Source organism: Manihot esculenta, chromosome 13, assembly GCF_001659605.2.
Source record: "Manihot esculenta cultivar AM560-2 chromosome 13, M.esculenta_v8, whole genome shotgun sequence".
NCBI classification, from domain to species: domain Eukaryota; kingdom Viridiplantae; phylum Streptophyta; class Magnoliopsida; order Malpighiales; family Euphorbiaceae; genus Manihot; species Manihot esculenta.
This window is the reverse complement of record NC_035173.2, coordinates 33107763-33169369: the sequence shown is the minus strand read 5'-3', so window position 1 is coordinate 33169369 and position 61607 is coordinate 33107763. Positions and strand designations below refer to the sequence as shown.

At 33.3% G+C, this 61607-nt stretch overlaps 11 protein-coding genes across 16 annotated transcripts; 5 read left to right on the top strand and 6 right to left on the bottom strand.

Moving 5' to 3' along the window:
* Positions 1–2847: 2847 nt before the first annotated feature.
* On the top strand, positions 2848–4531 carry LOC110629442. The gene has a single exon (XM_021776414.2). The coding sequence runs from the start codon at positions 3080–3082 to the stop codon at positions 4280–4282; it is 1203 nt and encodes a 400-aa protein (XP_021632106.1). The 5' UTR covers positions 2848–3079; the 3' UTR covers positions 4283–4531.
* A 4415-nt stretch (positions 4532–8946) lies between these two features.
* Positions 8947–15647, bottom strand: LOC110630126 (zeaxanthin epoxidase, chloroplastic). Its single transcript, XM_021777452.2, has 16 exons — positions 14880–15647; positions 13784–13946; positions 13513–13587; positions 13203–13303; positions 12946–13061; positions 12309–12520; positions 11873–11964; positions 10851–10965; positions 10627–10730; positions 10463–10508; positions 10280–10344; positions 10102–10188; positions 9928–9982; positions 9720–9808; positions 9548–9635; positions 8947–9260 (listed from the first exon to the last, which is right to left on the bottom strand). The coding sequence occupies exons 1-16, from the start codon at positions 15386–15388 to the stop codon at positions 9180–9182; spliced, it is 1998 nt and encodes a 665-aa protein (XP_021633144.1). The 5' UTR covers positions 15389–15647; the 3' UTR covers positions 8947–9179.
* Positions 15648–20113: 4466 nt separating this feature from the next.
* Positions 20114–22911, top strand: LOC110629891. The gene is made up of 4 exons (XM_021777086.2): positions 20114–21134; positions 21705–22059; positions 22250–22331; positions 22512–22911. The coding sequence occupies exons 1-4, from the start codon at positions 20615–20617 to the stop codon at positions 22716–22718; spliced, it is 1164 nt and encodes a 387-aa protein (XP_021632778.1). The 5' UTR covers positions 20114–20614; the 3' UTR covers positions 22719–22911.
* A 427-nt stretch (positions 22912–23338) lies between these two features.
* LOC110629892 (RNA-binding protein Musashi homolog 1) lies at positions 23339–27894 on the bottom strand. Of its 6 annotated transcripts, none has more exons than XM_021777088.2 (14): positions 27753–27894; positions 27403–27563; positions 27194–27283; positions 26380–26445; positions 26195–26260; positions 25947–26035; positions 25784–25829; positions 25551–25605; positions 25095–25171; positions 24801–24936; positions 24601–24728; positions 24413–24517; positions 23873–24013; positions 23339–23758 (listed from the first exon to the last, which is right to left on the bottom strand). In XM_021777088.2, exons 2-14 carry the CDS (start codon positions 27418–27420, stop codon positions 23696–23698), a joined length of 1080 nt encoding a protein of 359 aa, XP_021632780.1. In that variant the 5' UTR covers positions 27421–27563; positions 27753–27894; the 3' UTR covers positions 23339–23695. The 6 variants fall into 6 exon arrangements, with proteins under 6 accessions (XP_021632780.1, XP_021632783.1, XP_021632779.1 ...); XM_021777091.2 differs by having other exon boundaries at positions 25947–26032; XM_021777087.2 differs by having other exon boundaries at positions 27403–27588; positions 27753–27887.
* A 1228-nt stretch (positions 27895–29122) lies between these two features.
* LOC110629772 (triacylglycerol lipase OBL1) lies at positions 29123–32797 on the bottom strand. The gene is made up of 5 exons (XM_021776880.2): positions 32342–32797; positions 30458–30651; positions 30317–30350; positions 29625–30250; positions 29123–29501 (listed from the first exon to the last, which is right to left on the bottom strand). The coding sequence occupies exons 1-5, from the start codon at positions 32640–32642 to the stop codon at positions 29229–29231; spliced, it is 1428 nt and encodes a 475-aa protein (XP_021632572.1). The 5' UTR covers positions 32643–32797; the 3' UTR covers positions 29123–29228.
* Positions 32798–37901: 5104 nt separating this feature from the next.
* Positions 37902–39076, bottom strand: LOC110629089 (transcription factor HEC1). The gene has a single exon (XM_021775955.2). It carries the CDS (start codon positions 38811–38813, stop codon positions 38013–38015), a length of 801 nt encoding a protein of 266 aa, XP_021631647.1. The 5' UTR covers positions 38814–39076; the 3' UTR covers positions 37902–38012.
* A 4422-nt stretch (positions 39077–43498) lies between these two features.
* LOC110629524 (tetraketide alpha-pyrone reductase 1) lies at positions 43499–45316 on the top strand. The gene is made up of 6 exons (XM_021776539.1): positions 43499–43878; positions 43975–44144; positions 44221–44409; positions 44537–44699; positions 44798–44990; positions 45071–45316. The coding sequence occupies exons 1-6, from the start codon at positions 43761–43763 to the stop codon at positions 45210–45212; spliced, it is 975 nt and encodes a 324-aa protein (XP_021632231.1). The 5' UTR covers positions 43499–43760; the 3' UTR covers positions 45213–45316.
* Positions 45317–45525: 209 nt separating this feature from the next.
* On the top strand, positions 45526–46300 carry LOC110629525 (protein RALF-like 34). Its single transcript, XM_021776540.2, has one exon. The coding sequence runs from the start codon at positions 45774–45776 to the stop codon at positions 46164–46166; it is 393 nt and encodes a 130-aa protein (XP_021632232.1). The 5' UTR covers positions 45526–45773; the 3' UTR covers positions 46167–46300.
* A 5772-nt stretch (positions 46301–52072) lies between these two features.
* LOC110629823 (mitogen-activated protein kinase kinase kinase 20) lies at positions 52073–53534 on the top strand. Its single transcript, XM_021776972.2, has one exon. The coding sequence runs from the start codon at positions 52221–52223 to the stop codon at positions 53274–53276; it is 1056 nt and encodes a 351-aa protein (XP_021632664.1). The 5' UTR covers positions 52073–52220; the 3' UTR covers positions 53277–53534.
* Positions 53535–54303: 769 nt separating this feature from the next.
* LOC110629824 lies at positions 54304–56042 on the bottom strand. Its single transcript, XM_021776973.2, has 3 exons — positions 55277–56042; positions 55000–55185; positions 54304–54885 (listed from the first exon to the last, which is right to left on the bottom strand). The coding sequence occupies exons 1-3, from the start codon at positions 55766–55768 to the stop codon at positions 54601–54603; spliced, it is 963 nt and encodes a 320-aa protein (XP_021632665.1). The 5' UTR covers positions 55769–56042; the 3' UTR covers positions 54304–54600.
* Positions 56043–57084: 1042 nt separating this feature from the next.
* Positions 57085–60374, bottom strand: LOC110629820 (subtilisin-like protease SBT1.9). The gene has a single exon (XM_021776969.2). The coding sequence runs from the start codon at positions 60191–60193 to the stop codon at positions 57908–57910; it is 2286 nt and encodes a 761-aa protein (XP_021632661.1). The 5' UTR covers positions 60194–60374; the 3' UTR covers positions 57085–57907.
* Between the last annotated feature and the right edge of the window lie 1233 nt (positions 60375–61607).

Genomic DNA, 61607 nt, shown 5'->3' with positions numbered 1-61607 from the left:
CAAAATTAAATATTTAAATATTAAAATATTAAAATATAATTTATTCTTTTAATTGTTATCTGATTTAAATGCGTTTGAGTTTACAAGTGAGGAAGACAATGAAAACAGATATGAAACAGTTGACCAATCCCAATCTTAACCGACCAAATGATTAAGTCTACGCTAAACCTTAAATATCATTTTTTATCCAAGGCTACGAAAATCAAGGGCAACTCACATGATTCTCTGATTTTCTTCCTTGAGGTATTAGTTAGTTAATTAATTAAAAAAATACTTTATTATTTTTCTATTTTTATTTAAATTCTAGTTAGTAATAATACTCTCAATTAGGCTCACTTGAAAGAAATAGCCATGAATTTCAAATGAATAGTTTTCTACTAATCATAAAATAAACACAATTAAAAAAAATAGTGTATGGTTGGTAAAGGTTTAATCAAATTGAATAGATGGCCAAGCAAAGCGGACTGAGATTTTTCTTATTGGTATACTTATATATCAATCGATTTCCTTAAGTTGAGATTTGATCGCTCAAAATTTTCAATGAGTTGTGCATTCATTTCTAAGTGACAATCTCTACCAAAAGCCACCTTTGATATGTTTAGGTAAAAACTCATTTTATGAATAACAACTGATGAGCGCTGGGTTTCTCCATCCCACTTTGAGATCGGGCTGGTAGTAGCGGCCCATAATCAGAAGGCTCTTAAGCCCCCGAATAAGCCAGGCCCAACCCGTTCGTTCTCCCGACCGGATTTCTATTTAAGTCACTCAATCAAGCCGGTCCGGCCCATTTCAACCTCAAAGCCAGCTCATTCCTAGGTTTCAGACCTTTCCCTCAAACCCGATCAAAATGACTGCGGGTCCAGTCATTTCACAGCCTCGTCCACTCGCATGCCGAAGGAAATTAAGATTGTCCGTAGGTACGGATCTGCACCAAGGGGTTGATGATCCTATAGCGGTAAGGCCCTCTCGCGTGAGGAAAAAGAAAATAGGATAAAAAGGAGAAAGCATTCTCCTCTAAGTTTAAGTTTTCTATATCCACAAAAACCTTGAAAAATCATATTTTCTGAATTTCAGATCATCAACAACTTTAACGGATCAAATATTTTTTGATATATTTGATTTGATTAAATTTTATTGAGGTATTTTTATATAATATAAAATTTAAATTTACCATAATATTTTTAATATTACTATTTTAAATATAATTTAATTATTTCATAAGAATATTACATTAATATAAATTTTTAAGAAGAATATATTTATATGTATATTATTAATTAAGTATATTAAATTAATGAATATTCTAATTGTTAGTTGGTTAGATAAATAGTTAAAACAAATGGAAAGATGGTGATTGAAATTAATGAGATGAGACAGAAGAAGCAACAAAACTGATACTTATATTGATTTTTTTTTCTTTTTGAAATGAATGAGATATTAATTAATTTATTAATTTAAAGATTATTAAAGTAATTAAAAATTTGTATGAAGAACTGCAGGCCGTTAGCTTCGTCTCCAAACACAACCCTTGCTTCCTAGTTCCTATTCCTGTCTTCATCCATCCATACACATCCTCTACATGCATGCTGATGCTTCATCATTTCATAATCCAACCACTAAAGGTTAATTTCGTCCTTTCTCTCTGTAATTTCTTTAAGACCAATAATTTTCTCACTTGGACTTGGTGAAAATATGCCACCCATATGCGACAATTTTAATTTTCACAAATTTAATTTTTTATAAAAAAAATAAAAATATAAATTATTCAGTTTTGCATTTAATCAAAAGATGTTGTAGTTGTAACTTCTCAACCGCATCCACTACTTGGAAAAAAGATAAAAAGATTAATTCAGGCTGATTTTTGCTCAGGCAGCTCGTGAGTCAATTAAGTTTACATTACACTTTAATAAATGAATTTTTTTTTTTTATCAATTTTGCTCATGTCACATGCTCCAATTTCCAATTTAAGTTATAACTTTAATATAAAATACTAATTTATTTAAGTTAGACAGACATTTTCATTTCCTTTTTCTTTTGGCCTCCTAAAAAAAGTGATTGTGATTAATATACTTTTTCAATTAATTAATTATTATGAAAGCACAGTGGGCACCGAAAACAGAAGTGGCACTTGGAAAGGCGCAGATATCTTTGCTAATCTTCTTGTGCAGATATCTAATGATTTAATAACTTTTTTTTTTACTGCTACATAAAAAAAATATATTAAATTAAAATTAAGAAAAAATAAAGAGAGAAAAAAGAAAGCCGTTAACGTTAGCGTACAACTAGGTGGCATTATGATTGTGTGCTTCCTTTTATCTCATCTGTCCACAAAGCCTATGATTTCTTATGGGCCACAGATTGTTCATACCTCAAGCAAACACAGCACATTCCAAAGCTAAAGACTGTTTAATATACTTTTAATTATATAAAAAAATTAAATTAATTAGTCTTTTTTTTTGGAGAAATCCGATGCTAAATTCCCGTTAAAGTAATGTACTGCTTCTCCCAACATAATCACCACCCAATTACCACACTTTTTTCCCTTTAAGGAGCCGTTGTTTCCCTTAATTATTCGCCTTAATTACTTTATTAAAATTATGTTTATTTTATTGATTTTTTTTATTTTTTGAAAAATTAAAGTTATTTTTTTAATAGAGAAAGGGTGAGCTATTTTTTTTAATTTAATTTATTTTTTGAAAAATTAATTTATAGAAAGTAATTTATTTAAATTAAACAATGTGATAGTTAAGGTTAACAAGGGAATTTGCATGCGAGCGCAACTCACCCACTTCCCAAAATCTAACAAGTGGGATCCAGTCTTTCACAGCTATAAATACCAATTCTTTCTTTACATCGTAGCCTCCCTTTCTCTTTCCCTCAAAAACAACTCCGCAAACACCCTTCTTTCGCTTTTCTCTGTTTTCACTTCACTTCTTCTATCTTCTGCCTCTTTCCTTTTTACCAATCAAAGCCTACGCAAAGAACCCTCGACCTATTTACTTTCAGTTTCTTTTTCCCACTCCAGAGACTATAAGTAGACTCATTTTATTGGAACTCTGCAGATTTTTTCGCTTACACAATGGTTGACGTCGACCGGAGGATGGCCGGTCTTAATCCGGCCCATATAGCCGGCCTTCGCCGTCTTTCTGCTCGAGCTGCTGCTCCTTCAGCCGCTTCTTCTCTTCCTACACGTAACGGTCTAGTCTCTTTCTCTTCTCTGGCTGACAAAGTCATAACCCATTTGCGTGACTCTGGTATCCAAGTCCAGCCGGGTCTTTCTGACGCTGAGTTCGCGAGGGCTGAAGCGGAGTTTGGCTTTGCTTTTCCTCCTGATCTTCGCGCTGTACTTTCTGCGGGTTTGCCTGTTGGCCCTGGCTTCCCAGACTGGCGATCATCCGGTGCTCGCCTCCATCTACGTGCGTCGCTTGATCTTCCTATCGCTGCTATCTCATTTCAAATTGCACGCAACACTCTGTGGTCCAAGTCTTGGGGTCCGAGACCATCTGAGCCGGAAAAGGCATTGAGGGTGGCGAGAAATGCGCTGAAGAGAGCTCCGCTTTTGATTCCCATTTTCAACCATTGTTACATTCCCTGTCACCCTTCTTTGGCCGGTAATCCCATCTTTTTCGTCGATGAGAATCGGATCTTCTGCTGCGGTTTGGATCTATCTGATTTTTTCGACCGTGAGTCCCTCTTCCGGAGCTTAGAGTCGGACCCTATACTTCTAAAGAAGCAAAGATCCGTTAGCGAGAAATCGGCCGGGTCTTCAACAAATTATTCACGTAGAAGCTTGGATACGGGTCTAACCAACGGAGCGAGAACCCCGAGATGGGTGGAATTCTGGAGCGACGCTGCAGTTGATCGCCGGAGGCGAAACTCGGCGTATTCATCGTCAGAGTCATCTTCACCAGAGAGGTTTTTCGATATGCCAAGATCGGAGATGCCAAAATGGGTAGATGAGTACATAGAGCAAATAGGGTCGGTTTTGAGAGATGGCGGTTGGGGCGAAACTGACATAGCCGAGATCGTCCACGTGTCAGCATCCGGTTTCTTCGAGGGGGAGATGGTTTTGTTGGACAATCAAGCGGTCCTGGATGCTCTGCTTTTGAAAGCGGATCGGTTCTCCGATTCGCTCAGAAAAGCTGGGTGGAGCTCCGAAGAAGTATCGGACGCGTTAGGATTTGATTTTCGACCAGAGAAGGAAAGGAAACCGGCTAAGAAATTGTCCCCTCAGCTGGTTGAGAAAATTGGGAAAATGGCTGAGTCAGTTTCCCGGTCATAAAGGCCGCATCGAGATTCTTTTTATTTTTATTTTTTTCACATCAAGGCCTCGGGGGTTGTTTTTCTTTTCTTTTTTTTTGAATAGTGAAAATTGAAAACATATGGGGAAACGAGTTGTACTACGAAAGCAATAGTATAAAAATACTTGGAAAAAAAAAAAAGGGGAAGGGTTAAAATTACATGATTGTTCATATGTATAAATAATTTAATGGTGCTTATTAATTAAGTTATAATTATGCTTATTAGCCAATTTATTGTGGAAAATTAAGTGGTTACAGCTCATATTATTCAAGTGGATTTCGTTATGATCGGAGCTTAACTGGCTCAGCATTTTAAATTAAGCATCAGCGCACGTGTGTATCACTTTTTTAATAAAAAGAGCCGTTGATGGGTCCCATGTTTGTGTACTCGGACAGCATTATTATCATTTCGAGACGAGGCTTATCCCTACGGTGTCGTTTGGAACAAGGAAACTATTACTGTTTAAAAGGGAAAAATAGAAAATCTGGAGATGTTGATAGTATCATAAGAGTAAATTCTCTTCTTTTGAGAAAATAGTTGAGTTAAGAGGGGTAACGTGCTGGTTTTTCTTTTTTTATTTTTAGTTCAAAAGAGAGAATTATTGATATTATTATTATGATTTATTAGTAAACATTGGAATGTGGGAAAAAAAGAGATTGGGTCTCCAGAGGAAGAACTGACAGAGGAAACCTTCCCAGCGTTTAGCTTTTAAGAGACAGAACAACGAGGTGTTTGTTTTATTTTTGTGGTTGTGAGTGGGAAAGTGGATTTGTAAGGGAACCCACATGCATCCAAACAAAGTAAGGGACTGCTAGGGATTGGTGTAATTTCAAACAAATTTGATGGCCAAAATTGGAAGGTAATGCAATGAAAAGAGAGGGGTAGGCCAGGGTCCCAATGGAGGTTGCAGTACAAGATGGGATAGTTAAGGAAGGCAAAGGCAGAGGCTTTGGATTTAGAATGGCGATTCTTATTAAACTCGATTTATTATTGATTTAAAAAACAAATGTATAAATTTTTTTTATAAAATTACATGAAATTTATATATTTATATTTTTCAAATCTAAATAAATATTTTCAATTTAGATATGGGGAGAAGGTTGTAGGAAACAAAGTACCACTTGGGGTTATTGATTTTGGCTTGTCAATGCTTATTTTGTAGCACTTGGGGAGGCATCTTTGTGGAGGTCCACATGTGGAGGAAAGTGAACATGGGTGTACGATAAGAGGCAAGATTTTTTATATTCTTTACTTTTATTATTTATTTATTTATTTAAAGATGGGAAATTAGAAAAATTGGGTTTTGAGTCATCAAAATTTAGAGCGAATTAGATTAGATGTTAATCATTTCATTTAGCTTTGGAAATGTCCATATTAATTTTAGCTTTCATGTTAAGTTGGGTCGTTTTGATGTTTGTCTTCCTTTTTCTTTGCTTGTGAATTGTGTAAATCCATGGCATTTTATCCTACCTTTTTACCCTAACTGTGGTAATTCCAAATCCTTTGACCATTGGCATCCGATGAAAAATTATTAATACATGAAAAATGATTATTTTATTATTATATCATGAAAAAATTAACGAGTTAATTTATTAATTTTTTAAAATACATTAAAATATTTATATAATTTAAAAAATCTATTAAAAAATTTTCTATTCATTTTTACTGTTGAAAAAAATATGAAATGTTTAAAATACTCTATTATTTTAGTGTAAAAAGTAATTTTTGGATAAAAAAGTTTCTTATTTTTTAGTGTTAAGGTAAGGATAACAGTGGTTCAAGTTAACAACATGGGAGTTTTAATAGATTTTTCTAAACCACAGCAACATTTTAATATATTTTTTAAAATTAAAAAATTAATTAATTAAAATTTTTATATTATGATAATTAAGTAATAGGGATAATTATAGAAATAGTTATTACGACAATATAATCAATACCTCTTAATCTTCTCAAAATAATGAATAATTTTGTATAAAATAGTTTCTAAAATAAAATTGATAGATAAAAAGTATCATTTAGTGATAATTTTACCCTCCTAAAAATTCTTAAAATCATTTAATTTATAAAAAATATTAATTAAAATTATTTATTTAATATGAATTCCACATGTTTTACTTAACAAAGAAGTTGTATTGAATGATGTACAAAGAAACTGATAGCATTGATATTCAATATATTACTCTAAACATATCCATAAATCAAATCTCAACCGAATTTGTACCTAATGGCATTTTATTTTTATTTTTTTTCCAAATATTATACATTAAAAGAAGAAATCATGAGAATAAAAGGGTTGTTGTTGAAAATTCCCTTTAGATGGGAAACCCAGGTGGGTACATGCTCATCTATGATCCATCCACTTACCAAATCTTATAAATAAAAGATCACGCAAACATATAATTTGATCTTTAATTAAATGAAAAGTTTTGTTTAATATTTAAAAATTGTTTAATAAGTATTAGACAAATAGGGAATACTAAATTGAATCAGAAAAGGTTAATTAGAGTCAGATTTAAATATCGACTAGATAAAAGTTATTTAATAAGATGATAAATTATACACCTTATAGATCACCCGGGAGGACTTCGATAAATGTTAAAGTGATTAAATTTCTACAGAACAAATCAAAAACATGAAAAAAACTTTTTTCAGTTCCATGAATAGTAACAATTATTTTATAAAAAATTATTTCATTACGACTTCAATAGATGTCTTTAATTAAATCACTGTCTATGAGTCGTAGGCTCATTCTTCAACAGGCACAAAGTTAGAGTCTCATTTTTCTGTAATCATACAAGTTTTAAATTTTACGTTTAGATTTGACGCTTTAATCTGGTTAGTTATTAATATTTAATAAATCATAAATTTTATAAAGTATAACTATTTAATTTTAAAAAATTAAATTAAGTTTAAATAATTATATATTTGTAAAACTTTTTATATAAAATTTAAAGGCGAAATTATAAATAGGTCATAGAAAATCACCAAGTACCCAATTAGCATGCATGATTAGAATGAGTCTATAGGATGCCAACTTTCTGACGGATTCGTCTTTCCCCCAAAAATGGGGAATTCCATGTTGAATGATAAAAAAGAAACCAGCAGTAGTAAAGAAGCATGCAGAATCCCAAGCTCAGGCAATTAATGCTACAAACGGTCACTGCCACCGCACCGCCACCACCTGAACGTGATAGTCACTTGTCACATGCAATTTCCACCGTGACTTCACATTCATCACGTGCCCACTCCATCCCTTCTTAGCCCTTTTACCTCTGCCGTATATCTACGTGCAGTCCACCGCGTTAACCTGGATTTTCCTTCCCTCTTCAACTTTTAATATGGGTATGGGCTCTCTCCCCTTCACTAACAGTCATGTCTCCGAATCCAAAGACAAACAAAGGGGCCCACATTGTAACCATGAGATTTAAATTTAAATCAACCTAAAATCTTCATTTAATCATGTTTATAATCACACCAGGAGATAACGATGAACATTTGGTGAATTTAGTTTTGAACTAAATGGAATGATTTGAAAATTAAAATTTAAATATTTATAAAAATTAAATCGAGTTGAATTAGAAAAATATTAATTTAAATTAGAGTATTCCATGTTCGGTTAGAATATAATTTTTATATATTATCAATGAAAATATAATATTTTTAATGAACTGATTTAATTTTACTATTTTTTTATAAAAAAATAATCAAATTAAAATAAATAAATTTTTTAAAAATTAAAATCAAACTGAACTAAAAAAATTATAAAATTAAATTAAAATTTCAAATCAATTTAATTTAATTCATTAATTTTATTTGAACCAAATACTGCGCCACCCAGCACCCTATTAATACATTATACGATGGGTGAAAGATTGATTGGAAATTTGTCTCCAGTGGTGGAGGAGGTGGTGGTAGGGGCCTATCATATCCTTAGCAGGGTCGCCCAAATGGCAAAGAAGTGTTGGTGGTGGCACGCCAAAGGGAGACAATTAATGGTAGCACTTGGTGTTGTGTGTACCAAAATGTGGTAGATAAGGGTAATGTGATTGAGATCTCAAGTTGGGTGCTCTCAAAAATAATAATTTGGGATTGTGACTTTACCTTGAACTGAAGAGGAGGGGTGACTTTGAGATTATTTGCTCGGAAGTCGTAACATTATTGGTGGGGAAGTGTTAAATTTGTCAAAGGAGCTACCATGTGTGGCCCAGGACCTTGGTCCCCTCTCTAACCCCTCCTCCCTAAAGGCACCAACATTTGACAGAAGCTCAATAATTGCTACTACGCTGATCGTTTATGGGCTACGTCAAGACTCATGGCTTTTTCTGAAATGGGCTACTTTGGGATGTTTCAGTTTTGGACAAAATCTTGCTTATTTCTGAATCCTCTATCTGTTCCTGCTTCAGGAATTCCATAGCTGTAATATATTATACTTCATGTGCAGGTCGTTAAACAATTTATGTGCTCACCAAGTGTGAATTCAGTCTTTTCCCATACTCGACGGTTCTGATTGAGCCCTCGAATTCGAGACCTTTTACCAGTGAAGACGACTATAATAGCACCATTAAGCTAAAACTAATTGGTCAGATATAGATTTGTTGGGCGTCCCAAGTGCGACAAAATTAGAAAGATTAAGAGAAGAAATGAAGAAAGTTCCTTCCTTTAACAAGACTATTGATGATTTGTGAATGAGTGAAAGTTACAATACATGTTTCCAGGTTTCACAAACAATTGTACTAATTTTGCAAGTATGGTGTAATGCTCTGTACTCGGGTAAAGCTTTGCTTCAACAAAATGCAGCAGATTTACATTGCTCCAGTGCACCTAATAAATGCTGTACAACTTCCTTGGCGACTTGGAAAAAGATGAACTTCAGATCACACCGATCTAAGCAGTTCACTTTCTCCCTTCTCTTTAATCTTCGGAGAGGATCTCATCACCTTAACTCGAAATTTTGCCTGTACATGGATGCTCAAAATAGTTTATGTTTAATGCTCAAACTCATTTAAAATGATGATAATAATAACAACTGCTTTGATGACAATGTAACAAAGGAAAGAAGATATCATTCAAGGTAGGAGCGGTATTGGCTAGGATCGGTTTCATGAGATTACTTAGTTGGATAATGTGGATGAAATTCAGATGTATACTAGTGCAAAAATCCAACTCCAAAAGAAAAGCCATCTACTGCTTGGTAAAACAATAAAAATTCATGAATTATCCAGTGCAAGGATTTTATTCTCACCTTCTCATCTGAACCAAACTCAATTACATCTGACGGGTGAAATCGAGTCGGAAAGTTTGGTGGCACCCTACACCGTCTCTCTCCCTTGCTGCAATGTAATGAGAGTAGTGTCTTTGAGAACAGTTCCATAACAATATTTGTATGGAGAAATCTGCATTTGCCCATAACTTACTGTGTGATAAAGGTGCCATGTTTGCTCCCCAAATCAATTAGGTAAAATGCACCATTTTTATAGCTAATACGAGCATGCATATTGGAGACCTGAAAAATAATAAGATACATACATCATAACTAAACTTCATGACCTTCCATGCCGTAATTATAAGGTTTATCCAAGTTAATCGAGTTGAATATGTAATAAATCAGTTGGCCAAAATTACCTGTGATGAGGGTAACACTATAGTTCTTCCAGGAAAATCTTCATGTGATACATTCCTGCAATTACCATCACACGCTTAAATAAGTTTCATCATAGATGAGATCAGAAAGATAATGAACTTATCCACATTGTAAATATGACTCATCAAGAATAAACTTGAAATATTAAAACATACCCAACCATACAGGGTGTATTCTCGTCCCTACTTAAACAGATAGGTTCTGAAGCAACGATCTCATGTCCACACGGTAAAAGAAACCACCTATCAAACAAATGAGATAGATATTGAAACATAGAGACAAAAGGCAGGTGGGTGAAGTATATATATGAACTATGAAGAGCACGATACATACTCTCCATCAAGAGCACGCTCCAAGGCGTCATCATTTTCAAACCATGTCCGTAGTTGGTCGCTGGCCTAAAGAATTTTCAGCCATATATTAAGATTGCAGAGCACATTAGAATCTTGTAGTTTTCAATGTAAAATGCAATCAGCAAAATAGAAAAATGGAGACTGCATCACAGGAGCAACATACTTTGTCTGAGAGTCTGCAACATTGGGACCTCCCTTCAAGTTTTGAGCTGCAAAATAAAATCAAGTTTTCTCATTTAACTAAAATAAATGTCGGAAGAAGGTAAGAGTAATAACTCACACATAAAAGCTGCTAAGCACAAGGAAATAGGGTTCTTGACATCTAACCTATTACCACCTAAGACCCAACTGAGCATTAAAGGCATTGCTAAGTCAATAAAAAATCTCCCACCAACTCTTCCTGGATGTGGTATCCGAAGCTTTGTCAAAAACTGAAAAGCCATGTCAAAAAGTCAAGCTATCATAATTTTCCATGGAAAAAAATTCAACTGTTTCTTTATTTCTATCCCACTATTTAGTTTTAGCATCTGAAGTCAACAAGAGATGCCTACCGACAGTGGACCAAGGCCAACACCCAAATAGGCCTTATAAGTTGAAGCCATCATTGCAGCCATTCTTGCCATTCCATGGATGACGGCAACTCGAATTCTTCTAGCACTCTCATAGCTGGCAAGAAAATTTGGAAGCATTAATCAACAATTGAGAATAAAAGTAGGAAAAACAAAAATAGCCAAATCTATAAACTCCACATTGGCTAGAATTCAGAGTAAAATTCTAATAAAGCTTGGATAAGCAAGTTCAGCAAGTAGCAAATTTCTGTATTGTATGTCCTGGGTTTGTTCTAATCAGTGGGTGCCGCAAAAAAAGAGAGTCAATTGCCATAAGCAATAAAGGAAGAAACTCAAAGAACAACAGGATAAACTAGTTCCTTCCAAAAGTGATGTTAATTCCCATAGCATACCCATGACATATCAATACCTTGTTCATAGATGCTTTACATACAAGAATCAAGGAGATGAATTTCAGAAAATACTATCCAAGATAGTTTCTCAGCATGAAACAGCCAGATCCTAAGGCTGAATCACCAATTCCCTATAAGTGCTCAAATTTTAAGGATGGGTAAACCTTTCATGATTAGGGAATACTCATTAGCAGAGGTGTTGGAAAGAAATCCCGGGTTGAGACTTCTGAAAGTGTGCCTAGGCACTATATAAAATTAAAATCTCCAGCCTTAACCCAGACATGTCGGGGAAAAACCCCACCAAGCCTTGTGGTTCCCTGTGCCTGTGAACAGGTCTACCTACCGGTAATGCTCACTTAGGTTCCCTGCACAGGCAAACAGAACAATACCCATGTATTCTTTAAGTAACTCACTCTTTTGGTGATCGTTTAGGGTCCAGCCATTCAGCTTAGCACAACAAAACGCCATTATCTCAAATTTGTGAGATGCCTCTCAACTGATAACAGTAGATTATTTATTTTTCGAGCTTTTCCCTCTCTTATGCCAGCTCATGATTACAACCTCAAAAACGAATTTTCCGTTAGTTTACTTGGTATACAATAATTACTTTACCTCCTTAGGGATGAAACAACATCAACGGGTGTTCCTGATACAATGCTTTGTTCCCATGCCTTATCAAGCTCCAATGCAAGTTGATAACCATCCTGTCACAAAGAAATACATAGTTCATTGAAATTTCAACACAATATAATTTTGTAGGTATGCGGCTATGCCATTTTGAGCGTCTTCTATTAAGGTACATTTATTTATGTAATAGTTTGAATGTATGAGGATGTACAGTAAAGAAATTTAAAACAAACCAATTCTAAAAAATTCAGGAAGTGTAAAGGGTATATTGGAATTGGAGTAAGCAGAAGTCACTTACAAGTTATGATCCTAGCTGTTATATGTAGAATAAAAATCATAACATAGCATCATTCGAAATCCCAAATGCTTTAAAAGTGATAACATCAAAGAAGATAAAAGAGAAAAGAAAGCAAAGTAATACCTCAATGGCCATGCAACCCCCTTGACCCATATTTGGCTGCATGGCATGGACTGAATCTCCAAGCAAGGTCACACGACCTCTTCCCCATGTGAATATGGGTTCTCTATCATATATGTCACGTCGAAGAATTGCATCTTCTTCTGTGGTAAGTATCAAATCTATTACATCGTCACACCAACCCTTAAATATTTGTAGCAGCCTTTCCTTTTTACCTGCAAAAGAATGAAAAAGAAAAGTTGGCAATTGTGGAAAAAGGTATAATAAAATTTTGTTTTCAGGAATATCAAGACTAAGTGCAACTCCAAAGAATTTAAACTCCGATACTCCCTCTCCCTCTCCCTCTCCCTCTCTCTCTCTCTCTCTATATATATATATATATATATATATATATATCTCACAACATCTACACCTAAGTGAACTTTGTTTACAACATTGGTTGTTTATCATCCCAAGTATATCTTCACTGCCATGACCACCCCCTTTTAACTTAACATTTCTCGGTAGATAATTACATCAACAAAATGATCGAATCGATCTAATTCCAAGATCACGAAACTATATTTAACATAAATTTAAAGAGTCACAGAATGTCCATCCGGGAGAATATAATGAATCTAAAGCATCTGAAGAGTATTACCATTGGGTCTATCCATGCCACCAGATGGTTCATTGTGAAATGCATACCACTGCATCTTCCCACCACCCACATCTGAAGAAACAAAGTATTGTTTATGGCCCAAAAATACTCGATACCTTCAGAAGAAAAGTTTTTGAGTCAGCGTCTATGCAAAATTCAATCCAATTAATAGAGAAAAAAAACACACATCAACTTTGGACAAGGAAGCCTGTCTATAAAATCAATTAGCGAAGATGGAAAGAGTTGGTGGAGCATACCCCACAGACTCAATATCAACAGGCACAAAATCTGCAATGCCAGTATAACAAGTGTAGCCTGAATATGTGGCTTCCTTAGGCCCAAACAAATTCTTCCTTACCTATGCGCAAGTCAAAACATTATGAGAATCTTCAAGACCACGCTATGATCCATATTTGAGACATGATAGACCATGCACCAGCAAGAAAAAGTTCAGAAGCATTTACTGATATCATTCAACAGATAATATGTGTATATATATATATATATATATGTATGTATGTATGTATATATATATGTATATATATGCCAAAAGAAATTGATTTATACCTTGGACCGTATTCCATCAGCACCAACTAGGAGATCACCTTCATAATGCTTTCCATTCTCAAGCATCACGGTGACCTAAACTTGCAATTTGCAAAAGTACAGTTGAAGTCATTATAGAAGTTGAAAAAACAATATCAGCAGAAAAAACCATGAAGCAGAGAATTTTAGTCAGGGATAAAATAACAGCAAGAAACTTCGTAAATCATACATCCTCTGAGGAAAGGTGATTTTAGAAAAGGACAATTTTCAACCAATCAACTGATTATATTACCTTATTTCCATGATCTTCGAAACTAACAACATTACTTTCATTGAGAATCACATCTTCTCCAACAGCCCGAGCTAGGATTTGTTGCAAAGTCATCCGGCTAATAACTCTTGTGACTGGAAGCCCTCGTTCTGCTGCAGGGGTGAAGGTGTCAAACTTGACGTACCTGATAACCAACTAACTTATCATTTGATGTGATTGGATACTAACCTTTTTGTACAGGAAAGACTAGCAAAAACAATGATTTTCTGAAATATCTGTATTTTTGAAAGTTATATTAGACCATTGTTCTTGATGTCTAAGTAATGATCAACCTCTCTAGCATAACTAATTAATTATTAGTATCAAAATAAAAGTAATTTCAGTTGGCTAGGCAATTGGCAATTGATATATTAATAGTTTGAATTTCATTTATTATTGCTTTTGCTATTTGGTAATTAGCTAGGCTTAAAATCTTTCTGCTACATTTTAGTACCAAATTTTGTAAATGAAAACGGCAATGATTTTGATCTTCCATATTATATACATAAGTGACCACCTAGAAGACCAATAGACAATATTATATAACAAAATTCCAAATTAGGAAATCGTTACCAATCTCTGATACTTGTTTATCAAAAACTCTCTGATGCAACACTCCAAAATTGCATACTCTCTTTTCGTCCTACAAATTGATTAGCCTTTGCCACAAACCATATTAGAGCTTAACAACTTGGTAATTACCTCATAGCCTCACAGGCATCACATGCCACTCAACAGATACAAATTATACCATACAAAATTAAAAGCTAGATCATACAATTGCTTGTATTCTGAAGCAGCCCAAGTAAAGGAACACACCACATCCATGCCACCAGCTGCAAATTAAACTAACAAAATACTTGCACAACTAAAGATCAAAAAGTTTTGGCAACTTCTGTTGACATACACACCATCACCATCTACCATACCTCAAAAAATTTGAACATAATAACATGTCTCTTATTCATTAAGACAATCATCAACTTCAAACGGCCACATATTCAAAAATTAAATACAAAGATATTTCAGAATTAATAACAAAAAAGGGACAGAATTGATAAATTTGAGAACAACTTACCAAGAACCAGAAACCCCATCAACAAGCCCATTAATCCTATCACCAGTGATACACCCAGCTTTCATAACCTCTTCAGCAACCTCTAAATCAATAGCCTCCAAAGCAGCTAAAGCATTGCTCTGTACCTGAATTGGACCCCTGTATTGCCCTTCTCCTCTTATTGCACTCATATCCTTCTCAAAAACCAACACCTCAAATCCCTTCCTTTTAGCTGCCAACGCAAAAACCAGCCCGCCAATCCCACCCCCAGCAACAAGAACCCGCAATTTCCTTTTATCTGATGGTTTCCCATTTGATTCGGTCACAGTAGGTAACTCGGTAACTGCAGCTCTCACTTGCGCTAATTTCTTGTTTTGGTCACTCTTCCTGCTTTTGAGGAAGAAATTACAGTGAGCAAAAGACGACAATTCCACTGAGGAGCTGTTAAAGACCGGAAAAGGGAAATGGGTTCTTGGAAAAACGGAAGATGAAGGGTTAATTGAGTTGCAAAACAAAGCAGAAGATGCCATTACTGTCAAAAAAGATAAATTTGAGTTGGATTTCAGATGAAAATGCTAATGAACTGGTTGCTGTGGACAGAGAGCAGGAAAAGAAGAGAAAAAACAGAGAAATTGACTAGCAGCAGAAGAATTGCTGAATTTAATTCATGGGTTAGACTAAATGGATATAAAACCAATCCATGAACATCAAGCAACCTATGAGGAACACCAATCATGGAAATCCCTGAGCCATGTGGCAGCTCCTCAGGAAATATCTTTGACACGCGTTAAGGTTTATGTGGTCGTTTCTCGCTTCAAAAAAATAAAATAATATTTAACGGACAAAATATAAAAATTTAAAAAATTGAAAAAAGGCCATTCACTACTCTTTTGCGTGCTCGGTGGAAGCACTGGGACTTCAAATCATGGGATTTTTTGTTTTGTGGAAATTTATTAGTAGAATTAACTATTTAATTGCTTAATTTTAAAAATATATTAAATAATTTTATATCTTTTTTAAAAAAGTTATTTATATGATATTTTCAATTATTTAAGTAAAAAATTTTCAATTTCTAATTAATATTTATAATTATAATATAATTAGTTAAATTTTAATCAAAATAATAATTATTTAATTTTTATAATCATTTAAAAGAATTAAATAATTAATAGTAAAAAACAGTTATTATTTAATATTTTATGAAAATAAAAAAAATTAAATAATTATTTTTGCTAAAGTAAAATTAAATAGTATTTATTTTCTTTACTTTCAATAAAATGTTTAAATGTTTTCTCGCTACCTATTTAATTAAAGATATTTTAAGAAAGCGAATATGATTTAGGATAAATATGCGATCGATTGCTTTAAAATTAAATTAAATTAAATAAATTAAAAATTAAAATTTTGATTTTTATAAAATTTAAATTAATTTTAATTAAAAATTAAATCGATTAGAATCAATTTAATTTGATTTGATTCTATTCGATTTGGTCGGTTTGAATTTTTAATATATTTTTTATGTTTTATCTTTAAATTTTAATATTTTAAAATTTAATTAAAATATTTTAATTTTAATATTATTTAAACTCTCAATATTATTAAAAATAATATACTATTATTGATTCGCTTTGATTTTTTATTTTTTTATTAAAATTAAATCGAACTGAAATAATTAAAATTTTTAAAATTAAAAATTAAATTAAATTAAAATAAATAAAAAATAAATTAAATTTTAAAATTAATTCGATTTGATTAATTTTTTCAATTTAAATTGAACACTGCTCACCTTTAATATAATCCATTCAACAAACAATCGATAAACTTATTAATTTTTAAAAATTAAATTTATTAAAAGTTTTAAATAAATCTGCCGATCAGTGATTAATTATTTATGTAGTAAGAATGCATTACGCGGTATTACTTCATTCAAGTCTTGTGGGCGAGTCATGAAAATTTGCTTAATTTTTTTTTTTTCATTTCATTTAAAAAATATATATATAGGTGAGATATATAATACTAATTCATTTAAAAATTGAAGAATAAAAATGTAAAATGTATAATTTTGTAATGGGAATAAAAAGGGAATTCCAATAAATAGGAGATAAGATAACAAAAAATAATAGAACTGCAAGATAATGGTGGTAGCACTTATGATCTATGCATTAAGTGGCCATCCCAATCCAATAAGTATTTAGAAATAAATTTTTACCTCAATTTCAAATGAAAGAATGTAGGAATTAAAAAATATGGATAGCTTTCCACTTAGCAATTAACTCTTAGTACTCCTTTGAAATGATAGACATTCAAATTTTGAAACTCGTTGACATATATAGATAATAATTAGAACATTGTCGGGAGATGCTGCAAGTTTAACGTACTAAATATACAATCCGCAACAAAGCTGAAGACACTACTAATAATAATTTTTTTACAAGATTTTATACTGATATTTGAAATTTAGAAAGGGATAGTCTCAAAGTGTATTTTGATAAGTTCGGCTTGTTTTTACCATTTGTTTCCCTTTATTGTTTTTCTTTTTTGTCATCTAGTGACATAAAATCATTATCCTGAACTCGTATTCTCCTGTTATAATCACGCTAGCTATATGTACGGATATAGTGCGTCATTTCCTATTGTCAGACAGCCATTTAATTCTATCCGGCACCATTTGAATATAATCCCAAGCATCACGGGATCTATTATTCCATGGGGCTAACGGATATTCGAGGTCAGGTTCTCTACGTGCAGGTTCACACCCAGCCTGCCTCATTAAGATAATCCCAAGGTTGGTACATGGAGTAAGTTCATGTATTGGGCCTTAATAGCACTAAAGCCCAACCTTCTTAGCGCGGGCTCAACCATGGCGGGGGCATTCAGAGCTTGGTTGTCGTCAAATGCTCCTTGAGCCGCTCATTAATAATTTCATGATTAATGAGGGGGTAAATTTCAAGATCTCAATTGTTACCGTGTGGCTAAGGAGAGTTCTGTCAAAACATCTCTTCTTCGCCTTTACCCATTTCAAACTTATGCTCTTGCTTTCACTCGTTGCTCTGCATATTGCATTACTTCTACTATCTTGTTCTTTTCTCTTTTCTGTAATCCCTACTTTTCCAATTCGAGGTACGTCTTACTCCTCTCATGACTTCTATTAGAATTTCCGATGTAGTAGGTCTGGTGTCCTCTGTTACTCCTTCCTCCTTCTCCCACTACTTTTTTCGCTACTATTTTAACACCACCATCTTTAGAATTAGGACACATTTTCTTAATGAATGAATTGTTCTTCCCTACCCACCACCGGTGGGTCTGATAGACACTCAACAAGGGGCTTAACTTGGTTTTTTTCATCAAACAGTGCGACTTCAAGCTGACCTTCCCTTTTATCCTTTTCTTTATCAAGGTTTTCCGTTATTTTAGGGTGACTCCTCGAATGTTATCCCCTAACTCTATTTTGTTCATGTGTTATTTAAAGTTCGTCTATTTGTGTTGGGGTTTTGCCCTTTCTATTGAGTTGTTTTGTACTTTTTTCCATCTTATTAGGTCTACCTATAAGTTTTATTACTTTGATTCTCGGGCTGGGTTGTCTATATTTGCAGGGTATAAGAACTCGATTAAAATTTGGGTAGAAAATTTTGTGGTTGTCAAGCTAAACAAAAACTCAATGATTAATTAGGGTATAAGGACTCGATTAAAGGTTGGGTAGAAAATTTTGTAGTTGTCAAGCTAAACAAAAATTCAGGGGTTAATTGGGATATTGACCTCTCTAGAAGAGAAGTTCCCAGGATTATAATGACTTCTCTAGATTGAGCCAATAGACCAAATTTGTTTTATTCGACTGACCTCTACAATAGAAAAAATATAACGTCGAGAAGTGCATATTTATGTCTAATCAACGGGATTGCTAGGAAACTGGTATTCTTTTTTAGTTTTCTTTGTTTTTATATTTTTTCTTTTATTGTTTCAAGTTCTGACCGAATTGATATTTCTCTTTCAGTTTTCATTGTGCCAATAGATTCTATCAAACTTTTTAATAACCTCACTCTGTCCCGGGAGAGCATGAAGGCGACTCTAGCCATCTTTTAAGACTAACAAGTCACAAGTCGGTAGCTGACGTGACTAGGGAGGTTTTTCCAGCTGCAGATCTTGCATCTTCAGCTCATCGCTCTGCTCCTGCTCCTGCCCCACGTATAGGTGGGGTCCGCTCCCAGCTTGACTCATCAAGGTAAGCCCAGGACTGGTACATGGAGTAGGCCCATGCATTGAGTCCTAATAGAACTAAAATTCAACTGTTCTAGCGGACTCAACTATGATCAGGATATCCAGAATTCGGTTGTTGTCACATATCATTCAAACGATATAAAAATTTAAATAATTAATATATATGGCTTTTTTTATTTTTTCGACAGAATCTAAATAAATATTTTTCTAATGAAAGTAGTCTAGATAAATAAATGTTTGAAATAAGAAAATGGGGGAGTAGGGGCAAAAAAGCTGAAATGAGAGGGACGTTGTTAGAAATGAAACAGACAGTACAAGATTGCGAGGAAGAGATGGTCACGTGGAGACCCATACATAAAAGAAACATAGCATGTTTCAGAATGCAGAGAAGATGATAATGGGAGGTTGGATTTGAACATTGGATCATATGTTGTCCTAAACTGTTGAGTGAGGTCCCATGAGGCAGAACCCATTCATATATAAGAGAATAAGAAACTGATAAATTAGCATGCGGTGCAATAATGCACATAATCATCATTATTTTTCTGTTTCTATTCTATGAATCTCTACATGAAAACCTTCCAAACATTTCCTGCCTGAGCTCTTTTCATCATTCATCAACTTGTCCTCTTTATTCACATTCACCTTCACCTTCTTAATTTCCTTTGCAATTCTCTTACTGCTGTTTCAAAATGCATTCCTATAATTTGAATTTAGCCCAAGAAGTTAAAAGAGATGTACAAGTGAGTGAATAAGTAAAGAAGGAGGTCAATTTTTGCATAATGATGTAAGGATTGTCCTTGGTGCCTTCTGCTAAAGCTAAGTCTCCACTGTTATAATTACCCATGATTTCCATACCCATTAATTGCATGCATCTGCCCTCTCTAACTCCTTCACCCAAAGTATTTAAATTTTTATGAATAATAATTTTATTTAAATTTTTAATGATAATTTAAAAGTAAATTTAGGTTGAAAGATAAATAGTAAAAGCAAGCGACCGTACGAATCAAATCTGAGTAATTTATTGACTGTCGTCTTGCAGAAGGCTATCCCAGTAATATATTGGCTCCAATAATGCATATTTTGTTCATGTCTTTACATCCATCCACTGGTTTCTTGCTTGTAGTGAGCTAATCTTTGACAATGAGATGACAATAACGGAAAACGATAAATGCTCTACCTGTTCAACATTGCTTGCAAAACAAATATTCATCAATGCCAAATTCGTCTACTTCCTATCTCTTAATACCTCGATTTGACCCCATGGGTCTGCCATTTTTGCAATTATCTCCTCCAAATTTTCAGTTTAACCCAAGCTTTGTCCACTTGTAATCAATCCAACAGCTCACATTGTGAAAATCAAGAAAAACTGCGTCTCTATATTGAACAGTAACAAGGGCTTGTAATTGTTGGCGAATTTTCTTTTCTCCATTATTTGCTCATACCCAGATATGCTTGGAAGGTGATTCTTGCTTAGCAAGGGAAAAAAAGAGGAATCTGGAAAAGACCCATTTCAGAATTAGTACAGAAATCCAGAAGCCATGAAGAAGAATCTGATTTCTTCCCACAGTTTATGTACATTTCCAAGCCCAGGAACTGGGAACTATCAGGAGAAAGGGTGGAGCTCAGAGCGAGTACCCCATCCGTCAGGGAGCAGCAGGAGGCATATCAGTGCGATGACGCCGTTTTACAGTGGCAGAACAATGCCTTCCAAATGGGAAGATGCTGAGAGGTGGATATGTAGCCCAGTTCTGGGTTATGGTGTTGCCAAATACTCGCAGTGTCAGCCTCAGAGGCGTCCCAAGTCCAAGAGTGGGCCTATTGTGCCCCCAGGGATTGCATACTATTCTAATTATTCGCCTTCAATGCAGGTTCTTGATAGTGTCTCTGTAAGGAATTTCATTGCAAGTTCTCCATTTTCAACTGGAGTTTTGATGCCTAATGGATCTGGTGTTCATTATAATGGAGATGGGATTGGGGGGCAAGCTATTGTGGCACGTTCGGCTAGTGGACCTGGTTGGTTAGATTTGGCTAGCGAGTGTTCATCACCCAGCTCTCACGGTATACTAAATCCTCTCTGCATATGCACATTGGGTTTTAGTTTTTACAGGAACTGGATCAATTGGTTGAGAACTAAATCACGAGTCTCTATTTTACAAACTTGCTATGTCTTATAATATGTTTAAGCACCTGATTATGCTTAAGATGATTTTGGATAACAAGGCTTCATTTACTTAATAGTAGATGCCCAGATAAGTGACCAAAGAGCCACAATCTGGTACTGGTTTCTGGCTTGAAACAATAAAATGTGGCTTTTGTTGTCCAACTGCCTTTGCAATCAATAAGATGTCTAAGAATTGTTCAAGACAAAATTTTGAGATGTTCTTTCTCAGTGTGTGGAAATTTTTTGAAACATAAAGTAACAGCTTTTGTTTATTATGTGAGAAGAAAATGCCAAGCATCAGTTTGGAACACATAATTTGCTTCTTGGGTCGTCTTGATGCCATTTCAAACAGATTGTGTTTTTCATGGTTTTCTATATTCTTGCTGCTGATTGAAACGGTTCATGTTTTATTTCGTTTACATTCCAACTCTCAATATTAGCTGATTGTTGTTGAACCAAATAAACAGATGGGAAACTTGATAACATCAATGATGTAGAAAATGCAGTTACTCGGGTTGTTTCTAGGAGAGATATGGCAACACAGATGAGCCCTGAAGATAGCACCAGCTCAACTCCTAGAGGGAGGTCCTCTTCTCCTCCCTCTGTCTCTCCTATAGAACAAAGTGAGGGTGACCATCCTGCTAAATTGGAAATCAGGGAAGTGCAAGTAGACAAAAGAGCCACCATGGTTAGCAGGACTGCGTGGCATGGTTCCTGCATAACCAAGAAAGGATTGCCAGATGTTCAGGACATTAATGAAAATGCTGCAGATGTGCATATTTCATCTTGGGATGTTGCAGAGGCATCATCAGACTTTTCCAAGTAGATCTTATTGTGCCTCTTTGATTTGATTTTCTGTCTTCTTCCAAATATTTTTCATAAAAATGCACCACAACATTTTGGGGCCTTAAGCCTTAAGGGGTTGTTGTCTTGTACTTTATGGATTCAGAAGGAAACATACTTAGAGTCTTGCCAAAGGAACTTCACCAAATATTCTCATTTGTTATTGCAGGTTGCAAAGAGAGGAAGCCAAGATTACAGCATGGGAGAACTTGCAGAAGGCAAAAGCAGAGGCTGCAATACGAAAGCTTGAGGTTGTATACAGCCTATGTCCAATTTGGTTATCGTAGCTAGTAAAAAAGAAAAAGGAATGGAAAAAAATCGTTAAGAATGATTGTAAAACTGCGGCTCTCTCCATCACTTTATATCTGCTTAAGTAGAAGGCAGGATACCAATTCTGTGGCCTTAACTAACCAAGCCTGCTTGCTTCGCAGATGAAACTAGAAAAGAAGAGATCATCATCAATGGACAAGATTTTGAATAAGCTGAGAATGGCTCAGATCAAGGCTCAGGAAATGAGAAGCTCAATTTCAGAGACACAGGGCGATCAAATTGCCAAGATACCCCATAAGGTTTCTTTCTTTCATAGGCATGCAAGGTTGAGTTTCTTCGACAGTTGCTTCACCTGTCGTACTTCCTAGTTCCTAATCTGTCCAGTGGTGCAAGCTCACGTAGTCATGTTGATGAGGACTATTGAGTTAAAATTTTCACAACCCCGCTGCTGTTTTTAGGCCATATTCTTTTCTATGTAGAATTTTTTTATAGAGCACCATGTAAATCGCGAGACTAAGCAATTTGCGTAGATATGATAAAGTATCTCCTTATTTCCTTGTCCTTTGAGAGATTTATGACGTGAAAATCTATTCCAGAAATAAACAGCCCCCTGTACATTAGCATGAACTTGCATGGCAACAGCAAAGTCTAACCTTAAAAGTATTAGTTATTTACCTGAATAGAGACGTTAACTTTACTTTTACTGGTAAGGTTAATACCGTCCAGAGAGCTTAGTTTTAACCATATACATTAATCCAACCAGTTCATTTTTCCACTTGTGGATTTTGACATGAATAACCCCGAACTGATAAATTTAGACCTTATACAAAGTGGCCACGAGTTCAATTAGGAAATTGAAATCTAAACCTTCTGTTCAAGCCCAGAAGCACTGGAGGCTCCACCCACTTAAGCCCAAGTATTGACAAATCTTCTATTAACTGCAGCTAAATCAACGATTTCAACACTAGCAGAATATTTTGATTGTGGCTAAACAAAAAACCAATTAACATAAATGCAACAACAACAAATATCTAGCTTGCAACAAGGAGAAAGTAGTGTTCTCAGTCTAAACTTAGCCGTGAAGGACATAAAACGTATTCCTGGCTGCATTATGACACGGCTAAGTTGCCACAAGAACTAACATTTTGAGGAGCTTGAAATTGAAAATGGAAGTACAAGCGAGTGTTCCGCGTCCTCCATGCCTACAATAAACAGATATATTGACAAAGTCAATGATTATTCTACTGTTTCAAGAAACTTGAGATCACGAAGACTGCACATCTTGCTGACGCCATCGTAAGACTTCAGGGCCCATGCCAGTTCTCCATGGCCACAACCTTTTCACTTAGTATGGCCTATACCTCCAATCTGCCCTTGAAGGTCTTGCACTACCCATTCCATAACCCCACTGCAAAACAGAGAGCGGATGACCATAAAGAAATGTGAGTAGACGTCATAAAATAAAGTACACATATTCAACTATTTCCCAATTTTTATGCTTAATGGAATTGTATATACTCACATCATCAAAATCAAGGCTTCCATACATCCTACCAAAGTTGCGTAAAGGACCGCCATAACCCCCAAAAGGAGGACCAGCATCCATCATGAAATTTCCACTTGGGCCAGCATCATCAATAGGTGTTGCTGAATCTATTGCAACCTGCAAAGCAAGACAACATAAACTATTTCTGTTACTCAAATTACACCAATTCATATTTAAAGCTACTGCTCCAGACGGGAAAAGGCGTCATCTTTTGTTAAGGAATAAGATTTGTGAGTGTCTGAAAGCTCACACATAGGCAAGCATACCACACGGGAACTTACCTAATACCCCTACCATACAACAAGAACATTAAAGTTCTAGTCGTATGAAAATAGAACATATCCCAAATGTGAGAAACCTTCCAAGGAATATTTTAAATCTAAATGGACATATTATTATTAACAAGAACCATGAAACAAGGAGTGGATTCTGCATGCATCTTTCTTGAGTTCAACAGGAACCTCCAAACAACTATTAATAATCAACATACGAGATAGATAAAGTGCTATGCAATACCTGGTGTCCACAAATCTCATGAGACCTACGAGAAACACGATCTGCTACCCCATCCTCAGCAAAGGTTACAAATCCAAAACCTCTGTGGCCAGTTCTCTTTGGATCCTACACCCAATAATCATTAACATATTTATTAAGTCAATCTTGGACCATCTATCATTTGGATAATAGAAATACTAATATCTTACCTTGGGAACATAAACATCTAATATACGACCAAATCTACCAAAATACTGGTGCAGATCTTCAGCAGTTGCTTCCTGGGGAAGCCTGCCAACAAAAATCTTTTTGCCCATTCCTCTAGCAGGTGGTTCTCCTGTTAATGCAACAAAATTCAATAACCATACGTTTTCTTATTGCACATAAATTTACCTCAAGTGGCACTTACTTCCATACATAGGACCTGGATGGTCATACAAGGTAGGAGCACCAAGTGCCGCATATCTAGTAGCTGCAGAAATATAAGCATTGTATGCCCCATATCCACCATGTGCCATTCTTCCAACTGGCCTGAAATCATCTTCCTGACAATAAAATATTATATAATTAAGTATTAATCAACTTCAAATCCAAAAGTTAGAAGATAAATTAAATTATGATGTTGTGTCATATAGTAGTGCACTGCCTAACTTAAAAAAAGAGAAAAAAGAAAAACCCAGTTGAAAGAGAAAAAAGGACTTGCCTTGGGTGTTGCTCGATCAACAACTACAGTTGAACCTCCCAGTTCATGAGTATCAGCCATCAAACTGTCCACAGTATCTGCAGAAGGAACTTTGAATCATTTTCACTCGATTTGACACTTAGTTTAGATTAATTAAAAAAATATCTCATTTGTTTAAGGAAGTACAAGCAATTTACTAAACTTGCAAAACATTATATGAATCTTAACTAAGTACTCATTGATATCTGCATTGTGCATGGAAATACAATGCATCTAACAAAGCACCCCTTGAATTTTTAAATAAGTGAAGTGTGTAGAGTAAAAATCCAAATGCCTGAACCAGAAAAAAAAAAGCACGGAACATAATAAGCTGAAATACTGCACATATTCATACATGGATTCACAAACATTGCGACAGCGTGTGTACATGGCTTGAATATTGAGCAAAATAACCAGCAGGGACATAGGTGGTCTCACCTGCACTAGCAAATGTGATAAACCCAATTCCACGATGTGTTTTAGAGCTGTGATCCTGAATGACATAACAATTGAAAATATTTTAATATCTCAACCAGTGGGAAATCAGGGGCATTTGTTTATTCATAACCAAGCATCAACAAATGAAAGCATGGCCATCTTTATATTCCTTATATAAAGTCAAGAGGTATATTTTGCTCATATTCAAAGATGCACATACAAGATGAACCCACCTTTGGCATGTACAGATCTATTATATCGCCATATTTCTCAAAATGACTGCAATTTAAGCCCAACAGTGAACTGTGTTATTCCTCATAAAGTCCATGAACATTGTCATGTGAGCAAAAGAAAATGACTAAACAAAAAATACCAGCCATTAGCATACTCAGTTACCTTCGAAAAGTAGTCTCGGTCACAGATGGTGGAATCCGTGCCACAAATATCCTTGTTACTTTCTTTGCAGGTGCTCTCATCTCCTCCTGCTAAAAAGAAATAGAAAATAAAGCATATGCATGTACACCCCAACTCCTAGAACACACCTATGTTTCAAAAGCATAATCAATATGGAGAACAGAGTGCAGCTATGGAAATTACATATTAATAAAAAGAATCAAACATATATTTGAAATGTTAGGCACAACCTTTGGTGTGGCCACTTTAACTTCCAGCATTCTATTGCGAAGAAAGTGTTCACTTGATAATGCATTCTGGAGCCAACAAAATGTCATAAATGATAGGTTATGCAAAAGAATAGAAAATTATAGATTTGAAAAATGAATTCAAGTTTCTGCAAATGCGTCAAAATGATCTCCCAAGTTGCTCTTACCTTTGCGTCTTCAGCTGATGCAAATGTTACATATCCAAAACCACGAGAGCGACCTGATGAACGCTCCTATAACAAGGAAAAGGTACAGCAACAGAAAAAAAAAAAAAAAGATCAGGTCAACAGAAAGGATAAGAAGACAAAGTGGAAGTAAATATTGAGGATTCCATGCTAATAACAGAAATGCTACCTTAAAGCTGTGCAAATCACACATTTTAATTCAAGTTGATAAAAGAAATGATATTTTTGCATGGAATAAATGAAAAATAGTACGTGCTTTTCTCAACAGTTACATTCTGACCCAAAGTTGAAACGAATCTATCTCAAATTAACCTCTCGCTCACAGTCTCGCCAGCTATTTCTGTATGGGTTTATATATAGAGCATTAAGTAATGTATCATGTATGCATAAGGGGTCTTTACGGGGTCAATCAGGATAGAAAATAACAGTATAGGAATGACACCGGTGTTGTGAATTGTTTTACACTTTAGCAAAAATAACTCCAATTATAGCAAACATTTTAGCCTAAAAATGCAAGTGCTGAATTTTGTCATAAAGTAACTTACGTTCATGAGTCTTTAAATCAATCACTGAAGATCTCACTTGAAATCGGTAAAAAGCAGAAAAAAAAAAAAAAGATTTGCAATTTATTCAGAGAATTCTAAAAAACATCAAATTTAAAAGCACAGCACTCAAATCAAATCCAGCAGGTAAGGTGAAAAATAATACAGATAAAATAACGTTTTACAAAACAAAGAACAACATCAGAGCTTGAATATTTTCAACAGCAAGCAAAAAAGATGACAAAAGCACCAACCTTCATGACAATACAATCCTCCAATTCTCCAAATTTGCTCATATATTCCCTCAAACCTTCTGTATCCACCTCCCACGGAATACCAAGAACCTATAAGGCAATAGCACAAAACATAATTCACCAAAATTTGAAAATAAGGGGAAAAAGCTTTCTGCAGATTTCTATCTAAAATAGAGCCATATTTGTAAAATAGATAGAAAATAACTAACCACAAGCTTTCGCTCCATGAGAAACTTGAAGAACAGTTGCTATAAACGAAAAAGATATGGAGATGGAGAAACCCTAACACTCAAATTGGTTCGAATTCGCTCTCTCAGCTCTAGCAGACACACAAATATCTCTCTATCTCTCTCACACTCCTGGTCGCCCCCTGCACATGACAAGCACACCTCTATCTGACAAATAAACATCATCAAATTCCAAATGAAACTCACCATTTTCTCTAGAGAAATTAAAAACATTCTTTCAAACGACTCAAAAAAGAAAAAACACGCAAAAATTGAAAAAGTTAGCGTCAACGATGAATTTGACAATCGGGAGATTTTGTACGCTCACTGACCTTTCGATCTCCGGGAATCTGAAAAAACCCTAATTCAGATATCCCACTCTCTCCCTCTCCCTCGCACGTTCGCTCGCTTCCTTACCCGCCTATACGGCTACAAAGCTCTCTAGCTCGCACGCGCCAAATCGACTTGTCCCGGTGTAGTTCATTTGCGGTTTTATGTCAACTCCAACGTGAGAAAAATCCGGACGGGCCGGGTCATGGGCCCATTGGTTTGTGGCCTTTCCTTTTCTGTAAATTCGTTCCCATAATTTGCTCAAATTTACAGAAGTGGCCCAATTGTTTGTTTTTTTTGTTTTGGAAATTACAGCAGTGGGCTCACTGCTAGTGGATTTCCTTTTTCTTTTCTAAATCAAATTTAAATTAATGTTTAAATTGTAAATATATTACGGTAATCAATTTTATTAATTATTTTTTATGATTTGATTGAATTAATAATAATAATAAAAAAGAAGTAAAACTTTTATAGCTATTTCGTCTTAACCTTGATTAAAGTATTGAAAGAAAAATATTGAATTTTTAATTTTTAGTGTTATTTTATTTTTTTAGTTTAATTTTAAGAATGCCTATAAAATTATTAAAATTGTGTCAGTAATATTTATTAATTTTACAATTATAAATTAACAATTTTATTTTGTTATTAATTTTAAGAATGCCTAAATAGATTCACAATTTTAGATTTAAAACTAAATACATCTTAACATTATAAAATATTAATTTTATAATAATAAAAATATTATTTTTATAATTTTTAAATAATAAAACTTAAATTATTTTCGATAAACAGAAAAAATGAAAAACAAACAAAATAAAAAATAAAAGCCCAAAAACACTTAAAAATTAATATTCTAGTATGTTAGAATGTGTTCGGATTTAAATTTAAAATTGTGGGTTTGTTTACCAAAAAATTAAAATGAATTACTTGACTATGATGAAAAATGTAAAGGTGGATTTGAGCGAAATCTAGAAATAGATAGGGTTTTGATGTATATGAATAAACTTAATTTGAATAGGTCGTGCTCTTCTTTTTTATTTTTTTTCTTTTTTTTTTAATTTATTGACGTATGAGCACCATGCTATAGTATATATACATAATCATACGTACGAGCGTATTTATCTATCCATCATTTAATTCTCTTTCGACTCTCGTGCTAATAGAGTGTTTTGATAGATTTTCAACCTATCTCTTCACTCGACCTTAGCGGTTATTAGAATTCATTCTTGTTATAATTTTTAAATAAGCAGCGAGCTCGCTCTAGAAAAAAAAAAAGGATTGAAGGTCTAATATTTATTTTTATATTTAGATTTTATCATTTTCTTTATAAGTTAATTTTCAAATGAATGACAACATAAAATGGGACAATATATCTCAACGAATGCAAGAAATTACCAATTATAAAATTCGATGATTAACAGATCAAATTCTGAACTTTCTGAGCTAAGGCTGCAAATTTCATGCAAAAGCATTTTTCTTTATGGTTGTTGATGAAAATGATGTGGTTGAAGAAATAGGTTAGCAGGTCCCAAACGAGTAGCATTAACATAATCTTGAGGACAATGAGGTGGGATGCCAGGGATTGCCAACCCAATTAACCTAAACACTCGCATGAACCAACATTCTCTATACTCTGCTCCCTCTGTGTATAAAATTGTAAAGCTTCTTATTAACTCCATAAATGCATTTATCATCATGGGTATTGCTCGTAACGGTGAGAAATAATTCTTATTTGGTTCCTCTGCAACAACCTGCATTATTCATTCATCAAAATAACAATTATAATAATTCTATTTCTATCACTAAATAAGCAAAATATTCTCAAAATTACTGATAAAAAAAAAAAAGAAGAAGAGATGGGGTACGTATCGTACCTTTGCTTGATAGTGTCTGTTATAGTAAATGCAAGTCCCAAAATGCTTGAACATGAGTGCAGAATCATCATACGGCAACCTAGGAACGATGTCATTACTGTAAACAAATCTGTAGTAAGAGATACCATTCTCTTTTAACTTATTTTCCATGTACTCTCCAAATCTTTCATCTCCAACCCTAGGCTGCCCAAATGTATAAACACCTTCCAATCTCTCCAGCAACATCTTCTCATCATGATATGCCAAAATTGCTGGAAATAGAATTGCTAGTGCCCCACCTAAACTGTGTCCAGTTACTATATACTTTGCTCCATCGTTCTTGGAGAATATTTCTCTCAACGTTTCTTTAATGGCGTAGTATGCTAAGGGAGTCTTACGTGTAGTGTATTTTTTATCAGTGATAATTTCCCGAGGCCAGCCGATGCTCTTCTGTAACCCTAGAGCTTTCATGAAACCACCATGAATACTTCCTATGTTTTCAAGTTCATACCAGGAGATATCGAAGTCAGAACACCAAGCATCTGCGTCGAATGGTTCAGTTCCTCTAAAGGCTACAACAACTGTGTCCTGGTCCGCTGTTTTGTCCCGAAATATGAAGGCTTGGGTTGTGGCTTTTTCTTGGTAATCTGCATTTTTTTTTATCATATATCAATATGAAAATAATAAAAACTTGAGTTTACGTATTTGCTTACCGTTCCAGTAATCATAAAATCCCAAGAATTCCATCTGCATAACATTAGAATAAATTAATGTAACATTAATTGGTGCCGACAAAATTATTTTTGGCATTGTAATTTAATAAAAGCTGAAAATATGGAATACATAATTAATACCTCCCAGTGGTTGTGGACTATAGTTCGAAGGTATGCCTCGTTCTCATAGGAAGCTTTAGAAGCCATCATAGAGAGAGCTGCATGGTATCTTGCATCTCCACGTTTGATGTCTTTGTCCAACTCAACTCGCTTGTCGAAATTTCCAATGAAAGAAATGAAAGTTGCTGATGTTCTGTCAGGAATCACCACCTTCCCTGAGTAATGAATGTTAATGACCCTTTTTCAATTACTGCTCCATAACATAATTCGCTTTAAAATTGAAATTTATTATTGATCTGAATATTGAGCCAATTTGAGTTTTTTATATTGTTTTAATAAGGGGATGGGAATATTGAAAAATTTAACTTAACGGAGAAGCCGTGAGCTCTGAATTTTTTATATTTTATAAAAATAAAAAGTGAAAATAAATTTTAATCCTTAAAATATAGTATAATTAACGAATTTAACTCTCTACTTTTAGAATCAATACTTTCACTTTTAAGATTTAATTCAGTCAAAATTAAATGTCCTTCCATTAAAAATTTATATTAAATTAGTGATTAAAGAGAATAAATATAATCTAAAAATACCTTTATCAATAATAAAATGAAAAAATTATTATTTAATTTTTATAATATAAAAAATTTACTAGTTAATCCCTTAATTTTAAATAATTTATTAAAATATCCCTGACGTAATCTATTAATTAATTTTTCCGTTAATTTTATCATAAATATTTTACTATTTAATTTCTATAGTTTTAAAAAATTTATTAGTTAGTCCTTTAAATTATTAAAAAATTTACTAATTAGTCTCTCTATATTATGAATAATTTAGATTTTTTTAATAATATTTAATAATTAAAATTAATAAAAATTAATTAATTAATAAATTTTTTAAAAATATCAAAAACGTTTTAAATGCATTTTTCAAACGACAAGCTGAATCAACAAGGAGCGTATTATAAAAGTAATTTTTATTTTTTATTTTTTTATTTTTAATAATTTAAATTTTATATATTTTAATTTTTATTATATTTATTAAGTTTAAATTTTAAATTTATTAAAATATTTATTTGTTTGTGGAAATTGAGTTTGAAATTTTCTTTTTTTAAATATTAACGGAATTAAATTTTAGAAATTAAAGTGTTAAAATTTAAAAAATAATTGTGTTATATTTTAAAAATGAAAAAAAAAGTTTTATTTTTTATTATATTTACTGAGTTTAAATTTTAAATTTATTAAAAATTTTTTTTATTTAAAATTTTCAGTAAATGTAGTTTTTTTTAAGAAAAGATTTATAAATTTGTATGAATTAAATTTCACTGATTTAAGTGTTACGTTTTAAAAATGATAATTCGTTCATTTTTTTTAATTAATGAGATATGAATCTATTAATTATGTTATTAGAAAAGTAAAATTTTCCAATAGAAATTGAGAAATTAATCTAATATATATTGAGGCTTTTGAGCTGTATAAGATAATTGAGATGACGGTGCCAGGTTGGCCTCTAATTAAATCATGCAAGGTCCTGCTGGCTCACATCATGTATCAGAATTAATGGGTTCTTTATTATTCCACTGCTATATTTATCTCTCACACAAATCCCCACTAATATAAGCTTTATTTTATCTTTCTGAAATTAATTATTTACTAAGAAATATACCTTTAAAGGTGAAAGTAGATGAAGAAATTAAAAAAAAAAAATAATAGTAATTTTGGAATTGTATTCCTACTCCATCTTTCCTTTAAAAAACTCCTTTTTTTTTTCCAGTAAGATTTATTCTGATTTTATTTTCCATAATAATTAAAAATTAAGCATAAAAAAAAAACCCAAAAAGCTGCTGAAGACATAAAACCATCAGAAGAGATAAATTTTATTTACACAGGAAGACGAGAGACTGACCTCTTAAGAAATTGTAAAGGAGTTTAAAAAAGTTCCCATTGCTCGACAAAAGGTTGAGCCACATCTCCACCAGCGAGCCAAGAAATGACAATGGCTTGGAAGAGAATTGCAGAATCTTCTGAACAACAATGGAGATAAATATAAGCCATCGACGCTCGAAACTCTCCCTCTTGGCAGGACTGTCGACGAATTTTGTGTTCTCTATGTTACTGGAAAACAAGATGTGAATGAGATCCAATAGCTTTACTTCTTCAGGCTTCAAGATCATGTAACTGCTCGAGAAACCTTTGTCACAATCCATTTGCTCAAGTGAATTGCTCAACAGATAGAGAAGGATTTGCTTCGACTGGACTCTTAGAACATTGTATGCATAGATAATTAATAGAAATAGAGAGAGAGGGGAGGAAGAAAGAGAAGGATCCTATTCTCTGTAATGAATTAAGAAATGAAAAAGAAAATTAAAGTCATTAGGTGGTCCAATCGTCGGTTTTGGTTGGTCGGTTAACTATTTTACGAAACCCATCCATGGTGCGGTCTGATTAATAGGCTCCCACTAAAAAAATCGCAATAATCGTTTACTTTAATTACGAAAAAATCCCTTGTTTCATAAATTATCGACGTAAATTATACTGGGAGTTATATAGAATCTATATTCATAGCTATGTAATTTTTATTTATTATATATAAAATTTATCTCTTTCATGTCGGTTTTGTGATTCAATCTTAAAATTTCTGATTGTTTTTTTAATAATTTTCTCTCTAAGTCTCAGCTAAAGAAAAATGGAATTTAACTTAGTACACAATATTTATTGATTTATATTTATTAATTTAATAATATTTATTGACTAAACGATAATCTCATTGCTATTTTTTATATATTATAATTTTTGAATTTAAATCCAATTAGAATGAAATTCATTAAAAAATTATTATAAATTATAATTTTAATATTTTTTTAAAGATATAGATTCAAAAAGAGTTACAAGTTCAACTTAAATCACAACTGAATAGGACCTAGTAATATAAAGAAAAAAATATAAAGTCTATCTTAAACCTTAATATCCGAAAGAAATTTTGATTCAATTAAAGATACGGATCTTATCCGAAAAAAACTTCATCAGCACTACTTTTAATATAAGAATACTAGCTTGTCAAACAACGGACCACTAGAAACAGTTGTACATTTCGAAAAAACAATAAAAAAGAAAAAGCAGTACTGCCGAAACCCAGAAACCATTAAGAAAAAATCTACAACTGTTGGTTGTTTCGAGAACAGAAGAACTCAACACTAGAATACAGATTCAACAACGTTGGGGAAGAGTGGTCATAGAGAAAGAGGGTACAATCTCTGGATGAGATGATTACTATACCTACAATCAAGAGAGGCAACATGCAACCCATTTAAAAGTAAGAGAATATGCAAAAACACCAAGTTCCTAACAAACATATCAAGAGCAAAGTTGGGGAGAGCCGACGAAAAGAAACGAGAAGACTATTCTTTGAATCGGGGCGGCAACCTCACCCAAAACCACAGAATGCAACATGCAACTTGAAATAAAAGATGAGCCATTGCCTCGCCCCTACTCATCGAACGAAGACCATCAAGGCGCCATGAGTTGAGAGTTGATAAACCTAAAAAGAAGAAAAGAAACCGAACAACACAACGGAAGAACACACAAGCAGTAAGTACCGTTGTAAAAATGAATAAAATAAATTATATTTATATCCCATCCGACTGTGGGAAGGGCAAACTCATAATCGGATGGAAAATGATTTTCCACCTGAAGGACAAGAAAACCTCTAACAGAAAGATTATCGGCGTGATCTAAAAAAAAATAGACTAAATCTCCACAGGTAAATATATAAAAGAATTAGCTAACGTTATGAATTTGAATGTAGTTAATTAAACATTTATTAACGTGAAGAAAAAAAAAAAACAAAGCAATCATATATAATTATTAAAATTGGTCCTTCATTAATTAAAAGTAATTGACTTGACTTGATTTCCCAGAAAAGTGCAAAAGCACTTGGAAGGATGAGGGGAGGATGCTTCACAACAATGTCAAGGAAACTATTTGGCAGACTCCAGAAGATAACCATATAGGGAAAGAGTATAATGTATGAGCATTGTACAACATCAGTCTTTGATGATTGGTCATTGCAATTTTAATCTTATCCCTATCAAGTGATCTCAACTCTCTCCGACTCCGACCCTGTTAACATTGAGTTTAAAGTCTAAAAAAAAAAAAAATAATTTGAGAAAAAATATTTTATTATTTTATATTTTTATAATTAAACTATATCAAATGATGTGTTAAAGATAAACATGATTACAATAGAAATTAAGACTGTAAAATGCTAGAGATACAAACAAAACATATAAAGACAAGATCAGTCCAGACGCCTAGAAGTCTTACCCAGCCAAACACAATCCTAAGGCAGACTGGAGCTCCAGCCCAACAACAAGGAGACCTGATTGGAAGAGAGACACCAACTCGGAAAAGCGCCACCAAGCTGCCCAACAACAGAGAGACCTGATTTGTTCATTACATATAACAGGGTTCAGCCCAACTGTAGCTGTAGGATCTGCTAAACCCTCGAGGCCTCAACAATTTTTCTATATTGTTTGATTGTTTTACGTTTACGAGGTCATCGGTCCACCATGAGTTAGGCACAGCAAGGCCGGCCCAAGAGATGAAATTATTAATTTATGTTTGCTACGAGACAAGAGGAAAAGCTGAAGCTGTACAAGTAATTTTGTGGGATATGAAAATTTAAAATTGATCTCACAATGCACAAGGGACATTTGGGAAAAGGAAGAACTTTGGTCCAAAAACAGACAGTAGATCTACAGCTGCCTCTATAAAGTGAGCACTCCTGCCAAGATCTAATCCAACCAACTATTTTCCTGTCCCTATTTGAATCATGCAAACCCAAAATTTTTATTTATTCATTTCCTTTTCATATCAACCTGTGCCTAAAATTATTAAATTTTATTTGATCAATCTCCATTTATAGCTGCACATTCCTTCCCATGTTTTAATTCTAACAACATTAATACAACCTATTAATTCCAAGACTCATAAGTTTTTCTCTTTCTACAACTTATATGATTTAAATATTGGAATGCCAGTATAAAATTAATTATATTATATTTTGAGAAAGAGAGATTCAAACTCGAGATATTCAAGTTTTAATATAATATCTTTAATTAGAAATCAAATTATAATGCCATTGCCGAGATATCATTTTATTAATTTTGAGTCTAATAATTATTACTTATTTAGATATAGCTTGACTATTCATATATATAGTGTGAGTATTCGGTCGGTTCGATTTAAGATCGAATCGAATTAAATAAATTAAAAATTAAAATTTTAATATTTATAAAAATTTAACCGAATTGATTTTGGTCAAAAACTAAATCGAACCGATCTAATTCGATTTGATTTAATTCAGTTTAAATTTTAAATAAATTTTTTATTTTTTACACTTTAATTTTAATATTTTAAAATTTAATTGAAATATTTTAACTTTAATAATATAATCTCTCAATATTATAAAAAATAATATATTATTATCACTAATCAATTTATTTTTTTTTTAATTTTTTCTGATCAAAATCGAATCAAATCGAAATAACCAAAATTTTTAAAATTAAAAATCGAATGAAATTTTTAAATTCAGTTCGATCAATTTTTTTCTATTTAAACTGAATACTTCTCACTCTATTCATATATACTTTATCAGTAAATATTTAGAAGAGGGAAATCGAACAGTGATTATAAATTAAATATTTATATAAAAAAAGATTAAGATCAATTAAATTAAGGCTAAATATTACATAGGTTATTAATAATAAAAGAGATGAATTAAATATTACATAGGTTATTAATAATAAAAGGGATGAATTAGAAATGATAAAGATGGAAATTGGATGAGAATAATAGATGATAATGATAAAAAATTAAGGAATTGATGTAGCTCAACTTGATTTGAAAACGAAGAGGTAAAATTCTAAGAATGTTGGCATAGGCTTCACAAAGAGAATTAAAGAGAGAACTTATCCTTGAAAAAAGGGTAGATGGGCATATGAAATGATAAGAAAAAGAATGAATGATAGAATATGTCAGAAGGTGATGATACATTGCACTTGAAGTATATGGAATACCCAAATAATATTAATAATTAAATAATAAAATTATAAATAAATAAAGAAAATATAAAATCCAAAATTCATGAAAAGGGGTCTCCCCCCTAATGAAGGCCAGTGTGGGGATGTTGGGACCTTAGTGGGATATCACACATGCCTCTATTTTCCTTAGATATATATGCGCTTTGACCATTTTTATCTTTCTTTTTTTTCAAAAAAAGCCATAACTTTGGTTTTATTTGGAAAATAAAGGTGAGAGGAATTGGGTTATAAAGAAGCATGATCCTTTAGACATCAACACTACCATAATTCGACCCTGCCTTGGGAGGCAACCTACCTCCCCATTCTCCTTTCCTCTTCCTCTCATTAATAACAATTTCTTCTTCTTCTTTTTTAATAAATCAAATTAAATAAAATAAACAATGTGCTTTTCTTCTCAATTTTTGTTAAGAAAAAGGGGTACTCGTGTTCATGTCTTTTCCATGATCAATTTTCATTTGTCAACTTTGTGAATTATTTATAATAAATAAAAATTTTTGAATTTTCTTTTACCCTTTTAAATCATAGTCAGTATTTAGACTTTGTTAACAACAATCTCCTTTTCCAATACTTAAAATAACAATGCAACGTTTTAAAAATGTACATTATTCACGATAAATCATTATCATAAAAAAAAATTCAATTTTTTTTCGATTTCATTAGTGCATTGTTCTTCATACTCTAGAGAAATTTCCATGATCCTATTGCTTATACATCAGCAATCCTTGAAAAATTTTAAGGAATGCCAACTATTTGGTTATTCAATTTCTGCTATGAAGGGTAAAACTGAATCATACTTTTAAATTTTAAAGTTAGATTTCATTTGGAAAATACACCAAGACTTTTTTTTTTTTTTTCTTTCTTATATATTTTTTTTCAAATTATCTATTACTTTTAGAATTTCAAATTGGTAACGTTAATTTTTATTTTAATATATATCTTTATTAATTTTTAAATCATTTAATACTAATATATAAAAAAATATCATCATCTAAAAAATATTTCATTTATATATCTTTTGAATTCATGATATACCGGGTTTAAATATATTTTTCATTTGCATCTTTAATCTTAAATGATATTATATTAAGAAAACTTCTTATAAGGAGTAGGAGTTAGAATTAATGAGATGAAAAGAGCAAAGGAACAAAAAGAAAGAAAGAAAGAAAGAAAGAACGCAGGCATTTATAGGCTTTCTGATCTTTTATATTCCTCGAGAAATATGGTAATGGTAATTAAGTCATAGCAATGGATCTGATTATCAAAAAAATCAAGTCATGGCAATGGATCTTGTGAACGATTTAGTGTGAGGCAGATATTAGATTCAACAGTTTTCTTTTTCTTTCTTTCAAAAAGAAAATTACACAGCAAAATTAAACAGAATAACATGATTACTTAATTTACAAGCTTCAAAACCATCACTAGTACGCATTTGATTAACACATACGAATCTAATCCACCCAATTCTCTCTATCTTTCTCATCTAAGCATGTGCATTGAGCCCACCATATTTGGAGCTGGCTGGCAATTGTTCATCAAAGAAGAGTAACCCATGTTAGGCATTGTCAATCCTGAGAAGGGAAATCCACCCAAGGATCTATTAGCCCCAGCTTGTTCTAAAGATTGCACTTGCTTCTTCAAAAATTTTACATAATGTATAGCTTCATCTAACATAGAAGCAGTGTCCATTTTGGTGCCTCCTGGAACTAGTCTCTGCAGAATCCTTATCCTCTCGCTTATTCTTTCCCTTCTATGTCTCGCTGCTACACTCTGTGGATCCTTGGATATCTTCACGTTCCTTCGCTTTGGAGGCTTAACCGATTCTGGGTCAATATGAATGGGCTGCATTGCAGCTATACGAAAGATCATCTCTCTAATTGCTGCAGTGGAGTTCTTCTTCTCCATTGAAGATAAGAATGAGTTTGCATTTGAGAATTGTGGTGGATACTTGAGTTTGCCAGCGACCATGTTGGGCTGGAGAGATCCTGTCAAGGTTTCTTGCATTGGAGTGGGCATAAATGGCATGGAGGGATGAGGTGGCGTGATGAGATTAGGAGAAGTGGAGGCATGTGGGTGGTGATAAATAGGTGGTGATGTTACAATGTTAGGGGGGTTTCCATTGGAGAATTGGATTTGTTGCAGTGTAGAAGAAGAAGTAGAAGAAGTACTGTGAAAAGGCTCACAGAAATCAGGAAGCTTTTCCATCTGCATCATCATTGTCATCATGTCAATTTGTTCCTCTCCTGATGATAATGATGATTTCATCCTGTCAACATCCATGCTTCTCAGTCTCCCTTATTTTGAAAAGTTCGCCCAAGAGTTGAGGAAAAAGAACAGAAAGGCTCTGCAAGAGAAAGGATGGAGAAAGGAATGGGCTGATAACTGGGAGATAGATGATGAGCTGAGATAAAAATTAAAACTGAGCAAAAGAGGTATGGAGGAGCTGATGAGAGAGGAGAGATTTAGGGTTTTTGTTTTGCAGAGAGATAAAAGGAGATAGAAAAGTGTGGCATAGAGATGGAAAGTGCAGGATTATCTCATAAACCCATCACCATTTTCAGCAGGTTAACAGAAGTGTGAGACTTTATATAGCAACTTGTTTGCAATATTTTATTCATGCAAAGTTGACAGATAGAAGAGTCTCAGCTCATTTATGATGAATTTATGATTTTTGATGGTGACCGCCCATTACGTGGGGCTAATTTAGATATTTATTAACAGCCATCCGATCTTTACTAGGGATAAAAATCTCAAGTCAAGTAGAAAAGATCAATGGTAATTAGACCTTTCATGAATTTAGGCCCACATAGTGGAGGGCTCAGATTAAAAGGAATTGGTGCATGAACCACTTTGAGAATTTCTTTTAAGAGCCTTTAATAAGTGCTTTTGATCTTTGAGTGCAACTGTGCAAGTGCTATTGCTTCTGCTTTGCCTAGTAGCGTTTTTTTTAACAATTTTTTAGCACTAAAAAAGAAAACTTCAAACCCCACACTCACATGACATTTGTCAGAAGAGCAACCCATCTTCACCCATGATTTATCAATCCCAAAGAAACACCACCCATCCACCACAACCCACCGTGGCCTTGCCTTGCCGGTGGAGGATTCCGCCGTGACAGTAGCTGCTGGCTGTTGCAGAGGGTTCATTAGGAACCTACTTCTATTTACTACATAAAACTGATGCAGTCCGGGGTCTCACAGTGCTCCCTCTGGCACACTTTTCAAAGCAGATTAGGGTTTGATGGTGACTCCCTCGCTCTGAATTCTGACCCTTTTGTTTGTGAAAGTAGACTACCCGATCATTTTTTGTACTGGTAAATTTCTTAGCTTCCTTGGTAATTTGACTTTCGTGAGTTGCCTTTCGATTCTCATGGAAGTTTTCCTTCTCTTTCTAACTATGCAGTCACAAAAATGGATTTTGCCATTAATTGAGAGATAATATTTTATAAAATTTTTCATGTTAGAGGAGAAGATTTTAACTTTGATACCCAAAAATTAATTTCAAAATACATAATATTAATTCACAAAAATATATGAAGAAATAGAAGAAGAATAGATGAAGAAGGGAGTAAGAATTCTGGAGAGCTGGCTAAAATTTTTCATTTTTGAAGAAATCAATTATATTAATATAAATAAATTAATTTGAAAATACATTGGATTCTACAAGTACAAAATAATATAGAAAAATTAAGCATAAGGAATTTATTAATTAATTTTATAGAAATATAAGAGAAATGATCTAAATAAATTAATAAGGTATGCTCTACCTCTAGCCAGCCGATAGAAATAAGGGAACATGTTCCCTTCAAAAGCATCCAATTCAACATTTTTATAAGAACGAATCCAAAATGAAAAAGACTGCTATTTGTTCAATTCTTTCCCTTTTTTCCACTGAATTATTATTATTATCATCATCATCATCAATCCTCTCTTATCTTCAAAGCATAAAGATTTAAGACATGCACGTGACACACATCTCTCTTCAAATGGAAATATTTAGAACTCACTAGAAATTTATCCACATGAGTACACTCAAAGTATAAGCAAGCATTCATTCTTGTTTCAGAAAACCCTAATATGTTAATTATGCTAAAATTTTAGGGATTAAAATATAATTTATTTAATAAAATTTTATGCAAAACTGTTTATGATATTATATTTTATTGCTTCACTGAGCAGATAATTGAACCTTCACAGGGAAGTGGTCCCTTCTCTCTATCTCTTCCCTTCAACATGATAATCTTCACCTCCCCCAGAAGTTAATTACCTCAAATGGACAAGCCACTACCCACAATGGAACTGTTCCTTTTCAACTTGTCTTCTTCCCTTTAATTCTCATAATCACCATCAACACTAGAGAACCCTTTTGTTTTTTTCCTTTTCACTGCCCACAGGAACTACGTAACGGGTTGGTGAAGGAATAGAGCTGCAGTGGCCCTAGCTAGCTTTGATTCTAAGGGCGTGTGCTTCAATTATTATATATCTGCACACGAGCTCTAAGTTCAATTCTATTGGCCATTACGTGGAAATTGACAGTTGCTTTCATAAATGCAATCTTGTGTCAACCTGCAAATTTCAAAACTAACCAGACAGTGACTAGGTCTTGAAATTAATACTTACACGCACCCACCTCTTTTCAGTCCAATTTCAAGGATAAGTTTTCTTTTCTTATTTTGATTTTCCTTCATCCATTTACAATTGGACTCATATGGCAGTTAAGTTTATATATATATACAGAGAGAGGGAGAGGAATCTGAGTGGCAATAAAAACAATGAATATAAAAGGACCAAAAACAGCTGAGATTGTCATACTGAGTAATGATTGAGCTTATCTCATTAGTTGTCATGGTTTATTATCAATGCACATATCATAGTTTTTGTCCAATCCCTGTAAGATTTAAAGATTGTCCAGAGATACATATGACTCGGTGAATTGAACAAAAATTTTGTGTGCTCCCAAAAATTTGGTCATATCCCTTGATCTCTGCTTATGCCCACCATGGACCAGCAACACCTAGTGCCTCTACTCCTTCGAGCCCTGCTCCACCAACCACTTTGCTTTGGGCTAATTCTGTATATTGGGTTTGAAATTTGGAACTCATATTTGAAAGGACTGCAACCACATGGGCTTTTAGGTTACAGCTTCCGAATTGATTTCTCACTTAGTTACTTCCCTTTATCGTAAGGTTTTATTACGTTTATGTAGAAAAAATTTCTTAATTTGCTTTAAAATATCAAAATTTATTTTTTTTTTAATTTTTACTATGTAAAAATTAAAATAGATAAAAATTATGAGATAGAATGAATATATTATATTAATTAAATCATAGTAAACATGAAAAACATTATAGAACTTCAAAGGGACAAAGACAATGAAATCTTAGCCGCTCGTCAATGAAATCTTGAAACCACAAGCAAACACAACAGGAAAATGCAAGAAATCTAAACTAAATAGAGATTAAAAGCTACTTATGATTTGACAAAACAAAAAATAATTTTAATATAAATATCCAGTTTGAAAATTGATCGGAAGATTCCACAGGATTGGGATGAATAAGAGGATTTAAAAATAAAATAATAAAAATGATTTTTTTTTTTTAATAATTACAAAACTGAGATTGCATTTATCAAGGCCTTTAAAAGTAAAAACTTACTTTTACCTCACCCTTTCCTCCTTTACCTGTGAGTATGTTTTTTCCCCTCCTTTTCTCTCTTGCTGAGGAGAAAATAATAAAAATGATTGGCGACAAGTGCAGGCGAACATGTCGGATCAACTACGTCTCTCAAGGTAATTATAAGAGTGGCAATTTGATCCACACATCATTTAATTACTTTTCTGTCCTCAAGCCAGACAAGGACAGAAAAAGACGCCAAAGTTTTTGTCCATTCCTTTGAGAAAAATATCTATATCTAATTTAGCATTAATTTAAAACGAGTTTCTATATTTATTTATATTTTAAATTTATAAAAAATTAAATTAAAATAAAAATTATTTGTGATATTCACCTAGCTGCTTACCGTGAAGAAGACTACATATCGTTAAATTATCAATTAAAAATACTATTAAATAATTTAAAAATACTATTAAATAATTTTAATTAATTATTTTGAATTACGTGAAAATAAATTTAAAAAGTTATTCAAATCAGTTTAAATCGAAACGGTTTTAAATAGTATCAAAACCATTCTGAATCAAAAAAATCGTGCAGAGCAAGTAAGACTGTGATGAAAAAGTTATCCGTGTGGAATAAATTGGAGCCGCCTGAAATATTAGCTAATCACAATACTTAAGAGTTTGATACTGATTTAGCAATTATATTCGATTCAGTTACGATAAGAACAAAAAAAAAGTGATATTCACCTATTCAGTTGCAACGAGACGTTGCAAATTTAGCGATTTGAATCAATTATTTTAAATCAAGTGAAAAATAAATTAAAAAAGTTTAACGGTTTCATTATTATAAATAAAAATATTCTTATTATTAAAAATTTATTTAATTTAACCGTTAAATAAAAATAAGTGATATTTATATTTGGCTGATAGTAAATTATTGATTAAAAGTGAAACATTTGATATGTATGCTAAAATATGTCATATAATTTATTTATTATTAAAATATACATAAAATCAGTAATTCACCATATAATATATATAAAATTTAAAACATGATTGTTAATAAATAAAATTTATTTTTATGTATATATATTTTTTTATTATATAAAAATCAATAAACATTATATTACTTTTATAAGATTTATATTTGTTTTATAAGTATAAATAATTTATAAATATATATTAAAATTTATATTTATAATTAATAAATACTAAAAAGATAATATAATTTAAATAAAAAATAAAATTTTATTGATGAAAAAATTTTAAAATTAAATTATTTTATCTAGAGAAAAAATGAATAATTTATCTAGAGAAAGACTTACCATCATTCATTCTCAAAATTAGGAATTTTAAAATCAAAGAGTCGGTGGAAGGGGAGAGTTCTCTTTCCTGGTTTTCATATAGTTTGATCAATCCATAGCAGAATTTCATGAAACGTCATCACTTTTTGCACCTTCACCTACTCATGGCCACAAGAAATAAGAAATAGCAGCAGCTTCTCATGACACACCTTCTCAGTCCGTAGTCGCCTAATCTCCAACTACCTACCAAAGCCAACGTTATTTATCTGTGATCGGAGTCTGAATCTCAATTTCAATCAAGTGCAAGAAAATGGAACAAGTTAAAGGCAAGGTCTGTGTTACAGGGGCTTCAGGTTTTCTAGCTTCTTGGCTTATCAAACGACTGCTCTTGTCAGGGTATCAAGTCATTGGAACTGTAAGAGATCCAGGTTCGTCTCTCTTACTTTTTTACTTAAAATTTATCTACTTGCAGTGAGCAACAAGTGCATAGATTTTATTCATTGTTTAAATGTAAATATGGGTAGAAAATGAAAAGAAACTAGCTCATCTGTGGAACCTAGAAGGAGCAAAGGAGAGGCTCCAGTTAGTAAAGGCTGATTTGATGGAAATGGGCAGCTTTGATGATGCAATTTTTGGATGTCATGGTGTGTTCCACACTGCTTCCCCTGTGCTCAGACCTTCATCTGATCCAAAGGCATGTACTTTCAAGCAATGCATGATATCAAGTATTATGGGTTGATGCTTGATGGTGTTTGTTTTTCTTTGTGCAGATTGAAATTTTGGAACCAGCTGTTGAGGGCACTTTGAATGTGTTGCGTTCCTGTAAGAAGAATCCATGTCTAAAGCGTGTGATTCTCACCTCATCCTCTTCAGCTGTTAGAGTGAGAGATGATTTTGACCCCCTTGTACCTCTCGACGAGTCATCTTGGAGCTCTGTGGAAATCAGCGAGAGACTCCAGGTAAGTTTACTGCAGGTTTTAATTGCTGTTGGGACGTCATTAATCAAAACAAATAATTATCACATTATATTATTACTATACGTGGATTTTTATTCGAGTATTCCCCCTTTTTTTTATGGAAATGAAGATTTGGTATGCTTTATCAAAAACACTAGCTGAGAATGCTGCATGGGAATTCTGCAACAAAAATGGAATCAGTTTAATAACCATTCTTCCTGCATTCGTGATCGGACCTAGTTTGCCACCTGAATTATGTTCTACTGCATCTGATGTCCTTGGCTTGCTTAAAGGTAGTTTGGTTTTCTTGTCATAAATTAAATTCCTGACATCCTTTTGTCTGAAAGACTGCCAATAACAAGCAAAATGGCACATTCTCTCTAACAAGCAGGTGAAACAGAGAAATTTCAATGGCATGGAAGAATGGGATATGTTCACATAGATGACGTTGCCCTTTCCCACATCCTTGTTTACGAGCATGAGAGTGCTCATGGAAGATATCTCTGTAGCTCAACGGTTCTGGAGCTTGATGAATTAGTGTCATTGCTATCAGCTCGTTATCCATCTCTGCCCATCCCAAAAAGGTTGGTATTACAATCAGTGGAAACATAATTAAGGCTAATGATTATTTGTAATAATATTAAATGCATGTGAGGATTTGTAGGTTTCAGCAACTAAACAGGCCATTCTACGATTTCAACACAACAAAGTTGAAGAGCTTAGGATTCGAGTTCAAGCCTGTCGAGAAAATGTTCGATGATTGCATTGCATCACTCAAGGAACAGGGCCATCTTGCTGTTGATTAACAATTTTAATGCTGATAATTGAATTATTCTGCCATATTTATGTAGTTATTGTGGTCTGATCATTTTGCATTTTAATGAATAAATAATTGTGAAGTTCACTTTCATTCAGAAAATAATAATAAATTATTCCAAATATTCGAAAGGATTATTACAACCGCAACGGGCCGCTGTTATTGGTTGAAAATGCTCAACATACTAATTAAAGCTGTCATCCGACGCTGTTCTAATGCGGCATCCTCTAGCACGCACTTGACACGTGGGTCAGTAAGATCTCGCAACTTTGTGGTTTCTAGAACGGAGAAGAAGGAATGCAATCGCAAAATAAACCAATATAAGACTGAACGCACAGAATCATTTGCTCCCTCCCCTAAACTGCACGAACAAAGCCAGCACTATACAGAAAGTTTCAGATCACGCGTTAATGCATTGATGACCACAGCTGTAATCCTATCACTGATCACTTCTCTCTCTCAGTCTTGTCTCCAACCTCTATCTTCATGTGATTTCTTGTCCCTGCTCCGCCTCTTCTCTTTTTAACTCATTTCGTTTAGCTTCTGCTCTATGTTCTCCATGGCTGCTCCCACTCTTTCTCTCTTCTTCTTCGTTTGCTTTCTTGCTCTCACCTCAATAGCCCATGCCCAGGTGGAAGAAACTGGCTTGAAGATAATGGCGAACGCGCTAGAATGGCAAATGGCGATGTCCATGTACAATGATTTGGAGGAGAATGGTGATGAGTTGGTAGATTGGGATGGTGATGAGGAGATGGGTGGCCGCAGAACTTTGTTCTGGAGAAGAGTACATTACTATATCTCGTATGGAGCTCTCGCCGCTAATAGGATTCCTTGCCCTCCACGTTCCGGGAGATCTTACTACACTCATAATTGCTTCAAGGCTAGAGCTCCTGTTAATCCTTACACCAGAGGATGTTCTAGGATCACTCGTTGCAGGAGATGAGATGAATCTCCATTTTTCATTCTGTTTTATGTATCTTTTGTTAATGGGTAGGTGTTTGTGAGTGGATTTGTTCAAGGGCTTAATTAGTTTGTAGGATTTTGATGATTAATGCGAGCGACGACTGAATTCATGAACTGATTAGCAAGTATTACTATGTTAATGATGTGAAAATAAAGGAAAATTACTTCGTAGTATATAATTCAATTCAAGTATATGTTCCAATGAAGAGGAAGAGATAATTTGGTAAAAGGAAAGAAAGAAAGAAACAAAAAGAAAATTAATAACAGATTTTCTGATAGAGCCAATAAAATTGGTTAAGGTAGGACAACCTCAGTAACTTTGCTCAATGCCTCTGTCGGTGCTTTTCTCCTTTTTCTTTTTATTTTCTCTTTTGGGTGAAGGATTCTACTTGGGCAAAATGGATAGGGATGAGCCTGATTCTACTCGGGCAGTTAGGCCCAATGTTCAGGGGCTCAAGGCTCATGCTTCTTAGTCAGAATTTAAATAAATTTAAGCTTTCAACTTTTTTTGTTTTGGAAAGAATCTTTTTAAATCAAATATATAGTACTGAGTCGAGTTAAATTTTATAAAATTTAAATTTAATAATTAAAAATTTTTATAAATTCGAACTAGATTCGAGATCTAATATTAAGCTTAAATAAGATTAAAAAATTAAATATTATAATTAAATTCAATTCGAGTTTAACTCGTGAAAACTCATTTAAATTAATAACGAGTCTAATTGAAAGTCGAATTTGAAAACTCGATTAAAAAACTCATTTAAACTAATAATAAATTTAATTTAAGTTCGAGTTTGAAAGTTGGATTAAAAAATTAGTTAGCAAAATTTAATTAATTTAAAATTTTAAATATTAAAATTTTAAATTAAAAAACTAAAAAAAATTTTAATAAAATTAAATATAATTTAATTAAAATTTACTAAAATTAAAATTTTAATTTAAAATAAAATAAAAAGTGAAATTAAAGTATTATCCTTCTGTTTTTATAAGTTTTCGATGTGCGATAAGGATATTATTTCGGTAATCTCCAATACCTTATACATAAAATAATACACAGTAATTTTACAAAAATAGATTTTTGGCGTAGTAATTAACGAAATGTGATTTTTCAAAAATTTCAGTTCTGTTGCCATGACAACAAATGATTAAATTTTTTTAATTATTATTTAGATTTTAATATTTAAATTTTTTATTTTTTATTATTTAAATTTTAATATTTAAATATTTATTTATAACATCAAATAATATTTATTATTAAATACTAATTATAAACTTTTAATTAATTATATAAAATATATTTAATATAAAATTAATGATACAATACTACATTTAATAATTACTTATTTAAATGTTTATATTATATGTAAAATTAATTGAAGGGTATATAATAAATATATAAATTTATATATAAACAGTTTATATAGGTGAGAGAAAAAGTTTATTTTTAAATTATATAATTTTAATTAAATCTGTATAATTTTATTATTAGTATCAATATATAATTTTATATAAAATTTATTAATATATTATCCTTGATTATTCATATGTTATTATTTCATCATTTATATATTATTATTTATTTTTATTTAAATATATAATTTATATTAAATTATTTTATTATATAAAAAATACTATACATATAATATATATATATGTATATATATATATTATACTCAAATTTTATCAATATAATCATATTAATATATATTTTAATTATATAAAAATTTTAATTTATAAAATTAAGTAAATAATATTAAGTAGAAAAATAATCATATAAATACATATATAAATATATGAAAATAATAATAATAATAGTTTATTAAAAAATTTAATAGTTTAATTTGAGTGTATACATATAGTGAAAAATAAATATATATTATTAGTTATATAATTAAGGAATAAAAATATAAAAATTAATAATATATATGGTAAATAGATTAAGTGGAAAGAGGTGTAATCGAATTGAGTCGAATTTCTTAACGAGTCTGCACATTTTAATGAGTTTGTTTACGAGTCTTAATGAGTATGTTCATAAATCACTTAATGAGTCCGTTCACGAGTCTCTTAACATACATATTTATGAATATTTTAACGAGTCAATTTAAAAATTTTAATAAATTTTAAATTTAACTTATTTAATAAATAAATTTAAAAATTAAGTTTGAATTCAATTTGTTTAAAAATTAAATCAAGTGCAATTAAATTTTTACCGAATTCTAAATAATTTAAATAATTTATGAATAATTTCATTCGTAATTATAAAAATATGGCGTAAAAATCATAAGAAATCGCCGTTGAATTGATTGTTTCAAAGTCGATTATATCTCTTTCTGTTTGTAATTAATAATTTAATACTTTTCTTTTAAGAAAAATATTGATATAATAAATATGTTAAGAAATGATTTTGACCATGTGTCGAAACCAGTTTCTTGCAGGAGCCAAGGCAGACTTTTAATTTTTGACCTGTTTAGAGTTTACACGTTTCAAACTCAAAAAACAAAACAGAAAGGAATCCCCCATTAGTTGACGACTGAGATAAAATGAAATGGTCAAGTGATTTGAAATGATCACAGAACAAGTGATTGAAATGGTCACGTAAATATATACCCCGCTACAAACGTCCACGTCCCATGAAGAATTGGAATTGAATTGGGACAAATCTTTTCGTAGAATTTTTTTTAAATTATATTTTATATAATTTTTTTGTTAGGAGAATGATAAAAATAATTTTTTTCGTATTAAATTTTAATTTACGATATATAATTATAAAATTCTCAACAGAATTGCACTAATCATGTTTGGTAGTATGAATGAAGAAATTTCTACCACAAATAAAAAATTCCCACATATTGCCTACGGATCACAAACCCCCTGCTTCCTGGAAACTCACTAGAGACCTCATTCTTTGAATCTGCACCACCCTCAGTTCTTTCTTTATAACTCATTTTAAACGTGAAAAATACGTGCATTTGTTCTTTCACTACATAATTTTTATTTTTTTTAAATTATCTTACCACAATTGAAATCCATGCCTAATCCTTAGTCTAGTCAAAATCAAATTGCTCAAGTTTAATAACACGTAGCTAAATTCGATTATTGGTGGTTGAAATCCAGCTGCGCAGATGTGGGGTGGTTGGGTCCCCAACTTTGCATGCCCATCCAGTTGTAATAATCACCGTCGGCGGCCCATCATGGCCAACGACTCGCAGGTAGCCTTTCGGTTTGGTTGGAGGCACTGATTTGTGGGTCAGGCTCCAGAAAGGCAAATAAAAAGGTTAGATTAAATCTGTAGAAGCAAAGCAAAGCAAATCCCAAAACATTGCACCAAAAGGCTGCAGCCCGAAGATATGGAAATGGACAATTACTGAGCCATGGACCGTCGCTGGTGCGTTGCTATTTGCCAATTGCATGGTCGAGTCATGTTTTTTTTTTTTTTTTTAGGGAACTTTTGGACCGTTCACGCCCGCTTTAGACCTAATTTGACTGAAAAGCGGTCGCACCGTCGGCTTTACCTATGGTTCTATGAACCTGAGCGCACGTGGGTTTATCCATTAACCGACAAAGCTCTCGTTTCATATTCGGAAAATTCTCATGTATATCCCATCGTTATCACTTCACACTTAATTGTTTTATTCTTTTTAATTTATCAAAATAATAACATAAATTATTTATTTACCATTAATCACATCATAATTAACCATTTTTATTACAATAATTAATTTTATTACAATAATTATTTCACCACTTTCCATCAATATTGTTTTTTAATTAATTTTATATTTATGCTAAATTAAATTAGTCAAATAACTGATTTTTTTTCAATAATATCATTATCCATTAAAAAAAATTTGAGATTTTTATGAAAAGGGAAGGAAGCAAAAAGGCCAAATTGCAAATGAATCATAACATATATGTTAGTAATGTAAATAAAGTTCAATGCATAGATGACGAGACGAAAGTTGGAGAACAAATCTCTTGAAAATTACAAGCAACATTAGTTGAATTGTTGGGTTGGGTGGTCCCACTTATAATAATTTTTTTTTTAAAAAAAATAGTGTTGGTAAGTGATGATGTTAGAGTTGCAGCTCCAACTTGCTGCTGTGGGTTTCCCTTGAATCAGTCCTATCTACCAAGTAAGTTGCACCTAAACATACAAGTTTGTATAGTTAGAAAGGCACGTGACCACTCTTTGCTTTGGAACTTGGACTCATAACTACTCAATAAAGCCAGCCGCTCTCCCACCCGCTTTTACTGCCCTATTACAAAATCTATCCAATCTTATTTCTTTCTAATTGTGGAAAATATCTTCCTCTTTTTTTGATATTTTCTAATAAAATATTTAATAACCCTTTTTTTTTGCATAAAATATAAATATATAATAACGATTAAAAAAATAAATAAAATTGTAAGTGCAATTAATATTAGTTGGTTTGTATAATGCATAAGAAAAAGGAAATAGCTTACATATGGTTGGGCCCCAATGGCACAGTTGCAAAAGGCAAGTGGGCAAAATAACTGCAAAATTAAAAAAATTCTTTAAAGGATATATTAATGCAATGTTGAAGGGGAGGGGGGTGGTAACATGGGAATGTGATGGCTAAGGTTGGCAGCATCTACACCACCAACATCCTATTTTTACTCCAAAATTGCATGTTATTCATCACCATGTTTCACACTATTTGCCTAAATTCAATGTCTTTGCAACTGCAACCCCTTTCAAACTCCCTTCTACTTTATTCTCACTGCTGCATTTTAGAGTTATACTATAATTTCATAGCAAATTATTTTTTAGTACTATTAAATTTTTTTAAAAAAAAGAACGGGCTGGTGGAAGTTTCTTCAATGTTGACAAAAGCAGAAGGGAGTAAGGGAAGGCATATGGTGAAGGAATAGGAAGGATACTAAATGGGGGACCGACATGAAACGTGGGAAACAGTGATTGGGCTGATGTAATAAATGTCTCATCATCACTAATCGTAGAAGTTTCCTTCGGCTTTTGCTTAATGAATCGAATATATATAAGGGGAAAATTTTAATTTTAAAAAAGAAAAAAAGGAAATTTCCATAGCTTTGAATGGTATCTTTCTACTGAATTGCATTATAATAGATGAGCATTTAGCTGTTTACAACTGTGAAAGAATCGCAATCGTGTTCGCGTCGGTACAGAATTCTTTCCCAATGTATCTGGCTACGCTTTCTTATTTCTTCTTTTAATTATGGATATCGCTTGAAAAAAATTTTAAATTATTTTTTGTAATAATTCCTTTTTAATTATGATTTGAGAATATCCAATCTTAATTAAAAAAAATATTAGATAAGAATCTTGAGTATGCATGATTTCATTGTTTCTCTCGATAAAAAATCCAGCATATTTAATTAATTATCATTATTATTATTATTACATAATAATTATAATATTATATAACAATTGAATTAAAGTTCAAAGGAATTTATATTATAAAGTAAAGTTTAAGGACTGTAATGATACAATGTTTTAAATTGAAGGACTATAGTTGAAATTTAGTTTATATAACCAATACAGTAGCATATGGAATGGAAGCACTCGTGAAGTAAGTAAGCGCGTGTACAACCAATCCGCGTGGCGCGTAGTATAGTAAAAAAAATCTCCGAGTAAGAAAATCCTTCGGATCAACCACGAGGGAGAATCTAGCTAGTAGGCAGTAGCTACCTTATTAGTTTAAAAAATAATTAAATAACGAAAATATAGGAAATTAAGAAATAAAAGTATTTTACAAGTAGAAATAACGAGATATCCTTGCATATCACGTGCATTAATTTTCTGATATTATACACAAAAATAATATTCAGAAAAAAAAAAAAAAATTCCCTTTCCCCTCTCTCTATATAAAGAACTCGTCTTCGTTGCAGCAACTAGTTCGTTGTGACTTGTGACCTCTGTTCTCTGTTTTCTTTCCTTCGAAGAAACCGAACCAAAACCCAACAAGGAGGAGAACAACTCTCAACTCCTCTCTTTCTAAATCATCTGCTTGATCTGCTTACTCTTCTTTCTCCCATGGATTGGGTTCGCGGAGATTCCATTGGTTGTGGGAGCTTTTCCACTGTAAATTTGGCAATTCCCACGAAAACCTCTTCTCCTTTAATGGCGGTGAAATCTTGTGATCTTTTTGACTCTTCTTTGCTTGAGAATGAAAAGGATGTTTTGAATCAGCTTGGCAATTGCGAGCATATAATCAAGTGTTTCGGCGGCGATCAGAGTGTGGAAAACGGTCAGAGGTTGTATAACTTGCTATTGGAGTATGCCCCTGGTGGCAGTTTATCTCGTTTGGTGAAGAATTCTGGTGGTTGCTTGCCGGAATCAGATGCCAGACGCTACACCAAATCGATACTAAAGGGTCTTCGTTATATTCACGCAAAAGGGTTTGCTCACTGTGACATAAAGCTTCAAAATATCTTGTTGTTTGAGGATGGGGACGTGAAGATTGCAGACTTTGGATTAGCCAAGAAAACAGGGGAAGAACAGAGTGATGAACAGGGGAGAGTGGAAATTCGAGGAACTCCTCTGTACATGTCCCCAGAATCAGTCAACGAAAACGAGTACGATTCACCGTGTGATATTTGGGCTCTTGGGTGTGGGTTGGTGGAGATGGTGACCGGAAAACCGGCCTGGAACTGCAAGCCGGAATCAAACATCGCATCCTTGTTGATTCGGATTGGAGTCGGAGATGAATTGCCAGAAATCCCTCAAGAATTGTCCCAAGAGGCGAAGGATTTTCTATCCAAGTGTTTTGTTAAGGATCCTAGAAAGAGATGGACGGCTGATTTGCTATTAAATCATCCTTTTATTGCTAATGAAACCACTGTTACATTGAAGGAGAAGGAGCAATTATCTCCATCATCATCACCCAGATGTCCATTTGAGTTTCCAGAGTGGGTTTCAGTTCCATCTTCATCACCGAAATCTGAATTATGGTCTAACAAGGAAGTAGAATCAAGATTTGATTGGTCCTCTTTGTCATATTCGCCTTCGCCGGCAGAGAGACTCCGACAGCTGGGGAGTGATGAGGGATGCAACTGGTCATTTTCTGAGAGTTGGGTGACTGTGAGGTGAGAGGAAGCAGGCAGAGCACATAATTGAATTCAACAGCAGCAAATTTAGATGAATTTTTTAATTCTATGTTTGTTCACAGTCTAACTTGTTGAGATTCCATTAATCCTTTTAGGAATTGGTGACAATTTTTTGGAGATTGTAAATGTGTAGGAAACAGACTGAGAAATTGTATTTAGCAGACTGGCCAAGTGTACAGAACACTGTTTTAAATTTTAACCCCTTTTAATTGAATGCAGAGAAAGTAATTTTCCAGGAAAATATTGCCAAACTTTCTGAACCATAACAGCATAAAACAGAGTGTCTGGTTCTGGTGGATATCATCTCATGGGTAAATTTATACTCAGAAGTAAGCTTTTCTTGGGATGATTAATGGTGTACTTGAAAGATACTTGAGAAGGAAATGTTTCTTCTTATTGTTATTTTTTATTTGTGAAAAAAAAAAGGGTATCTGAATTCTGAAAAGTAGAAAAGTTTCCTGGAAAATATTCTGTTTATTCCTTCACATTACCTTCATATGTCATTTCTCAGGAAGTCTAAGATGTGCTATTTTTGGTATTTTGTTGAATAATTTTAGTTAGGTTTAGCTCTTGCAATTTCCAAGCAATTTCTTTTAGCTGATCAAACCATGGGTTAGCTTGTGGTTACTGAATTTTCATTTGTTTAAATAAGAATAATTCAAATCTAACTTTGTATTGGCAAAGTTTTGGTAATTGCTTGGAATAAAAATGCATGTGATGATTGGCAAGCAGGCATGATGATATGATTAATTAAGAAAAAAATAGGGTTGGAAAAAGGGTATAGGCAAGAATAGTGTGTAATTGAAGGAAAGTGAGAAGGGGAATTGTGATGTGATGCAAACAAAATGCAAATGTTAGTATTACTTGAGAAACATGTGATTGTTATAGGAGTTGTGAAAAGGATTTGTATTGCAATGTGATCCATGTAGGTTTCACATTCATACCTTCCATTTGTTGGCTTGATCCTTTCTTTTGCTTTGAGTTTGTTAAGATGCTTTTCTCATTTACTATCTAATATGTATATATAAGAGAGAAAAAGAAGCCACCGACGGATTCATATGCAGATTAGATATGGAGATTTTTTATGGGGCCAGGAAACAACACCTGACCATAATCCAGTGATATGCTCTCTTCTTTCACTTACCCCAAAACATCTTTTCTCTCCATTATCTTCATCTACTTATATCTTATAATAATTCCTTACATATTTCCAAAAATACCAAAAAATATCAAATAACACTCTCTGTAATTTCCTTCCAAAATTCATGCATCATCAAAGGACACATGATTATTGAATCAATTCATTTTCACTGATAATTGCACCTGTTCTTCAGCGAAATTGCCACATTCATTTTCTTTGGGTCCATGACGACCGAGCATTTCACCCTTTTGTAGAACTTGGGCTTCACCAGCTTCCCCAAAACATAAGCCCTTGATCGAACCATGAAGTTAAGTGTCAATGGCACTGGCTGAGTCGGTGCACCATTCAAGCTGCCCAAGTTAGCTCCCCCACCATACAATGGGATGCTACTTCCCTTGACCATCACTGTTAATGATCTTTGGCTCTTTCTTGATTGATAAAACTTTCTAATCTGCAAAACCCATTCATGAATATTAATTGAAATTTAATAAATAACAGTTACAATTCTTTAATATTCGTTCATCATAAAGAAAATTTCAAACCCAAGAATAAGTCATGGGGTTACGGTTCCAGTGGCTACAGTGAGCTGAGAGTAGGTCAGATCTAGAGGCGTCGCTGTTACATGAACACCAAAGAACGTGGCAGTGTTGCGAAATGTGAGCTTCACCGAGCAATTCATGGACACCAATTCTGTAGCTACTCCTGAAAAATCCGCACCAGCTTGTACTACAAATTGATCAAACACTATACTCTACATAATCAAACCAAACCAAAACGATCAATGGCCCATAATGTTCAGCCTTTTCATACATATGCTTGGTGTAGTGTAGTAAATTGATTACCTTCATGGTGACAGTAGGTTTCTGAGGTCGACTTGCACCCCAAAGAATCAATGAGAACACAGAGAAAAGTACACAGAAGCCCACAACAAAAGCAAGAAAATAGCAACGACGAGGCAACCCATGTGGGGAAATATCACCATCAAGAAGACCCTCTTCTTCAATGGCGTCGAACTCCTTCCATGGTTTGCGGCTGACTTTGCGGTTGGATCCATCATTCTTGCGGTGAGGCTTGAGAGAACCGGAGAAACGGGTAGAGGAGGACTCGCGAGAATGAGGCCCTAAGGAAGAGTTGGAGTGAGAATGAGGAGGAGATCCCATGGGACTAAGAACTGGAGTCGAATGGAATGAATTGGTGGTTTTCTCGCCATCATGGGAATCTCTCGACGGGCTTTGCACGTAGTATACAGGGCGGCGAGGTGGAGATGATCTTGCGGGAGACGACTGAGTTAGGCTGCTTACCTCAGAATCTGTCTTGGAGAGATGAGCTGACATTGCTTGCTATAGTTTGACAAATGAATTGAAGCAAATTCTGAAAAATGTAGCTGATAAGTATTAAAGATTTTTGCAGAGGAGATGGGGAAGTGAAGAGGAGGAGAAGAAGAGTAATGGTGTTTGATATATTTTTTTCTATTTTTTAGGATCTCTAGATCGTAGGTTATGGAAGAGCACGTTGCTGTGTGTTTTGTTTAATGATATCGAAAAGTTTTGAAAATGAGAGCTAATTAATAGCAGAAGCCAGAAGGTGGAGGTGGGCTTGGCAGTGAGTTTCTGGGATTTCCAAACCTCTGCAAGCTAAGCTGGTAATATACAGGGCCACCAGGCAGGATTGTGTTTGGGCCACCTGTACGGGATTTGGCCCAAATTCACCTTACTGGCTGTTAGAGGAGCTACTCCAACCTACCATGTAGACTTAATAACCTCACCACGTCTTTAACAATTAGAAAAGGCAAGATCTAACCAGTGAATCAGTTTGTGGGCAACGGATGCTTACTTGAGGACCCTTCTCACACTCACATGTCAAAGACTGACCAGCACTGTGATCCCAATGTACTAACAAGACTTGTTAAGTAGATAAAAGTAAAGCATCTTCTTGCAATGAAAGGTTAAGAGATCTAAAGCTTCACGTCACAATGTAACTTGTTTCAGTGAAGTAAGAACACTTGCAATGTCATCTTCTTCACAATTATTATTCTTTGCGGGGCTTGAAATGGGATTTGCAGGGTCTTAGGCAGGGGGACATAGAGAAAGCTAGCCACGCAATTTGAGTACTGTGTCTCCAGTTGATATACCTAGAGAATCTACATGAGATTTAAGTTTTTAGAGAGCTTGTGATTCTGCTAGTTTCCAAATTTTTCATTCAGATGTATTCAAACTTTGCATTTGTTTTTCTTTCTTGGACCAACGCCTTCCTATGATTTAATTAATAATTTTTGTCATCATTCAGCACACTCGTGGCCGTGGGTTTAATTATTGCACAAAAAGATACCTCTGCTGGATGAGTGCGAGAGTGATTTGTCTTTTGTGTAATAGCTTGAGCACAAATTGTTCTATGGAACTTTTTTTTTTCTCCTTTTCCAAATGTGGAAATCATATAATAGAACTGTGAAATACATACGAGTCTAAAGCCTCCTACAACACGCCCATCTATATATGAAGACCAGCCCTAAACAAGAACAACTGAGAAGGCCCAAAGACATTTTGTTATATATTCAAATAAAATTTTTTTTCTCTCTCTTCATCGGAAGAGAGAGATTTTTCTCTGAGAGTTTTGAGATCCTTTGCTTCCGGGTTCAAATCGATTGTCTAAAGCTTAAACGGCGTCGGTTTCTAAATGAAAAGAATGCAGAGCATCAGCAAGAGAAATTATGTCAACAGCCCATGAGAAGTCAGAAGCAGGCCGAGACAAATCTCTAAAGAGCATTATACACATACCCCAACTAAAGGCTCTGCGACCAAATTAACTCCATCGTTATGGAGAAAAATTATATATATATTCAAAAAAGGAAAATTCAGTCCATCAAGTATCATGAAAAATGGGTGTTCTTGGGAAAAAGGTCCAGTCCAGAAGTCCATTCACCAACTTATGATATGACTACCTTAAGAGTGATGTTGTCTCATCACTACAGACCAAAGTAGCCCATTGAAAAAGTGATAGAGACACGTCTGTTAATGCTAGTATAACACCTAAAGGCTTTTTTCAATTAGTGGATCTTTCTTTTCATTAATCTTATATCATTTCTGTAAAAGAATTTTCTTTTCTTAGTCTAAGGGAAAGAAACTTTTAGATAATACCCGTTCTTTAACTTAAATAATTTTATAATTTTCTATGTGTTCTCAATTTCCCTATAAAATGTTTTACTTGCTTTGCTAAGTTCAACTCTGCATATCTGCCTTCAAACATCACCACATTGTTTCTTCTAACACATCAAGGCGATGCCATGAATTCGCCTTTATATCGCCATGAATTCGCCTTTATAATTAGCTTTTCCTTTCATTTTTGAACCCTTTAGATTTGCCTTGACAAGACAGAAAAGCTTAAAAAAAAAACAGAAAAAGAAAAAAAAGAAAAAAAATTGTAATACATTGATACCAGTCCACAAAACATTAATATATAGTTAATAGTTATTCCCTTCAAGGAGATTCTAGAACAAGGCCTGTTGCCACTATAGGACTCCTCACAATATATTTACCTCCATCATGCACCCAGCTCAGGGACCCATGCACCACTGTCTCTTCCAATAATTTTGGACCCTCCAAAGTGAGCTTAAAGCTCAGCTTCTCATTCTTCTTGTTGAACATCAATGTCCATGGCTCAACATTCACCTTTATGCCAGCCATGGGTGTCACTTTTGCAGTATAACTCGAAATACCCTCTCCAACATTTGTCAAAGTCCTCCGAAATTCATGCACAAATTTCCCATTTGAACCTGAGCCATCCCCATTGAAATAAGCAATAAAAGATGGATAATTAAGATCCAAGGACTTGTTTAAACAATTCTGAGTAGATTTTGTGATGATTTGTATTTGTTTCTTTGTGTAGTTCATTGCACATAGAAGCTTTATGTAGTCTTCCGTTGTGGCATCATAGATAAGCCCCGGATCAACCGACTTGCTGGGATCTATATGGCCAGCTCCTATGTCTAAAGGATTGGCTGCCAAGTTGTTGTTTCCAGCATCTTTAATGGGGGTATGAGTGTTGTCTAGTGGATTTGCTGTGGTCATAAGGGCAGACCTAATGGCTGCAGGGCTCCAATCTGGGTGTGCTTTTTTTATAAGTGCAGCCACACCTGCAACATGAGGAGCTGCCATTGAAGTTCCTGATAAGAGATTGAATTTGCTAAACAAGGGATGTGATTGAACCTTAGCTACTGAACTAATTGGAGACCATGATGCTAGGACCAATGAGCCAGGAGCCAGAAGGTCTGGCTTTAGGACATGTTGACAGCTTGGAAATGGACCTCTGGAGCTATAGCTATCCACCTTTGGTGCTGCTTTTGTTCCAATAATTGTCTTCTGAAATTGCAAATTTCCTGTTGGATTATTGCTATTCTTTATGTAATCTACTACCTTCTGTCCAGATTGTAGATTGATAAATCCTGCTGGAAACGAGCTTCGAAGGTGGTATTCTGACAGAGATATATTTGTCAGGAAAACGGCTCCTGAAACCTTTGCAGACTCAGCTTTTTCAAATTGATCTCTGATATTCAGATTGTCCTTGCAAACAATAATACTGTTCTTAAAATTTTCCATTTTCTGCACACTTTCACAACCATCCAAGAGAACAAGAGGCCTATAGATTAGAGAAGAATTTCCTGGATACAATGTCGTGAAGTTGATATTATCCCCATCGCCTAAACTGAAAATTCCTTGAAATTCACGATCTACAGTACCTGCTCCGACCGTCAATAGCCATGGAGCTCCATTTACTACTGTCCAATAAGGGGAGCCGTCGTTTCCTGCAGAAGCCGCTACTAATATACCCTTTTCCATGGCTGCAAAAGCGGCTACTGCAATTGAATCATCTTCCAAAAAGTTGTCATCTGAAGCTAAGGCCAACGACAAAGATAATATATCAACCCCATCTTGAATTGCTTGGTCTATAGCAGCAAGAACATCAGATTCATAAACCCCATATGTCCAAATTGCTTTGTACATGGCTATTCTAGCTCGAGGCGCCATACCTGAAGCTGTACCAGAGGCATAACCAAAATAAGAAGCTTGTTTCGCATAGTTGCCTGCTGCAATTGACGCAGTGTGCGTTCCATGTCCGCTTGTATCTCTGGGGGAGTTCATTGAAATTTTCAACTTTGGCCTGTTTGCAAGTAGACCCTTGTTAAAAAATTGAGCACCGATGAGTTTCTTGTTACACAAGGAAGCATTAAATCGAGTACCTGTTGCACATTCACCTTTCCATCTAGAAGGAATTACAGTCATTCCTTCATCTTTAAAGCTTTCACTTTCTGGCCAAATTCCAGTGTCAACCAAACCAATAATAACATCTTCACCATAATTTGTTGCTGGCCAAGCACCAGAAACTGAGCTTAGCCCAAGAAACTGGGACGTGTGAGTTGTGTGCATTTTAAGAGGACGATCTGGGGTAGAAGAAATGTAGCCAGGAGATTTCTTGAGTTGTTCAAGTTCAGAACTGGTGAGACAGGCACTGAATCCATGGACAGAACTTGTGAAAGTGTAAATATGCTTAGAGATTGCCATAAAGGCTCCTTTAGGAGTATCTGATATAGAAGAAATAGTAGCTAGATACCAGTTATGGTGATCAGTGAAAGCTTTAGGCATGGCTGCTGAGTCCATGTGAATGATATATGCATCAGATTGTGCAAAAGCAGAAGAAAAAAGGGAAGCTGTGATCAAAAGAAAACATCCCAGCACCAAGACCACCTTGGAAATTGGAAGAGCCATGGCTGATCACAATGCTCTTCTATGGACAAAATGCTTTTAAGTAGTTGAAATGTGAAGAGTTCACTTTTCTTTTTCACTATATCTGCCATCAAAAGAAGAGACCATAACAGCAAAAAAAGAAATGTTTTCCTTGCTCTTCTAAGGGACACTAGGAGTATATAATTGATCAATGGATGTGGAGTTTGCAGGTTGCTGGAATAGAATATTTTTCATGGTCATTATTTTTATGATTATTATTATTATCTTTTTCTCCTTTTTAAAAGAATATGGGTCTAGTGGTCTCTTTGTCCTTTACATTAATGGTCTACTTTAACATTCATGGACAAGAAACCACTGGAACTCTATTTATCATGTGAAGCTCATCTCCAGTCTCCTCTCCAGGTTTTGTTATTTAGCAGTTGAAGGCTCTGTTAATTAGTGTTTCCAAGTTTAATTAGCTCATAATTACTCAAAGGGAACTTATTGCTTTTCCTTAAATAAATATTTTTATTACAATAATATCATTTTTTATTAATCCCATCATTCATTTTCTATTTTCATTTTATATAATATCATACATATTTATAAAATTTTAAAATATGAAAAAACTTATAATTTAAAATATATAATATTTTATTTTGTTTAGAATATTATTAATAAAAAGTAAAGTTTTTAATATAAAAATTATATATATAATTTATAATATGAGCATAAACATTCATGTCAAATATTTTAATATATTTATATGTGATGTTTTATATAATAAAATTTATTTATAAGATATGTAATATTATACATAATGGTAATTTATCATTAATTTTTTTATATTTAATTTAGTGATTTTGATTATAACTGTGATAAATTAGAAAAAATTTCCTTTATCATTTAAATTTTAAAGAATTGAATATAAATATAAAAATTACGAGGCAAATAAAGTATTATTTTTTTTATTTATCTATTTTTATGATTAGTTTAATAAAATTAAGAATGTGAAATTGAGTATTGTTTTTATTTAATTGTTTCAAAATTTAGACTTTTTCACTATAAGTTTTTTAATATTTTTAAACTCGGATTGAGCATCCAATACAGTATATATATTTTTTAATTAATAAAAATATAAAAATAATTGAGTTTGAGTAAAATGCAAATTGTAGTAAATAGATTTGTAACCAAATAATGAAATATAAATTATAATTAGATCTGAGATAAATTTAAATTTAGATTTAAATATCTTTAATTTTGAGATACTCTTTGTAAATCGTTTGATATTAAATTTTGAAAACTTCCTAAGAAGACTGGAATTATGAGAGTAGAACTTGAAATCTCTCAAATTTACTCGGATGCACGAGCTAAACCTGCGAGTGCAATACCGTTATAGTTTATCTGTTGTAATTTAAAAATTTTAATGAAATTTTAATCACAGTTACTAAAATTT

Excerpts from the sequence above, each read along its gene's own strand:
- LOC110629442 (XM_021776414.2), top strand. The coding sequence starts at position 3,080 with ATGGTTGACGTCGACCGGAGGATGGCCGGTCTTAATCCGGCCCATATA.
- LOC110630126 (XM_021777452.2), bottom strand. The coding sequence starts at position 15,388 with ATGGCATCTTCTGCTTTGTTTTGCAACTCAATTAACCCTTCATCTTCC. Across the intron at positions 13,304-13,512 it reads CTGATGGAATACGGTCCAAG|GTAAGGAAGAATTTGTTTGG; the intron begins GTATAAATCAAT and ends ACTTGCGCATAG. Across the intron at positions 12,521-12,945 it reads TGGCATGGATAGACCCAATG|GTAAAAAGGAAAGGCTGCTA; the intron begins GTAATACTCTTC and ends ATTCTTTTGCAG.
- LOC110629891 (XM_021777086.2), top strand. The coding sequence starts at position 20,615 with ATGAAGAAGAATCTGATTTCTTCCCACAGTTTATGTACATTTCCAAGC. Across the intron at positions 21,135-21,704 it reads TTCATCACCCAGCTCTCACG|ATGGGAAACTTGATAACATC; the intron begins GTATACTAAATC and ends CCAAATAAACAG. Across the intron at positions 22,332-22,511 it reads CTGCAATACGAAAGCTTGAG|ATGAAACTAGAAAAGAAGAG; the intron begins GTTGTATACAGC and ends CTTGCTTCGCAG.
- LOC110629892 (XM_021777088.2), bottom strand. Across the intron at positions 26,261-26,379 it reads CATCAGCTGAAGACGCAAAG|AATGCATTATCAAGTGAACA; the intron begins GTAAGAGCAACT and ends TGTTGGCTCCAG. Across the intron at positions 24,014-24,412 it reads ATGAGATTTGTGGACACCAG|GTTGCAATAGATTCAGCAAC; the intron begins GTATTGCATAGC and ends CTTGCTTTGCAG.
- LOC110629772 (XM_021776880.2), bottom strand. The coding sequence starts at position 32,642 with ATGGATTGTGACAAAGGTTTCTCGAGCAGTTACATGATCTTGAAGCCT. Across the intron at positions 30,652-32,341 it reads CCTTTACAATTTCTTAAGAG|GGAAGGTGGTGATTCCTGAC; the intron begins GTCAGTCTCTCG and ends TTCATTACTCAG. Across the intron at positions 30,251-30,316 it reads ATTTTATGATTACTGGAACG|ATTACCAAGAAAAAGCCACA; the intron begins GTAAGCAAATAC and ends AAAAAAATGCAG.
- LOC110629089 (XM_021775955.2), bottom strand. The coding sequence starts at position 38,813 with ATGGATGTTGACAGGATGAAATCATCATTATCATCAGGAGAGGAACAA.
- LOC110629524 (XM_021776539.1), top strand. The coding sequence starts at position 43,761 with ATGGAACAAGTTAAAGGCAAGGTCTGTGTTACAGGGGCTTCAGGTTTT. Across the intron at positions 44,410-44,536 it reads AAATCAGCGAGAGACTCCAG|ATTTGGTATGCTTTATCAAA; the intron begins GTAAGTTTACTG and ends ATGGAAATGAAG. Across the intron at positions 44,991-45,070 it reads TCTCTGCCCATCCCAAAAAG|GTTTCAGCAACTAAACAGGC; the intron begins GTTGGTATTACA and ends GAGGATTTGTAG.
- LOC110629525 (XM_021776540.2), top strand. The coding sequence starts at position 45,774 with ATGTTCTCCATGGCTGCTCCCACTCTTTCTCTCTTCTTCTTCGTTTGC.
- LOC110629823 (XM_021776972.2), top strand. The coding sequence starts at position 52,221 with ATGGATTGGGTTCGCGGAGATTCCATTGGTTGTGGGAGCTTTTCCACT.
- LOC110629824 (XM_021776973.2), bottom strand. The coding sequence starts at position 55,768 with ATGTCAGCTCATCTCTCCAAGACAGATTCTGAGGTAAGCAGCCTAACT. Across the intron at positions 55,186-55,276 it reads AACCTACTGTCACCATGAAG|AGTATAGTGTTTGATCAATT; the intron begins GTAATCAATTTA and ends TTGATTATGTAG. Across the intron at positions 54,886-54,999 it reads TCACTGTAGCCACTGGAACC|ATTAGAAAGTTTTATCAATC; the intron begins GTAACCCCATGA and ends TGGGTTTTGCAG.
- LOC110629820 (XM_021776969.2), bottom strand. The coding sequence starts at position 60,193 with ATGGCTCTTCCAATTTCCAAGGTGGTCTTGGTGCTGGGATGTTTTCTT.